The following is a 72,089-nucleotide window of genomic DNA, read 5'->3' as shown; positions in this document are numbered from 1 at the left end:
CCTAAACAGGTGTTCTACTCCTCTAGCAAGCACCTCTCCTAAACAGGTGTTCTACTCCTCTAGCCAGCACCTCTCCTAAACAGGTGTTCTACTCCACTAGCCAGCACCTCTCCTAAACAGGTGTTCTACTCCACTAGCCAGCACCTCTCCTAAACAGGTGTTCTACTCCTCTAGCAAGCACCTCTCCTAAACAGGTGTTCTACTCCTCTAGCCAGCACCTCTCCTAAACAGGTGTTCTACTCCACTAGCCAGCACCTCTCCTAAACAGGTGTTCTACTCCGCTAGCCAGCACCTCACCTAAACAGGTGTTCTACTCCCCTAGCCAGCACCTCTCCTAAACAGGTGTTCTACTCCTCTAGCAAGCACCTCTCCTAAACAGGTGTTCTACTCCGCTAGCCAGCACCTCTCCTAAACAGGTGTTCTACTCCTCTAGCCAGCACCTCTCCTAAACAGGTGTTCTACTCCACTAGCCAGCACCTCTCCTAAACAGGTGTTCTACTACTCCTCTAGCCAGCACCTCTCCTAAACAGGTGTTCTACTACTCCTCTAGCCAGCACCTCTCCTAAACAGGTGTTCTACTCCACTAGCCAGCACCTCTCCTAAACAGGTGTTCTACTCCTCTAGCAAGCACCTCTCCTAAACAGGTGTTCTACTCCTCTAGCCAGCACCTCTCCTAAACAGGTGTTCTACTCCACTAGCCAGCACCTCTCCTAAACAGGTGTTCTACTCCGCTAGCCAGCACTTCACCTAAACAGGTGTTCTACTCCCCTAGCCAGCACCTCTCCTAAACAGGTGTTCTACTCCTCTAGCAAGCACCTCTCCTAAACAGGTGTTCTACTCCGCTAGCCAGCACCTCTCCTAAACAGGTGTTCTACTCCTCTAGCCAGCACCTCTCCTAAACAGGTGTTCTACTCCACTAGCCAGCACCTCTCCTAAACAGGTGTTCTACTACTCCTCTAGCCAGCACCTCTCCTAAACAGGTGTTCTACTACTCCTCTAGCCAGCACCTCTCCTAAACAGGTGTTCTACTCCACTAGCCAGCACCTCTCCTAAACAGGTGTTCTACTCCTCTAGCCAGCACCTCTCCTAAACAGGTGTTCTACTCCGCTAGCCAGCACCTCTCCTAAACAGGTGTTCTACTACTCCTCTAGCCAGCACCTCTCCTAAACAGGTGTTCTACTCCGCTAGCCAGCACCTCTCCTAAACAGGTGTTCTACTCCGCTAGCCAGCACCTCTCCTAAACAGGTGTTCTACTCCTCTAGCCAGCACCTCTCCTAAACAGGTGTTCTACTCCTCTATCCAGCACCTCTCCTAAACAGGTGTTCTACTCCACTAGCCAGCACCTCTCCTAAACAGGTGTTCTACTCCTCTAGCCAGCACCTCTCCTAAACAGGTGTTCTACTCCGCTAGCCAGTACCTCTCCTAAACAGGTGTTCTACTCCGCTAGCCAGCACCTCTCCTAAACAGGTGTTCTACTACTCCTCTAGCCAGTACCTCTCCTAAACAGGTGTTCTACTCCACTAGCCAGCACCTCTCCTAAACAGGTGTTCTACTCCGCTAGCCAGCACCTCTCCTAAACAGGTGTTCTACTCCACTAGCCAGCACCTCTCCTAAACAGGTGTTCTACTCCTCTAGGCAGCACCTCTCCTAAACAGGTGTTCTACTCCACTAGCCAGCACCTCTCCTAAACAGGTATTCTACTCCGCTAGCCAGCACCTCTCCTAAACAGGTGTTCTACTCCACTAGCAAGCACCTCTCCTAAACAGGTGTTCTACTCCTCTAGCCAGCACCTCTCCTAAACAGGTGTTCTACTACTCCTCTAGCCAGTACCTCTCCTAAACAGGTGTTCTACTCCTCTAGCCAGCACCTCTCCTAAACAGGTGTTCTACTCCACTAGCCAGCACCTCTCCTAAACAGGTGTTCTACTCCACTAGCCAGTACCTCTCCTAAACAGGTGTTCTACTCCGCTAGCCAGCACCTCTCCTAAACAGGTGTTCTACTCCTCTAGCCAGCACCTCTCCTAAACAGGTGTTCTACTCCTCTATATATCACCTCTCCTAAACAGGTGTTCTACTCCGCTAGCCAGCACCTCTCCTAAACAGGTGTTCTACTCCTCTAGCCAGTACCTCTCCTAAACAGGTGTTCTACTCCTCTAGCAAGCACCTCTCCTAAACAGGTGTTCTACTCCCCTAGCCAGCACCTCTCCTAAACAGGTGTTCTACTCTGCTAGCCAGCACCTCTCCTAAACAGGTGTTCTACTCCTCTAGCAAGCACCTCTCCTAAACAGGTGTTCTACTCCTCTAGCAAGCACCTCTCCTAAACAGGTGTTCTACTCCTCTAGCCAGCACCTCTCCTAAACAGGTGTTCTACTCCACTAGCCAGCACCTCTCCTAAACAGGTGTTCTACTCCGCTAGCCAGCACCTCTCCTAAACAGGTGTTCTACTCTGCTAGCCAGTACCTCACCTAAACAGGTGTTCTACTCTGCTAGCCAGTACCTCTCCTAAACAGGTGTTCTACTCCTCTAGCCAGCACCTCTCCTAAACAGGTGTTCTACTACTCCTCTAGCAAGCACCTCTCCTAAACAGGTGTTCTACTCCTCTAGCAAGCACCTCTCCTAAACAGGTGTTCTACTCCTCTAGCCAGCACCTCTCCTAAACAGGTGTTCTACTCCACTAGCCAGCACCTCTCCTAAACAGGTGTTCTACTCCACTAGCCAGCACCTCTCCTAAACAGGTGTTCTACTCCTCTAGCAAGCACCTCTCCTAAACAGGTGTTCTACTCCTCTAGCCAGCACCTCTCCTAAACAGGTGTTCTACTCCACTAGCCAGCACCTCTCCTAAACAGGTGTTCTACTCCGCTAGCCAGCACTTCACCTAAACAGGTGTTCTACTCCCCTAGCCAGCACCTCTCCTAAACAGGTGTTCTACTCCTCTAGCAAGCACCTCTCCTAAACAGGTGTTCTACTCCGCTAGCCAGCACCTCTCCTAAACAGGTGTTCTACTCCTCTAGCCAGCACCTCTCCTAAACAGGTGTTCTACTCCACTAGCCAGCACCTCTCCTAAACAGGTGTTCTACTACTCCTCTAGCCAGCACCTCTCCTAAACAGGTGTTCTACTACTCCTCTAGCCAGCACCTCTCCTAAACAGGTGTTCTACTCCACTAGCCAGCACCTCTCCTAAACAGGTGTTCTACTCCTCTAGCAAGCACCTCTCCTAAACAGGTGTTCTACTCCTCTAGCCAGCACCTCTCCTAAACAGGTGTTCTACTCCACTAGCCAGCACCTCTCCTAAACAGGTGTTCTACTCCGCTAGCCAGCACTTCACCTAAACAGGTGTTCTACTCCCCTAGCCAGCACCTCTCCTAAACAGGTGTTCTACTCCTCTAGCCAGCACCTCTCCTAAACAGGTGTTCTACTCCGCTAGCCAGCACCTCTCCTAAACAGGTGTTCTACTCCTCTAGCCAGCACCTCTCCTAAACAGGTGTTCTACTCCACTAGCCAGCACCTCTCCTAAACAGGTGTTCTACTACTCCTCTAGCCAGCACCTCTCCTAAACAGGTGTTCTACTACTCCTCTAGCCAGCACCTCTCCTAAACAGGTGTTCTACTCCACTAGCCAGCACCTCTCCTAAACAGGTGTTCTACTCCTCTAGCCAGCACCTCTCCTAAACAGGTGTTCTACTCCGCTAGCCAGCACCTCTCCTAAACAGGTGTTCTACTACTCCTCTAGCCAGCACCTCTCCTAAACAGGTGTTCTACTCCACTAGCCAGCACCTCTCCTAAACAGGTGTTCTACTCCGCTAGCCAGCACCTCTCCTAAACAGGTGTTCTACTCCGCTAGCCAGCACCTCTCCTAAACAGGTGTTCTACTCCTCTAGCCAGCACCTCTCCTAAACAGGTGTTCTACTCCTCTATCCAGCACCTCTCCTAAACAGGTGTTCTACTCCACTAGCCAGCACCTCTCCTAAACAGGTGTTCTACTCCTCTAGCCAGCACCTCTCCTAAACAGGTGTTCTACTCCGCTAGCCAGTACCTCTCCTAAACAGGTGTTCTACTCCGCTAGCCAGCACCTCTCCTAAACAGGTGTTCTACTCCGCTAGCCAGCACCTCTCCTAAACAGGTGTTCTACTCCGCTAGCCAGCACCTCTCCTAAACAGGTGTTTTACTCCTCTAGCCAGCATCTCACCTAAACAGGTGTTCTACTCTGCTAGCCAGCACCTCTCCTAAACAGGTGTTCTACTCCGCTAGCCAGCACCTCTCCTAAACAGGTGTTCTACTCCCCTAGCCAGCACCTCTCCTAAACAGGTGTTCTACTCCTCTAGCCAGCACCTCTCCTAAACAGGTGTTCTACTCCACTAGCCAGCACCTCTCCTAAACAGGTGTTCTACTCCTCTAGCAAGCACCTCTCCTAAACAGGTGTTCTACTCCTCTAGCAAGCACCTCTCCTAAACAGGTGTTCTACTCCTCTAGCCAGTACCTCTCCTAAACAGGTGTTCTACTCCGCTAGCCAGCACCTCTCCTAAACAGGTGTTCTACTCCGCTAGCCAGCACCTCTCCTAAACAGGTGTTCTACTCCACTAGCCAGTACCTCTCCTAAACAGGTGTTCTACTCTGCTAGCCAGCACCTCTCCTAAACAGGTGTTCTACTCCGCTAGCCAGCACCTCTCCTAAACAGGTGTTCTACTCCGCTAGCCAGCACCTCTCCTAAACAGGTGTTCTACTCTGCTAGCCAGCACCTCTCCTAAACAGGTGTTCTACTCCTCTAGCAAGCACCTCTCCTAAACAGGTGTTCTACTCCTCTAGCCAGCACCTCTCCTAAACAGGTGTTCTACTCCACTAGCCAGCACCTCTCCTAAACAGGTGTTCTACTCCGCTAGCCAGCACTTCACCTAAACAGGTGTTCTACTCCCCTAGCCAGCACCTCTCCTAAACAGGTGTTCTACTCCTCTAGCAAGCACCTCTCCTAAACAGGTGTTCTACTCCGCTAGCCAGTACCTCTCCTAAACAGGTGTTCTACTCTGCTAGCCAGCACCTCTCCTAAACAGGTGTTCTACTCCCCTAGCCAGCACCTCTCCTAAACAGGTGTTCTACTCCGCTAGCCAGCACTTCACCTAAACAGGTGTTCTACTCCCCTAGCCAGCACCTCTCCTAAACAGGTGTTCTACTCCTCTAGCAAGCACCTCTCCTAAACAGGTGTTCTACTCCGCTAGCCAGTACCTCTCCTAAACAGGTGTTCTACTCCTCTAGCCAGCACCTCTCCTAAACAGGTGTTCTACTCCTCCTCTAGCCAGCACCTCTCCTAAACAGGTGTTCTACTCCTCTAGCCAGCACCTCTCCTAAACAGGTGTTCTACTCCACTAGCCAGCACCTCTCCTAAACAGGTGTTCTACTCCGCTAGCCAGCACCTCTCCTAAACAGGTGTTCTACTCCGCTAGCCAGCACCTCTCCTAAACAGGTGTTCTATTCCGCTAGCCAGCACCTCTCCTAAACAGGTGTTCTACTACTCCTCTAGCCAGCACCTCTCCTAAACAGGTGTTCTACTCCTCTAGCCAGCACCTCTCCTAAACAGGTGTTCTACTCCTCTAGCCAGTACCTCTCCTAAACAGGTGTTCTACTCCTCTAGCCAGCACCTCTCCTAAACAGGTGTTCTACTCCTCTAGCCAGCACCTCTCCTAAACAGGTGTTCTACTCCACTAGCCAGCACCTCTCCTAAACAGGTGTTCTACTCCTCTAGCCAGCACCTCTCCTAAACAGGTGTTCTACTCCACTAGCCAGCACCTCTCCTAAACAGGTGTTCTACTCCGCTAGCCAGCACCTCTCCTAAACAGGTGTTCTACTCCTCTAGCCAGTACCTCTCCTAAACAGGTGTTCTACTCCTCTAGCCAGCACCTCTCCTAAACAGGTGTTCTACTACTCCTCTAGCCAGTACCTCTCCTAAACAGGTGTTCTACTCCACTAGCCAGCACCTCTCCTAAACAGGTGTTCTACTCCGCTAGCCAGCACCTCTCCTAAACAGGTGTTCTACTCCACTAGCCAGCACCTCTCCTAAACAGGTGTTCTACTCCTCTAGGCAGCACCTCTCCTAAACAGGTGTTCTACTCCACTAGCCAGCACCTCTCCTAAACAGGTGTTCTACTCCGCTAGCCAGCACCTCTCCTAAACAGGTGTTCTACTCCACTAGCAAGCACCTCTCCTAAACAGGTGTTCTACTCCTCTAGCCAGCACCTCTCCTAAACAGGTGTTCTACTACTCCTCTAGCCAGTACCTCTCCTAAACAGGTGTTCTACTCCTCTAGCCAGCACCTCTCCTAAACAGGTGTTCTACTCCACTAGCCAGCACCTCTCCTAAACAGGTGTTCTACTCCACTAGCCAGTACCTCTCCTAAACAGGTGTTCTACTCCGCTAGCCAGCACCTCTCCTAAACAGGTGTTCTACTCCTCTAGCCAGCACCTCTCCTAAACAGGTGTTCTACTCCGCTAGCCAGCACCTCTCCTAAACAGGTGTTCTACTCCGCTAGCCAGCACCTCTCCTAAACAGGTGTTCTACTCCTCTATCCAGCACCTCTCCTAAACAGGTGTTCTACTCCTCTATCCAGCACCTCTCCTAAACAGGTGTTCTACTCCACTAGCCAGCACCTCTCCTAAACAGGTGTTCTACTCCGCTAGCCAGCACCTCTCCTAAACAGGTGTTCTACTCCTCTAGCCAGCACCTCTCCTAAACAGGTGTTCTACTCCACTAGCCAGCACCTCTCCTAAACAGGTGTTCTACTCCGCTAGCCAGCACCTCTCCTAAACAGGTGTTCTACTCTGCTAGCCAGTACCTCTCCTAAACAGGTGTTCTACTCTGCTAGCCAGTACCTCTCCTAAACAGGTGTTCTACTCCTCTAGCCAGCACCTCTCCTAAACAGGTGTTCTACTACTCCTCTAGCAAGCACCTCTCCTAAACAGGTGTTCTACTCCTCTAGCAAGCACCTCTCCTAAACAGGTGTTCTACTCCTCTAGCCAGCACCTCTCCTAAACAGGTGTTCTACTCCACTAGCCAGCACCTCTCCTAAACAGGTGTTCTACTCCACTAGCCAGCACCTCTCCTAAACAGGTGTTCTACTCCTCTAGCAAGCACCTCTCCTAAACAGGTGTTCTACTCCTCTAGCCAGCACCTCTCCTAAACAGGTGTTCTACTCCACTAGCCAGCACCTCTCCTAAACAGGTGTTCTACTCCGCTAGCCAGCACTTCACCTAAACAGGTGTTCTACTCCCCTAGCCAGCACCTCTCCTAAACAGGTGTTCTACTCCTCTAGCAAGCACCTCTCCTAAACAGGTGTTCTACTCCGCTAGCCAGCACCTCTCCTAAACAGGTGTTCTACTCCTCTAGCCAGCACCTCTCCTAAACAGGTGTTCTACTCCACTAGCCAGCACCTCTCCTAAACAGGTGTTCTACTACTCCTCTAGCCAGCACCTCTCCTAAACAGGTGTTCTACTACTCCTCTAGCCAGCACCTCTCCTAAACAGGTGTTCTACTCCACTAGCCAGCACCTCTCCTAAACAGGTGTTCTACTCCTCTAGCCAGCACCTCTCCTAAACAGGTGTTCTACTCCGCTAGCCAGCACCTCTCCTAAACAGGTGTTCTACTACTCCTCTAGCCAGCACCTCTCCTAAACAGGTGTTCTACTCCACTAGCCAGCACCTCTCCTAAACAGGTGTTCTACTCCGCTAGCCAGCACCTCTCCTAAACAGGTGTTCTACTCCGCTAGCCAGCACCTCTCCTAAACAGGTGTTCTACTCCTCTAGCCAGCACCTCTCCTAAACAGGTGTTCTACTCCTCTATCCAGCACCTCTCCTAAACAGGTGTTCTACTCCACTAGCCAGCACCTCTCCTAAACAGGTGTTCTACTCCTCTAGCCAGCACCTCTCCTAAACAGGTGTTCTACTCCTCTAGCCAGCACCTCTCCTAAACAGGTGTTCTACTCCGCTAGCCAGCACCTCTCCTAAACAGGTGTTCTACTCCTCTAGCCAGCACCTCTCCTAAACAGGTGTTCTACTCCGCTAGCCAGCACCTCTCCTAAACAGGTGTTCTACTCCTCTAGCAAGCACCTCTCCTAAACAGGTGTTCTACTCCTCTAGCCAGCACCTCTCCTAAACAGGTGTTCTACTCCACTAGCCAGCACCTCTCCTAAACAGGTGTTCTACTCCGCTAGCCAGTACCTCTCCTAAACAGGTGTTCTACTCCACTAGCCAGCACCTCTCCTAAACAGGTGTTCTACTCCGCTAGCCAGCACCTCTCCTAAACAGGTGTTCTACTCCTCTAGCCAGCACCTCTCCTAAACAGGTGTTCTACTCCGCTAGCCAGCACCTCTCCTAAACAGGTGTTCTACTCCTCTAGCCAGCACCTCTCCTAAACAGGTGTTCTACTCCGCTAGCCAGCACCTCTCCTAAACAGGTGTTCTACTCCTCTAGCAAGCACCTCTCCTAAACAGGTGTTCTACTCCTCTAGCCAGCACCTCTCCTAAACAGGTGTTCTACTCCACTAGCCAGCACCTCTCCTAAACAGGTGTTCTACTCCACTAGCCAGCACCTCTCCTAAACAGGTGTTCTACTACTCCTCTAGCCAGCACCTCTCCTAAACAGGTGTTCTACTCCACTAGCCAGCACCTCTCCTAAACAGGTGTTCTACTCCACTAGCCAGCACCTCTCCTAAACAGGTGTTCTACTCCTCTAGCCAGCATCTCTCCTAAACAGGTGTTCTACTCCTCTAGCCAGTACCTCTCCTAAACAGGTGTTCTACTCCGCTAGCCAGCACCTCTCCTAAACAGGTGTTCTACTCCTCTAGCCAGTACCTCTCCTAAACAGGTGTTCTACTCCGCTAGCCAGCACCTCTCCTAAACAGGTGTTCTACTCCTCTAGCCAGCACCTCTCCTAAACAGGTGTTCTACTCCTCTAGCCAGCATCTCTCCTAAACAGGTGTTCTACTCCGCTAGCCAGCACCTCTCCTAAACAGGTGTTCTACTCCTCGATTACAGTTATAACCGACACACACATCTGTCCCCATGCCACCTCATCATGCTTTTATGTATTCACACCCCAGTGCAATGTCCTCAGCTTCGCTACAGCCAACCCCTCCATACTGGCATCGACAGGCCGGAGCCGTTTCCAGCCTTTTCAACTGCTGTCACGGCTACTGGCACTCCATTGTCCTTACACCACAGGGATGGTGCCAAGTGTAAATGTACATCCACATCGTCTATGCATATTTACATTTATCACTTATAGTGCTGAATTAATGGTGTTAGCGTTAATATGTATTCTGTCATCTGTCATCTTGTTACGATTCTTCCTCTGAGTCACTTCCAGTGATAGACTTCCAGTTTAGTCATTGCAGGTTCAATCAGTTTAGGAAGCTGTCGGCAGCATTCTCTCTCTCTGTCTCTGTCTCTTTGTGCCTGTCTGTCTCTCCACTTTGCTGTCTCATCCACTTTCTCTTTCTTCCCTTCCTTCTTTCCATCTCTCCACCTCCTTATCAAACCAGTGCTTTGTGCCTGAAAAGATCTCTCTCCTGTATGGAGTCAGTGATATTTCAGAGGCCTGCCTAACTACACAGGAAGATGTTAGAGAGCAGGGGCGATTGAACGGTACGTGTGTGTGTGCGTCCGTGAGTGTGTGAGTGAGAGACTCGCCAGGATTGTGTCGAGATTCGCTCCCCCGAATTGCTGAGTTCCTGCTGACAACTCCCTGGATGTAGTTCTGTAAGGCAACACGATCACACTGCACCTTTTCCACTGACAAAGGTGCCATTAAACCAAATACTGCAGGTACAGGGGTTTCCTATTAAATAAAAAGTGACAGCATTGTTCTTTGCTGTGAATGCATAGGTTTTCCCTTCCCACCTCCCCCTGGGCTTGTTCATTCAGGGGTTGTGAAGCCTGTGACAGCAGACTTGTAATAGAAAGGGAACTGAGTGTATTATTGAGTGTATTTCAGGGGGCCTTTGTTATACGGAGCAGAGCTGCAGTTACACTATTCACCAGACGGTGGAGCTCATTCTCTATCCGACTGTCATCACTGTACCCCAATCCCAAACTGACCCCCAGCCCCTGGGAACTTCGTCTAGATGTGAAAGAATGGTAACAACTCCAGCTTGCCTCTGGAATGCTTACACCTTTCAAATCCTTTCAGATGTACGCAGCTGCTTATGGGCTGCAGGCTAGAGGTTGACTTGGAATTGGACTCAACACCACTTTGTCTGGTGGTGCTGGGAATAAAATACCACCACATCTTAGACATTGATTATAACAATGACTCCTGCACAATGGTCTACCCATTAGACAAAGAGTTTTCTGTATCAGTGGTGTAATGTAAACGCTAGAGTCATCTGTATCAGTGATGTATTTGAGGAACCTGCTGTGATATTAAAGCAATAAAGCACCATAGGCTGTGCTAGGGGAATAGATCGTTGTGAGGAGTTTAATAAATACACAGCTAGGGGCGAGGTGCCTGTGCTGGAAGTGACAGGTTGTGCTGACTCTATCACACTCTCACTTTTCTCACCTGCAATGCTGATCCTAGGAGTCTTCAGCAGACTCAAGACCACACAGTCAAACAAAAGGTTGACATTTCATTTATTACACCAGTGTTCCCCATCTCCAGTCCTCCAGTACCCCCAACAGTACACATTTTAGTTGTAGCCCTGGACAAACACCGGATTCAACTCATTGAGGGCTTGATGATTAGTTGATAAGTTGAATCAGGTGTTTGTCCAGGGTTACAACTAACATGTGTACTGTTGGGGGTACTGGAGGACCAGGGTTGGTGAACTATATTACGTGATAAGTAACTACTCTGAACCCTGCAGTCTCTATGTTTCCTCATAAAAGTCTCTAAAGATGACCTCTCGTAGCTGTGGGACGTAGAGGTGCTGAGGGTGCTGCAGCACCTGCTGATAAATCACTATAAAAATAAGAATAAAAAATATGGGAAAGGCCTGGACTGAAAGGGCTTTATTACTCCTGTATGAGTGGAGAGACATACTCCTCAGCAGAGCCATGTGACTTTAATAAATGGAAGACAAGTCACTTTAATAATGTTGACATATTTTGCATTACTCATCTCATATCTACATACTGTATTCTATTCTACTGTATCTTAGTCTATGCTGCTCTGACATTGCTCGTCCAAATATTTATATATTCTTAATTCCATCCCTTTACTTACGTTTGTGTGTATTGTGTGTATTTTTGTGAAATTGTTAGATATTACTTGTTAGATATCACTGCGCTGTTGAAGCTAGAAACACAAGCATTTTGCAACACCCACAATAACATCTGCTAAGGACGTGTATGTTACCAACAGGATTTGATTTGATTAGATGTTGCCCAGCCACAGGGGTCAGGCCTAATGACAAGCACACAACCACCCAAACAACAAACCCAGATGAAATTTTGATTTTTCTCATGCCTTTGTCTCTAGTCTACCCTAGACTGATTGGTGTGTGTGTGTGTGTGTGTGGGGGGAGGGGGGGGGGGGGGGTTCAGAGGTAGTAATCTCGTTCTGTGTGATTGGTTGGTAAACAGTAAGAATGGGGGAATGAAAGAGGGAGATTGGATGGCTGGTTACCCTGCTTACTGTTAGACACATTCTCCCTGGAGGAATGTGTGTGTGTGAAGGTTGTAAATGCAGAGACATCTAATCACTTCTCTATTCAGCTCCATAATGGGCTGTTTTGTTCCATCCCCTCTACAATGTCTCAATTTCCCCCTTGTGTTTGTGTGTGTGTGTGTGTTTGTGTGTGTGTGTGTGTGTGTTTGTGTTTGAGCGTCTGGAGGTAGGTGGCTGTCTGGTTTTGGCATCGCTGATTGCCGTTTTTTTTTGGGGGGGGGGGGGGCACATACACATATATAATTTTTCTGTGCTAATGAAAGACATCAGGTTTCCAAACTGGCTATTAAAGGTGGATGATGGATGGATTGATGGATGGATGGATGGATGGATGGAGAGGGGGAGGATAAAGGGAGGAGAGAGGTGTCAATAAGCACATAAGCCTGAACACTTTCAGACTGCAGGGTGAGCTTCTGGTAATTCAACCACACACACACACACACACACACACACACACACACACACACACACACACACACACACACACACACACACACACACACACACATGAATCTTCTGTTGGAGCATAAAGCAACCCTAAGGAGCCAGTACTTGGGGAGACAGATTGCAGGAGATGTCTCCACCTTGACCATTGCTTTGATGAAGTGTTTTTGTGTGTGAACTTGCACAGGGGCATTTTGTGTGGGAGAGTATGTGTGTGTTTGTGTGTGTGTGTCAGTGGAGGCTGCTGAGGGGAGAACGGCTCAGAATAATGGCCAGAATTTGATACCATTCCACTGATTGCACTACAGTCATTACCATGAGCCCGTCCTCCCCAATTAAGGTGCCACCAACCTCCTGTGTGTGTGTGTGTGTGTGTGTGTGTGTGTGTGTGTGTGTGTGTGTGTGTGTGTGTGTGTGTGTGTGTGTGTGTGTGTGTGTCTGTGTGTGTCTGTGTGTGTGTGTGTGTGTGAGAGAGAGAGACAGTATACAGTATCATGAAAAGGTATGTAAAAATATTTTAATTGGCATTTTGGTTAGCCAGGTCACCCATGATACGAGTCAGTATTCGACGTCCATCCATGTCTGTCCACTAAGGGCAACAGTGAGCGCTGTTACGTTCAAGTAGGTTTCAGCTTCATTAGAGCATTGTGGATGGTGGATGGGTGTAAGCATCTGCCTTCGGTATAAAAAGTTACATGTTTGAATCCAGTGATAGAAAGTGTTTTTTGCGACTTTTGTTTTAACCCTTACCTTAACCATTCAGAGTTAATGTCTAATCTTAAAAATGTGGAGTTAATGCCAAAGCTTAACCTTAAACTCTTTGAAATTTGACATTTGAGAAACATGGATGAACGTCTAATTCTGACGTGAGACTGTGAGAGCTAGTTGAATTTTGTAAATGCCAGAAAGAGTTGTACTGTATATAGTTTTACGTTTTACGTTCAAAGGTATGACAGGTATGTCAACCCTCTATACTTAGGGTTGAGGCTCGATAGTCTACACTACATCTCCCTCTCTTTCTCTCCCTCTCTTTCTCTCTCTCTCCCTCTCTCTTTCTCTTTCTCTCTCTTTCTATCTTTCTCCCTATCTCTTTCTCTCCCTCTCCTTACCTCTCTCTTCCCCTCTCTCTCCCTCTATCTCCTTCTATGTCAGTCAGTCTGAACCTCTTCTAGTTCCCAGGGCTCAAACTTTGCAGAGTCATTAGAAGATAATAATTTGTTTCCCATTTACATTTCTGTAATTAGTGAGGAAGGTAAACCATTAGAATATTATCCATAATTCATTGTTGACTCTCGTTCATTAGTTAGAGATGCTGCTTGATGAATGTTTCATAAGTTTCTACTGGGGCGTGTGTGTGTGTGTGTGTGTGTGTGTGTGTGTGTGTGTGTGTGTGTGTGTGTGTGTGTGTGTGTGTGTGTGTGTGTGTGTGTGTGTGTGTGTGTGTGTGTGTGTGTGTGTGTGTGTGTGTGTGTGTGTGTGTGTGTGTGTGTAATTGATTGGAGCCGGACAGAAGGCAGGCAGGCGTGTGGTCCGGCCCAGGGGAGATGGGGTAGTGTTGAGAGAGCAATACTTCAGTGTGTGTGTGTGTTTTATCTGGGACTTGGAGGGGAGTCAGGCTCCGATGGTTCGTTTGGGAATAATGAAACTCCCCAGCAGGATGTTTGTGGGGAAATTAGTAATGCAACTAGTCAACCTGAAAAGTATCTCTGTGTGTGTGTGTGTCTGTGTGTGTGTGTCAAATTGGTTTACCACAACATGATTGGTTTATATTATTTAATCAGTGTGTACGTGTTTGCTTCTGCATGAATGCCCCCTTATGTATGTGTGAATGTGTGTGCCAGTCCTTGTGTGTGTGTGTCCGAGTGTGTATATGGGACTGTGTGTGTGAGTGTGTATGTGTGAATGTGTGTGTCTGAGTGTGTATATGGGACTGTGTGAGTGTGTGTGTATATATATATATATATATAATTTTTTTATTTCACCTTTATTTAACCAGGTAGGCCAGTTGAGAACAAGTTCTCATTACAAGTGCGACCTGGCCAAGATAAAGCAAAGCAGTGGGACAAAAACAACAACACAGAGTTACACATGGGATAAACAAACGTACAGTCAATAACACAATAGACAAATCTGTATACAGTGTGTGCAAATGAAGTAAGGATGTAAGGCAATAAATAGGCCAATAGTGGAGAAGTAATTAGAATTTAGCAATTTACACTGGAGTGATATATGTGCAGATGAGGATGTGCAAGTAAAAATACTGGTGTGCAAAAGAGAAGAAAAACAAAAACAAATATGGGGATGAGGTAGGTAGTTGGTTGGATGGGCTATTTACAGATGGGCGTGTACAGCTGCAGCGATCGGTAAGCTGCTCTGATAGCTGACGCTTAAAGTTAGTGAGGGAGATATAACTCTCCAACTTCAATGATTTTTGCAATTCGTTCCAGTCATTGGAAGCAGAGAACTGGAAGGAAAGGCGACTAAAGGAGGTGTTGGCTTTGGGGATGACTAGTGAAATATACCTGCTGGAGCGCATGCTACGGGTGGGTTTTGCTAAGGTGACCAGTGAGCTGAGATAAGGCGGAGCTGTACCTAGCGAAGACTTATAGATGACCTGGAGCCAGTGGGTTTGGCGACTAATATGTAGTAAGGACCAGCCAACGAGAGCGTACAGGTTGCAGTGGTGGGTAGTATATGGGGCTTTGGTGACAAAACGGATGGCACTGTGATAGACTGCATCCAATTGACTGAGTAGAGTGTTGGAGGCTAATTTGTAAATGACATCGCCGAAGTCAAGGATCGGTAGGATAGTCAGTTTTACGAGGGTAAGTTTGGCAGCATGAGTGAAGGAGGCTTTGTTGCGAAATAGGAAGCCGATTCCAGATTTAATTTTGGATTGGAGATGCTTAATGTGAGTCTGGAAGGAGAGCTAAAAGTCTAGCCAGACACCTAGGTATTTATAGTTGTCCACATATTCTAAGTCAGCAACATCCAGAGTAGTGATGCTAGTCGGTGGGTAGGTGCGGGCAGCGATCGTTTGAAGGGCGTACATTTAGTTTTATTAGCATTTAAGAGCAGTTGGAGGCCACGGAAGGAGTGTTGTATGGCGTTGAAGCTCATTTGGAGGTTTGTTAACTTCTTTGGGATGGGGGCAGTATTTTCACGGCCGGATAAAAAACGTACCCGATTTAATCTGGTTACTACTCCTGCCCAGAAACTAGAATATGCATATGATTAGTAGATTTGGATAGAAAACACTCTAAAGTTTCTAAAACTGAATAGTGTCTGTGAGTATAACAGAACTCATATGGCAGGCCAAAACCTGAGAGGATTCCATACAGGAAGTGCCCTGTCTGACAATTTGTTGTCCTTCTGTTGCATCTCTATCGACATTCCAGCATCTGTGCTGTAACGTGACACTTTCTAAGGCTTCCATTGGCTCTCTAAAGCCGCCAAAAAGTGGAATGGGGTGTCTGCTGTCTCTGGGCAAAGTATAGGAGCAGAGTTTGTAAGTGGTCAGCCTGGGGACAGTGAGACTGGAGATGCGCGGTCACAAGAACTCGCCATGTTTTTCTTTCAGTCTTTGAATGAATACAACGTTGCCCGGTTGGAACATTATCGCTATTTTACGAGAAAAATCGCATTAAAATTGATTTTAAACAGCGTTTGATATGCTTCGAAGTACGGTAATGGAATATTTAGAATTTTTTTGTCACGAAATGTGCTCGCGCGTTACCCTTTGGATAGTGACCTGAACGCACGAACAAAACGGAGGTATTTGGATATAACTATGGATTATTTGGAACCAAAACCACATTTGTTGTTGAAGTAGAAGTCCTGGGAGTGCATTCTGACGAAGAACAGCAAAGGTAATCCAATTTTCTAATAGTAATTCTGAGTTTAGGTGACCCCGAAGTTGGCGGATGTCAAAATAGCTAGCCGTGAGGGCCGAGCAATGTACTCAGAATATTGCAAAATGTGCTTTCGCCGAAAAGCTATTTTAAAATCGGACATAGCGATTGCATAAAGGAGTTCTGTATCTATAATTCTTAAAGTAATTGTTATGTATTTTGTCAACGTTTATCATGAGTAATTTAGTAAATTCATCTGAAGTTTTCGGTGGGTATGCTAGTTCTGAACATCACATGCTAATGTAAAAAGCTGGTTTTTGATATAAATATGAACTTTATATCAAAAAGTTATACTAAATTACTCAGGATAAACGTTCACAAAAAGCATATCAATTACTTTAAGAATTATAGATACAGAATTCCTCTATGCACTCGATATGTCCGATTTTAAAATAGCTTTTCGGTGAAAGCACATTTTGCAATATTCTAAGTAGATAGCCCGGCATCACAGGGCTAGCTATTTAGACACCCAGCAAGTTTAGCCTTCACCAAACTCCGATTTACTATTAGAAAAGTTTGATTACCTTTGGTGTTCTTCGTCAGAATGCACTCCCAGGACTTCTACTTCAATAACAAATGTTGGTTTGGTCCCAAATAATCCATAGTTATGTTCCAACAGCGGCGTTTTGTTCGTGCGTTCATGACACTATCCGAATGGTAAATAAGGGTCACGCGCACGGCGCATTTCGTGACAAAAGATTTCTAAAGATTTCATTATCGTACTTCGAAGCATGTCAACCGCTGTTTAAAATCAATTTTTATGCCATTTTTCTCGGAAAAAAGCAATAATATTCCGACCGGGAATCTGCAATTAGGTAAACAGACGAAAGAAAATAAAGCATGTTGTCAACTCGGGCACGCGCCTAAGCCCTTTGTCCTCTGATCGGCCACTTGGCAAAGGCGATAATGTGTTTCAGCCAGAGGCTGCCTCGATATCGTTCAGCTTTTCCCCGGGCTCTGAGAGCCTATGGGAGCCGTAGGAAGTGTCACATTACAGCAAAGATCCTTAGTCTTCAATAAACAGAGGCAAGAACAACAACACCTTGTCAGACAGGCCACTTCCTGCATGAAATCTTCTCAGGTTTTTGCCTGCCATATGAGTTCTGTTTTACTCACAGACACCATTCAAACAGTTTTAGACACTTTAGGGTGTTTTCTATCCAAAGCCAATAATTATATGTTGGCTAGGGGTTCCGCAGGCGGAACGGTGTTTCGCTAGCGGAACGTCTGTCCTCAACAGGTTAACACAGTGTCCAAAGAAGGGCCAGAGGTATACAGAATGGTGTCATCTGTGTAGAGGTGGATCAAAGAATCACAGGCAGCAAGAGCGACATCATTGATATATACAGAGAAAAGAGTCGGCCTGAGAATTGAACCCTGTGGCACCCCCATCGAGACTGCCAGAGGTCCGATCAACAGGCCCTCCGGTTTGACACACTGAACTCTATCTGAGAAGTAGTTAGTGAACCAGGCAAATCAGTCTGAGTCTGCCGATAAGAATACGATGATTGACAGAGTCGAAAGCCTTGGCCAGGTCGATGAAGACGGCTGCACAGTACTAGTACTGTCTTTTATCGATGGCGGTTATGATATCGTTTAGGACCTTGAGCGTGGGTGAGGTGCACCCATGACCAGCTCGGAAACCAGATTGCATAGTGGAGAAGGTACGGTGGGATTCGAAATGGTTGGTGATCTGTTTGTTCACTTGGCTTTCGAAGACTTTAGAAAGGCAGGGCAGGATAGATATAGGTCTGTAACAGTTTGGGTCTAGAGGGTCTCCCCCTTTGAAGAGGGGGATGACCACGGCTGCTTTCCAATCTTTAAGAATCTCAAATGATACTAAAGAGAGGTTGAACAGACTAGTAATATGGGTTGCAACAATGGCGGTGGATAATTTAGGAAGAGAGGGTTCAGATTGTCTAGCCCAGCTGATTTGTGGGGATCCAGATTTTGCAGCTCTTTCAGAACATCAGCTATCTGGATTTGGGTGAAGGAGAAGCTGGGGGTCTTGGGCCAGTTGCTGCGGAGGGTGCAGAGCTGTTGGCCGGGGTTGGGGTAGCCAGGTGGAAAGCATAGCCAGCCATAGAGAAATGCTTATTGAAATTCTCGATTATCGTGGATTTATCAGTGGTGACTGTGTTTCCTAGTCTCAGAGCAGTGGGCAGCTGGGAGGAGGTACTCTTATTCTACATGGACTTTACAGTGTCCCAAAACCTTTTGGAATTAGTGCTGCAGGATGCAAATTTCTGTTTGAAAAAGCTAGCCTTTGCTTTCCTAACTGACTGTGTGTATTGGTTCCTGACTTCCCTCAAAAGTTGCATATCGCGGGGACTATTCGATGTTAGTGCAGTACACCACAGGGTGTTTTTGTGCTGGTCAAGGGCAGTCAGGTCTAGAGTGAACCAAGGGCTATATCTGTTCTTAGTTCTTAATTTTTTGAAAGGGGAATCCTTATTTAAGATGGTGTGGAAAGCACTTTTAAAGAACAACCAGGCATCCTCTACTGACGGGATGAGGTCATTGTCCTTCCAGGGTACACGGAACAGGTCGATTAGAAAGGCCTGCCCGCAGAAGTGTTTTAGGGAGCATTTGACAGTGATGAGGGGTGGTCGTTTGACCGCGGACCCATAACGGACACAGGCAGTGAGGCAGTGATCGCTGAGATGCTGGTTGAAAACAGCAGAGGTGTATTTAGAGGGCAAGTTGGTCAGGATGATATCTATGAGGGTGTCCATGTTTACGGATTTGGGGTTGTTCCTGGTAGGTGGGATTCGCCTGCTCGGGCGGTTCTTGGCGGTCGTCGCCACCGGCCTACTAGCCGCCGCTGATCCCTTTTTCCTTTTCGGTTGGTATGTCTTATTGTTTGCACCTGTTCCTTATTTGTGTCTCTTGAGTTATGGTTATTTAAGCCTGTTTAGCCCGCCCAGGTTTGTGCGGGATTATTTTCGTCAGAGTGCTTTTTTTGGGATGTGCTGGCGATCTGCCTGTGTTATTTTCTGTGCGAACTGTGGACCCGTTGTATAGGGGTTGGGCACTTCGTTATTCACGGCAGTTGTGTTGGCGTCGACCGTTGTCGTACAATAAGGAATAAACACATTTTTCTTACCTCTGCTCTCTGCGCCTGACTCCTACCACCACTCCTAGCAACCGCTGACAGGGGGGGGGGTCTATAACAAGCGGCAACAGTGAGGGACTTATTTCTGGAGAGATGGATCTCTAATTAAAAGTAGAAGCTCGAACTGTTTGGGCATAGACCTGGATAGTGTAACAAAACTCTGCAGGCTATCTCTACAGTAGATTGCAATTCCGCCCCGTTTAGCAGTTCTGTCTTGACGGAAAATGTTGTAATTGGGGATGGAAATTTCAGAATTTTTGGTGGCCTTCCTAAACCAGGATTAAGACACGGCAAGGACATCAGGGTTGGCGGACATCAGGGTTGGCGGAGTGTGCTAAAGCAGTGAATAAAGCAAACTTAGGGAGGAGGCTTCTGATGTTAACATGCATGAACCCAAGGCTTTTATGGTTGCAGAAGTCAACAAATGAGAGTGCCTGGGGACACACAGGGCCTGGGTTAACCTCCACATCACCAGAGGACCAGAGGGGGAGTAGGATGAGGGTACGGCTAAAGGCTAAAAGATCTGGTCGTCTAGTGCTTTGGGAACAGAGAATAAAAGGAACAGATATCTGGGCTTGTAGGATAGATTCAGGGCATAGTGTACAGACAAGGGTATGGTAGGGTGCGAGTACAGTAGGGGTAAACCTGGGCATTGAGTGACGATGAGAGAGGTTGCATCTCTGGAGGCGCCAGTTAAGCTAGGTGCGGTCTCCGCATGTGTGGGGGGTGGGACAAGGGGGCTATCTGAGGCATGTTGAGCAGGACTAGGGGCTCCTCAGTAAAATAAAACAATGAGAGCTATCCTAAACAACCGTATACAAGGCATATTGACATTAAAGAGAGGCATAAAGCAATCACAGGTGTTGATTGGGAGAGCTAAGACAACGGGTGAGACAACAACGGGTAAATGACGATAAATGGGCAGAGAGGGTCAGTTAGCTACACACCGGGCCTGAGTTCGAGGCTGGGGCCAACAGATAAACAAAATTAAGTACCGTGTTAATGAACAGTCCAGCAGGCATCAGCTGTGTAGCCGAGTGATCATAGGGTCCAATGAGCAGCAATAGATGAAACAGGGAGCTGTTCGGTAGTCGATTACTACGCTAGGTGAGCGGGAGACATAGTGTTCAGGAAGCTAGCAGGCCGGGGTTAGCAGATGGATCTTAACCACATCCACGACGCAGAGGCTGGTTGAGAGCACATCGGCCGAATTACGTCAGCAGATCAGCAGACCAGTCGTGATGGATCGGCGGGGCTCCGTGTCAACAAAGAGTCCAGACCAAATTGGCAAGAGAGGTATTGTAGTTGGTATACTTCGTTTGCTAGCAGAGAGATGGGCCTAGCTCGAGGCTAGCTCGAGGCTAACTGGTGCATGCTTCTGGGAGCATGTATGTGTGTGTATATGTGTTTGAGTGTGTATATGGGACTGTGTGTGTGAGTGTGTATATGGGAGTGTGTGTGTGTCACTACAAGTAAAGTGTGTGTTTATGCTCTTCCCTCCTCCAGTGAGTGAATAAGACAGCTGTTATCAGTTCCTCACAGAGTCCTCCCATCAATACACCCCTCCTACTGCCAATCACTCTGCATTGTGTCCTAGACCTCATTTAAATGTCAAATTATCCAGTGTGTGTGTGTGTGTGTGTGTGTGTGTGTGTGTGTGTGTGTGTGTGTGTGTGTGTGTGTGTGTGTGTGTGTGTGTGTGTGTGTGTGTGTGTGTGTGTGTGTGTGTGTATGTGTGTGTGTGTGTGTGCGTGTGCGTGTTTGAGAGGGAAGTACACCTGGATGCATCCTACCCCGGAGTATTGCTGAGACTTGGGGCTGGGTGAAGAGTCAATCAATCAATACAATTTATTTATAAAGCCCTTTTTACATCAGCAGATGTCACAAAGTGCTTATACAGAAACCCAGCTTAAAACCCCAAAGAGCAAGCAATGCAGATGTAGAAGCACAGTGGCTACTGTACGATGACGTCCTCCTCTCCTCTCCTCGCCTGCAATTTCATAGAAAACCCAATTCCCCCACCTTTTTCAATAAAGACAGCACTGCTTGCTACCAGGGTTGGGGAGTAATCTGTTTAAAAAAATATATAATTACCTAAATTACCAGCTAAAATATTGGAATCAGATTAGAGATGCTTTTGAAAAAGTAGATGATTACTGCTAGGATAACTTATAAATTCAGATAAGATGTTTGCGAATAAAGGACATTACTTAGAAAAAACGCCCAAGTTTCAGTTGTTCCACATCCGTCTGACCACAAGTCAGAGACCACTAGGACGACACAGCAAATGTGTTTGATGGATCCTTTTTGTCTTCTTCTAATGCTTCATAAGGGGGACGTAGCTGAAAGTAATCAGATTACGTTACTGTGTTTGGGTAATCCAAAAGCTACGTTAGTGATTACAATTTTGGACAGGTAACTAGAAACTGTAACGGACTACATTTACAAAGTAACCTACCCAACCCTGCTTGCTTCTACTAAGAAACAAATAACAATAAAAGGACTTCTGAAACACCTTAAGGAGGTCCCTCCCCGAAAATGTTTATATGATTCAGCAGGAAGCTTGTCAATTCCTGGCACACGGGCTGGAGAGTGAATAAGCCCCAGAGTATTGTCCAGCCCTGTAAGTTACACTACCAGGCTGTGTGTGAAGAAACAATAGCCATGAATAACATCCTAATGAGGAGCCAGTGTTTCCTCCATTAGTGCTTTATTAGACACTGTGGAGTAGAGGGGCTGTAGCTCAGTGTGTGGGGTCACTGATACACCCAGTAAAACACAATGAGACTAATTTGGCGTACACAGCAAGTAAGTGGAGGATAGAGAGAGAGAGAGATTGAGAGAAACAGAGAAACAGAGAGAGAGAAAGAGAGAGCGAAAGAGAAAGAAAGAGGGAGATAGTCTGGACTCGCTTGCTGCGATGATGTTATCCCTACCAAGGATGTCTTAACCAGATACATTCCTTTTAACAATAGCCATTTCAACATACTACCTGATACCCATTTAATCACTCTCACAGGCAGGCTTTTATATGCAAACCACACGCTGGCCAGCATATACATAACTGCAGTAAGTGAGTGGCCACCTCTGCCTCTCTTCTCTTCTCTTTAGAGAGGAATAATAAAGGTGTGGAGCAAGTGAAAGTGACTCAGCATGCCTGAAGGGGGAGAGGAGAGGAGAGGAGAGGAGAGGAGAGGAGGAGGAGAGGAGGAGGAGAGGAGGAGGAGAGGAGGAGGAGAGGTGGATGGATGGAAGACATGATACATGGGGAGTGTTGCAGGCTTATAGGTAAGAGGGGGGGGATTTGTGATAGCCTTCAGAACGACCGATCCTTTTTGTCTTCTGCTCACAAACACACATACACATACACACACACTGGCGTAAGGATAGTTGTTCAGACATAGGCTGTGTTTGTAAATTCACTTTGGAATGCCAGAGTGCGCTCTGGGCGTTCATAAATTCAGAGCATTGTCAGATTGTCCGTTCGTAAATTCAGAGTGTTTCGCTTTCGGAGCGTTTGGAGCGCACACTGGACTCTCTGGCCGAGAGTAGAGTTGATCCGAGCGTTCTGACCACACAACGGCAGTCAATCACCCAAGCTAACTGGCTAAATTTAGCTAGCTTGCAAGCTACTTCCAGACACAAATGAACACCTCACTCTGACCGTTTTACTGCACTAGCAGAGCTGGTTAGGCTGTTTTCATGTTATCCAGAGCGTTGGTGACTGTAACTGCTACTGGCAACAATTTAATTACGTTTTTTGCCAATGCTTACTGACACCGGCCATACTCAGCGGGTGTTGAGCATTTGTAAATTCATCAGTTATTCTGTGCTCTGGCACACTCAGACTAGAGTGCTCTGAAATCAGAGTAGATAGCCAAAGCGAATTTATGAACACATTCATAATTTACGCTGTTGTTGCTCTTTCTCTCCAGAAATGTGTTTGTGTTGTGAATTTAACAACTTTTGTGGATTATTTCCACAAAGCCATCCCTTCTCTCTATCCTGTGTGGCTCAGTTGGTAGAGAGCATGGTGTTTGCAACGCCAGGGTTGTGGGTTCGATTCCCACGGCGGACCAGTACGGGGAAAAAAAATAAAAATTGTGAAATGTATGCATTCACTACTGTAAATCGCTCTGGATAAGAGCGTCTGCTAAATGACTAAAATGTAAATGTATCTCTCTCCCTATCACATTTCAAGGTAAGTGTCATTCCCTGAGAGAGTTGTTTTTCTCGGTTAGGTCAGGGTGTGACATGGGGTGGGCATTCTATTTCGCACAGTCGGTTGTGAGATCTTGTCTTTGTGTTGCACGTGTTTGCACGCATAGCTTTTCGTTCGTTGTATTGTTTATTGTTTTTTGCTGGTTCACATTTAAAATAAAGTATGATGAACCCAACTCACGCTGTGCCTTGGTCTACCTCTAACGACGGACGTTACAGAAGATCCCACCACCAAAGGACCAAGCAGCGTGGGCTGATAGACTGGACATGGGAGGACATCATGGATGGCAAAGGATCCCGGACGTGGGAGGAGATCCAGGCCGGAAGGGATCGCCTCCCATGGGAACCGGTGGAAGCAGCGTGGGAGGTACAGCGACAGGCAAGGCAACAACAGAGGCCCGAGAGGCAGCGCCAAAAGCATTTTGGGGGGGGGCACACGGGTAGATTTGCTAAGGCGGTTTTAAGACCTGAGCCAACTCCCCGTGCTTACCGTTGGGAGCGAGTGACTGAACAAGCACCGTGGTATGCGGTGATGCGCACTGTGTCGCCCATGCGCACTCACAGCCCGGTGCGCTCGGTACAAGTTCCTCACCGTTGCCGTGCTAGAGTTGGCCGTCAGCCAGGAAGAAGTGCGCCGGCTCAGCGTATCTGGTCTCCAGTGTGTCTCTACAGCCCAGGTTATCCTGCGCCTGCTCTACGCACGGTACCCCCCGTTCACCAGCGCAGCACAGTTCGTCCTGTACCAGCGGCCCGCCCTTGCTGGGCTACAGTGACCATTTGCACGGCCGGATAAAAAACGTACCCGATTTAATCTGGTTATTACTACTGCCCAGAAACTAGAATATGCATATAATTATTGGCATTGGATAGAAAATACCCTAAAGTTTCCAAAACTGTTTGAATGGTGTCTGTGAGTATAACAGAACTCATATGGCAGGCCAAAACCTGAGAAGATTCCTTACAGGAAGTGCCCTCTCTGACCATTTCTTGGGCTTCTACACTCTCTTTATTGAAAACTGAGGATCTCTGCTGTAACGTGACACTTCCTACGGCTCCCATAGGCTCTCAGAAGGCGGCAAAACGCTGAATGATGCCTTTGGAGCCCCTGGCTGAAAAACAGTAGTGCATTTGGATAGTGGTCGATCAGAGAACAATGAGACTGGGGCGCTTGCACGAGGCGACCCCATGTTTTTATTTTTTCATCTTTGAATGAAAACAGGGTTTCCGGTCGGAATATTATCGCTTTTTTACGAGAAAAATTGCAGAAAAATGTATTTTAAACAGCGGTTGACATGCTTCGAAGTACGGTAATGGAATATTTAGAATTTTTTTGTCACGAAACGCGTCGGGCGCGTCACCCTTCGTCACCCTTTGGATAGTGTCTTGAACGCACGAACAAAACAGAGGAAATTTGAACATAACTATGGATTATTTTGAACCAAACCAACATTTGTTATTGAAGTAGAAGTCCTGGGAGTGCATTCTGACGAAGAACACCAAAGGTAATCAAATTTTTCTAATAGTAAATCGGAGTTTGGTGTGGGCCAAACTTGGTGGGTGTCAAATTAGCTAGCCCGTGATGGCTGGGCTATCTACTCAGAATATTGCAAAATGTGCTTTTGCCGAAAAGCTATTTTAAAATCGGACATAGCGATTGCATAAAGGAGTTCTGTATCTATAATTCTTAAAATAATTGTTATGTTTTTTGTGAACGTTTATCGTGAGTAATTTAGTAAATTCACCGGAAGTTTGTGGTGGGTATGCTAGTTCTGAACGTCACATGCTAATGTAAAAAGCTGGTTTTTGATATAAATATGAACTTGATTGAACAAAACATGCATGTATTGTATAACATAATGTCCTAGGAGTGTCATCTGATGAAGATCATCAAAGGTTAGTGCTGCATTTAGCTGTGGTTTGGGTTTATGTGACATTATATGGTAGCTTGAAAAATGGGTGTCTGATTATTTCTGGCTGGGTACTCTGCTGACATAATCTAATGTTTTGCTTTCGTTGTAAAGCCTTTTTGAAATCGGACAGTGTGGTTAGATTAACGAGAGTCTTGTCTTTAAAATGGTGTAAAATAGTCATATGTTTGAGAAATTGAAGTAATAGTATTTCTAAGGTATTTGAATAATGCGCCACGGGATTCCACTGGCTGTTGAGTAGGTGGGACGATTTCGTCCCACCTACCCTAGAGAGGTTAACGGTAATGTCATCGAGTCTCCGGTAGTCAATGCACGGGCGCAGGGTCTTGTCTTTCTTCTCCACGAAGAAGAATCCTGCGCCGGCGGGAGAGGAAGAGGGATGGATAAATCCTGTAGCTAGGGAGTCCCCAATGTAGGTGGCCATAGCCTTGGTCTCTGGTCTCGACAGAGAGAACAGACGTCCCTGAGGGCGGCGTGGTGATAGGGAGAACGTCAATCCCGCAGTCATTGAGTCGGTGCGGCGGAAACGAAGTGCCCCGGGCGTTGCTGAACACCTCCCGGAGGTCCTGGTACTCCGCAGGGATGGTGGAGAGGTCCGGGGCACCTTCCGAGCCCCCAGGAAGACTTCCCGGGCAGGTTGCTCTGACTTCAGACAATATTCCTGGCAGAACGGACTCCAGCCCATGATGGCACCCATAGACCAGTTGATGATGGCATTGTGTTGCCAGAGCCAGGAGAATCCCAAAACAAAGGGAATCTGAGGAGACTTGATGAGCAAAAATGGAAAGTCTCGCAGTGGTATTATGAGTGATCCGGCCTATAAAGCGACTGTCCAGCACTCTAACATGAGTGAGGATGTTCAGCTTAGAAGCCAGGGTAGCGTCCAAAAATCTCTCATCGGCCCCAGAGTCAATGAGGACCCGGAGAGGTTTAGACTGGTTTCCCCACAGCAGAATGGCATGAAAAGGGGTGCGAGCAAGGGAAGCAGAAAAGTTATCCATATGGCCACCAGAGTACTCGCTCCTACCAGAGAACCTGTTTTTTTTAAAGGACAAGAGGACACCAAATGACCAAGAGTCCCGCAATACAGACAATTCTTTGTGTTGATCCTGTATTGCCGTTCCTCTGGCGACAGCCCAGCTCTGCCTAGTTGCATAGACTCGGGAAGCGGTGACTCGGCCGTCTTCGGCGACTCTCGGGGGAGGTCAGGAAGCCTCGGGTTCTGTCAGCAACGGGACCGTCGAGGACTTCCTGGATGACTCGGAGGCCAGGTGGAATCCCTGGACGTGCGAGCGAAATAGAATTTCCTCTTCCTCCGTCGTTCCCGTAATCGCCCATCAATGCGGATGGTCAAAGAGATCAGGGAATCGACATCTGTAGGTAACTCCCGAGCAGCAAGCTTGTCCTTAACCTCCTCCAAGACGCCGTGCACGAACGTATCGAACAGCGCTTCCTGGTTCCAAGCACTCTCCGCTGCCAATGTGCGGAAATCCACCGCATAGTCTGCCACACCGCGGGAGTCCTGCCGAAGCTGGATTAGCTTCTCAGAGAACGGGGCATCTAAAACCTTCTTCACCTTTCCCACGAACCCCTCAAACTAACGCATATGGCTGACTGTTGTGCCCATACAGCAGTAGCCCAGGTGAGAGCCCTCCCGGACATCAGCGTGATGAGGTAGGCAATCTTGGAGCAATCTGAGGGGAAGGAGGGTGGCTGAAGCTCAAAGATGAGGGCACACTGAGCTAGAAACATCCGACAGGTTCTCAGCTCTCCATTGAAGCGTTCCGGGGGAGGTCAGCAAGGCTCCCGAGAAGGTGGAGTGACCGATGAGACGGCGCTGCTAGCAGCTGAGTTACTGGGGGGCTATGGGGTTACCACCGTGGTAGGCTGCCTCCCAAACAACCCGTGGAATTGCTCCAGCCAAATGTCCAACACCCGGTCATGGCTTTCAGCCATCGTTTGGACCCCCTCCATAATTCCACGTGCCTAATGATGGTGGCTCCTTGAGAGAAGATGGCATTGGGCATCTGGCCCGGGTCTGCTTGGTCAGTCATGGCCAGTTAGTACTATCACTTTTCAAGGTAAGACCAAGATGCAGACAATGCTGAATTAACAACAGTTTAATAATCCAACAGGGGCAGGCAAAATACAGGTCAAGGACAGGCCGGGGTCAATAATCCAGATAGGTGGGGCAAAGGTACCGGACGGCAGGCAAGCTCAGGGTCAGGGTAGGCAGAAAAGGTAAAACTGGGAAAACTATACAACAGGAACAATCCAGAGACAGGAAAAGAGGTAAAAACACTGGTAGGATTGACGAAACAAAACAAACTGGCAACAGACAACACAGATACATATAAATACACAAGGGATAATGGGGAAGATGGGTGACACCTGGAGGGGGGTGGAGATAATCACGAAAACAGGTGAAACAGATCAGGCTGTGACACTCCCTTATACACATAAACACACACATGCTCAAGCACAATGTTGAGAGCGTAGAGATCCTATTAAATGACTAAACGGGCCATGTCATAAACCCTAAAAGTTCCAACTGAAATAGGAGCCGTATAGGTAAAATAATCCAAATTAGTCTAATTGGAATTAATGGCAGTAGAGCCATAATCTTGATTTTACTTATGCTGGAAAATAAAAGTAAGGCATATGATATCAGAAAATGTGTAACTGGATTATTGATAACGCAAAATATTGTCATGTAAGATGGTGCCGGAGAAGAAGGCAGACATTTTACATAATGTTGCTGCTACCGTCTCTTATGACCAAAAATAACTTCTGGACATCAGGACTGCGATTACTCACCACAGACTGGCAGAATATTTTTTTTCCTTTAACGAGTTTGACGGGCAGACGCGAACGATATACTGCTTTCTCGGGAACAGGCCCAGATCCCTGTGATTTGCGTGAAGAGGAGGCGGAGAAAAATGGTCCGGATTGGGCGGGCTGCCTTCTGAGAATTCGTACGTGATCGAATAAACCCCCACTTTCTTCCATTCTGCTAGCAAACGTGCAATCTTTGGACAAAAATGTTTATTACCTACGCGGAAGAGTAAACAATCAATGGGACATTCAAAACTGTAATATCTTATGCTTCCCGAAGACGTGGCTGAACGACGACACTATCAACATACAGCTGGCTGGTTATACGCTTCACCGGCAGGATATAACAACAGCATCTGGTAAGACAAGGGGCGGTGGACTATGTATTACTGTAAATAATAGCTGGTGCACGATATCTAAGGAAGTCTCAAGGTTTTGCTCGTAGCTTTTTACATACCACCACAGTCAAGAGGCTGGCAATAAGACAGCATTGAATGAGCTGTATTCCACCATAACCAAACAAGAAAATGCTCACCCAGAGGTGGCGCTCCTAGTAGCCGGGAACTTTAATGCAGGGAAACATAAATTCATTTTACCAAATTTCTATCTGCATGTTATATGTGCAACCAGAGGATTTAAAAACTCTAGACCACCTTTACTCCATACACAGAGAGCATACAAAGCTCTCCCTTGCTCTCCATTTGGCAAATCTGACCATAATTCTATCCTCCTGATTCCTGCTTACAAGCAAAAATTAAAGCAGGAAGCACCAATATAAAGTGGTCAGATGAAGCAGACGCTAAGCTACAGGACTGTTTTGCTAGCACAGACTGGAATATGTTCCGGGATTCCTCCAATGGCATTGAAGAGTACACCACATCAGTGATTGGCTTCATCAATGAGTGCATCGATGATGTCATCCCCACAGTGACAGTACGTACCCAAACCAGAAGCCATGGATTACAGGCAACATAAAGGCTAGAGCTGCCGCTTTCAAGCAGCGGGACTCTAACCCGGAAGCTTATAAGAAATCCCGCTATGCCCTCCGACGAACCATTTAGCAGGCAAAGCTTCAATACAGGACTAAGATTGAAATGTACTACATGGGCTCTGACGCATGTCAGATGTGGCAGGGCTTGCAAACCATTACAGACTACAAAGGGAAGCACAGCTGAGAGCTGTCCAGTGACACGAGCCTACCAGACTAGCTAAACTACTTCTATGTTCGCTTCGAGGCAAATAACACTTTTTGAAGACTGTGTGATCACGCTCTCCGCAGCCAATGTGAGTAAAACCTTTAAACAGGTCAACATTCACAAGGATTACCTGGACGTGCACTGCGGGCATGCGCTGACTAACTGGCAAGTGTCTTCACTGACATTTTCAACCTCTCCCTGTCTGAGTCTGTAATACCAACATGTTTTAAGCAGACCACCATAGTGCCTGTGCCCAAGAACACTAAAGGAACCTGCCTAAAGAACAACCGAACCGTAGCACTCACATCTGTAGCCATGAAGTGCTTCGAAAGGCTGGTCATGGCTCACATCAACACCATTATCCCAGAAACCTTAGACCCACTCCAATTTCGGCCTCATTATCATCTATGCATAGTCACTTTAATACTCTACCTTCATGTACATATTACCTCAACTAACCGGTGCCCCCGCACATTGACTTTGTACCGGTACCCTCCTGTATATAGTCTCGCTGTTGTGATTTTACTGCTGCTCTTTAATTACTTGTTACTATTATTTCTTATTGTTATTGTATGTTTGGGGCTCGTAAGTTAGCATTTCACTGTAAAGCCTACAACTGTTGTATTCGGCGCATGTGACAAATAACATTTGATTTGATTTGATTTCTAATCATCAATATACACTGAACAAAAATGTAAACTCAACATGCAACAATTTCTAAGATTTTATCGAGTTACAGTTCATATAAAGATATCAGCCAATTTAAATGAATTAATTAGGCCTTGATCTATGGATTTCAAATGACTGGGAATACAGATATGCATCTATTGGTCACAGATATCTTTTAAAAAAGGTAGGGGCGTGGATCAGAAGACCAGTCACTATCTAGTGTGTCCATCACTTGCCTCATTCAGCGCCAAACTTCTCCTTTGCATAGAGTTGATTAGGCTGTTGATTGTGGCCTGTGGAATGTTGTTCCACATGTCTGGCCATGGAAGAACAGGGAAATGTTCAGCTTCCAGGAATTGTGTACAGATCCTTGCGACATGGGTCCGCAAACATGAGGTGATGGTGGAGGATGAATGGCACGACAATGGGCCTCAGGATCTTGTCACGATATCTCTGTGCATTCAAATTGCCGTCGATAAAATGCAATTGTGTTTGTTGTCCTTAGCTTATGCCTGCCCATACCATAACCCCACCGCCACCATGGGGCACTCTGTTCACAACATTGACATCAGCAAATCGTTCGTCTCCACGATGCCACACACTCTGTCTGCCATATGCCCAGTACAGTTGAAACCAGGATTCATCCGTGTAGAGCACACCTCTCCAGCGTGCCAGTGGCTATCAAAGATGAACATTTGCCAACTGAAGTCGGTTATGATGCCGAACTGCAGTCAGGTCAAGACCCTGGTGAGGATGACCAGCACGCAGATGAGCTTTCCTGAGACGGTTTCTTACAGTTCATGAAGAAATTCTTTGGTTGTGCAAACCCACAGTTTCATCAGTTGTCTGGGTGGCTGATCTCAGAAGATCCTGCAGGTGAAGAAGCCAGATGTGGAGGTCCTGGGCTGGCGTGGTTACATGTGGTTGTGAGGCTGGTTGGACACACTGCCAAATTCACTAAAAGGACGTTGGAGGCGGCTCTGGAGGACATTCCTGCAGTCAGCATGCCAATTGAACACTCCCTCAGAACTTGAGATATCTGTGGCACTGCACATCTTAGAGTGCCTTTTTATTGTCCCCAGCACAAGGTGCACCTGTGTAATGATCATGCTGTTTAATCAGCTTCTTTATATGCTACACCTATCAGGTGGATGGAATATCTTGGCAAAGGATAAATACTCACTGACAGGGATGTAACCAAATTTGTGCACAACATTTGAGAGAAATAAGCTTTTTGTGCATATGGAACATTTATGGGATCTTTTATTTCAGCTCATGAAAAATGGGACCAACACTTTACATGTTGCGTTTATATATATATTTTATTTTCTAAATAAATAGCCTCTAATATATAGGTAAACAGTAAGGTAAACAATTTTTGCTATTACATGATACAATATCAGTACTTGTTGCATTTAACTTGTCTAAGTCGTATCATCAACTGATTTCAGCCAGTGTGGATTGACTGCATTGTTTGAATGGAAAGGTGGCATGTACTCCTGAGTCGGTATTCATGTCATAAGAAGGAATGTCCCTCATACACAATGATTCTTTTCATTTACCCCCATTGTAAAAGAGCCAACTTCATTATCTATATTTTTGTTATTAAACAGAAATAACCAAACATGCTGAAAGGCTGCTGTTGTTCAATGTATATGTTATCAGGTCAAAAATCCCAAACTACAGTTCGCAATACTCCCAAATAGGAAAATAGAGCCCTCGAGAAAAGTCCTGCTGCTTCAGACAATTTGGTTTGACCCAGTAGTCTACAGATAGCTACACTGAGTGTACAAAACATTAGGAACACCTTTCTAATATTGAGTTGTACCCCCTTTTGCCCTCAGAACAACCTCAATTCGTCAGGGCATGGACTCTACAAGGTGTCGAAAGCGTTCCTCAGGGATGCTGGCCCATGTTGACTCCAATGCTTCCCACAGTTGGGTCAAGTTGGCTGGATGTCCTTTGGGTGGTGGACCATTTTTGATACACAAGGGAAACTGTTGAGTGTGAAAAACCCAGCAACGTTTATAGTTGTGTGTTGACACATTCAAACCAGTGCACCTGGCACCTATTACCATACCCCGTTCATAGGCACTTAAATCTTTTGTCTTGCCCGTTCACCCAATCCATGTCTCAATTGTCTCAAGGGTTAAAAATCCTTCTTTAATCTGTGTCCTCCCCTTCCTCTACACTGATTGAAATATATTTAACAAGTGACATCAATAAGGCATCATAGCTTCACCTGGATTCACCTGGTCAGTCTATGTCATGGAAAGAGCAGGTGTTCTTAATGTTTTGTACACTCAGTGAAAGTGCGTTCGGAAAGTATTCAGACCCCTTGACCTTTTCCACGTTTTATTATTTTTCAGGCTTATTCTAAAATGTATTAGATAGTTTTTTTCCCTCATCAATCTACATGCAATACCACATAATGACAAAGAATAGACAGGGTTTTTTTCCATATTTGTAAATGTATTAAAAATAAAAATGGAAATATTATATTGACATAAGTATTCAGACCCTTTACTTAGTACTTTGTTGCAGGGCCTTTGTTAGCGATTATAGCCTTGAGTCTTCTTGGGTATGACGATACAGGCTTAGCACACCTGTTTTTGGGGAGTTTCTCCCATTCCTCTCTGCATATCCTCTCAAGCTCTGTCAGGTTGAATGGGGAGCGTCACTGCACAGCTATTTTCAGGTCTCTCCAGAGACCAGAGATGTTAGATCAGGTTGAAGTCCAGGCTCTGGCTGAGTCACTCAAAGACATTTGTCCGAAAGCCACTCCTGCATTGTCTTGGCTGTGTGCTTAGGGTTGTTGTCCTGTTGGAAGGTGAACCTTCGCACCAGTCTGAGGTCCTGAGTGCTCTAGTCTCCCATTCCATGTTGCTGAAAAACATCCTCACAGCATGATGCTGCCACCACCATGCTTCACCGTAGGGATGGTGCCACGTTCCCTCCAGACGTGACGCTTGAACTCCAAAGAGTTCAATCTTGGTTTCATCAGACCAGAGAATCTTGTTTCTCATGGTCTGAGAGTCCTTTAGGTACCTTTTGGCAAACTCCAAGCTGGCTGTCATACCTATGTAAATAAGGTATTTGTGTTTTTTTTGTGTTAATACATTTGCAAAAATGTCTAAAAACCTGTTTTTGCTTTGTCATTATGGGTATTCGGTGTAGATTGATGATGAAACATTTTTCTTGAATCAATTTTAGAATAAGGCTGTAACGTAACAAAACTTGGAAAAGGAAGGGGTCTGAATACTTTCCGAATGCACTGTATATGTATCTATATTTATATTCCTGACTCTGACATTGCTCGTTCTGGTATTTCTTAATTTCTTTGTTTTTCTTTTTTGGATTTGTGTGTATTGTTTTGTATTCTTAGGTAAACATTACTGTTGGAGAAGCATAAGCATTACCTGCAATAACATCTGCAAAATAAGTATATGCAACCAATACAATTGAATTTGATTTGACCAACTCCCTGACCAAAATGGCTGACCTTTATCACATCATAAGGTTCATATCCATTGTAGTATTCTACTTCCTAACTCTATGGTTGAGAGTCTTTAGGATTAAATGGAGGCTAAATATAAATCCAACATGAACGATGCTGAATGGGCTCCCGAGTGGCGCAGCGGTCTAAGGCACTGCATCTCACTATAGTACCTGGTTTGAATCCAGGCTATATCACATCCAGCTGTGATTGGGAGTCCCATAGAGTGGTGCACAATTGGCCCAGCGTCGTCTGGGTTTGGCCGGAGTTGGCTGTCATTGCAAAGAATAATTTGTTCTTAACTGACTTGCCTAGTTAAATTAAGGTTAAATAACATAAATGGATCAGCTTACATTGTGTTGGCGCCGTTGGTACATACTGTATGCTGTTTCTATGTGATGCTTAGAGAAACAGTCCAGACACACCACAGCTAGTTTATGGAAAATATCTGGTTGCTTCTGGAACTCTATAGCGTTACACATACTGGTAAAGTAATAATGGGAGGTTTACAGAGATCTCAACATGCTTCCGTCCTTGTCTCCAAGTGACACAATGCCTATCTATTCACAATGCCTATCTCAACCTCTGTCACACACACACAGTTTATGATACCTCTGTAAGTGACAGACTCATTTTCACGGTCGCTCTGATGACCTTTCCTGTCAATGGTCAAACTATCAGTTGGATTTAGAGGAGAACTGCTGAATAAAAGGAGAGAGAGAGAAGAGAGACGGAGAGAGAGAGAGGGGGACAGAGAGAGAGAAAGAGAGAGAGGGGGACAGAGATGGAGAGGGTCACAGGAGGTTGGTGGCACCTTAATTGGGGAGGACGGGCTCGTGGGAATGGCTGGAGTGGAATGAGTGGAATGGTATCAAATACATCAAACACATGGTGCCATTCCATTTGCTTCGTTCCAGCCATCAGCAGCCTCCACTGGAGAAGGGAGAGGGAGAGAGATGGAGAGGGAGAGACGGGGAGAGAGGGGGAGAGACGGAGAGGGAGAGACGGGGAGAGAGGGGGAGAGACGGAGAGGGAGAGACGGAGAGAGAGAGAGAGTCATTCCACTACTTTCCAGTGTACCATTCCCTTGATATTAAATTGCTCTGTCTATCCAATATGACACTGTGACCTAGTGAGTGTGTGTGTGTGTGTGTGTGTGTGTGTGTGTGTGTGTGTGTGTGTGTGTGTGTGTGTGTGTGTGTGTGTGTGTGTGTGTGTGTGTGTGTGTGTGTGTGTGTGTGTTGGTTATGTGTGTGTGTGTTGGTTATGTGTGTGTGTGTGCTCGTATGTGTGTGTGTGTGTGCCACTGTGAATGTGTGTGTGTGGTTGTGTGTGTGTCTGGTTGTTTGTGTGTGTGACATTATCTAAGCAGATGAAAGTGTGTTTGAAAGGGTTAATTTGCAGTACAATGCTGTCTACACATGGTGCATTACTATTATTACCCATTTCTTTGGTTGGAATGGGAAGCAGACATCCTTATTTTAGCTGTCTAGACAAGAGAAAGCAGAAAAGCTCTGAAAAAAAGATATTATAGATATTTGTCTGCACCGAGCCAGACCCAGGGAGACACATTGGCATTATTAAAGATGGGTTGCGATAGAGCCATCTATACCACAGATCTATTAAATCCAGTTAAACTAGTGGGTGTGTGTGTGTCTCAGATACCTAGCCCTGCTCCTCGCTGCAGAAGAAACACCACAATATGACTCCTCTGTCCTTGGGGAGCTTATGTGGTCTTCAGGCAGAGAATGGTTTTAGTGTACATGTCCAGGGACATGACTGACTAACCCATTAAAGAGAGAATGAAGGAGACAGAGCAGCTACTTGCATAAGATATAAACTGCTTATGCTAAACCATGCTATTGACACATGCAGGCTTTTATGGTTGTTCAGGGTGAAAAGTGTAATGCCGTTTCTGGTGATCTCATATTGATCAAGAGCTCTCTGCACTTTGGTGGGAAGGAGGGAAGACGGAGGAGAGGAGGGGTGAGGATTGGTGGTTACATCCATCCTTTCACGGAAAAGAGTGGTTAAACGGCAGTGAAAGTGATGAGTGTTGATGCCTTGAGTTGAGTTTATCACTGACAGATGGGCTTTCAGCAACTTCCCATCTTTCTCCTCCCTCCATCTCATTGCACTCTCTTGCCTCTTCTCTGTCATCATCTTGTTTGGTTGGAAGTCCAGAGACAGCCTCTACCCCTAGATACTCCCACTAGGCCCTACCCCTAAGGACTTCCCCTATCCTCTTCCCTTACTCCTAGCCCTGCTTCAAAACTGGCCTGCCTACCTGCACTCCATTGAATTAGCACTAACATGCTTTCTTTGAAGAGAAAAGGAGCCATTGATCGGAACACTAGGGAGAGAGATAGAAAAAGAGAGAGAAAGACAAATGATAGAGAGAGACAGAGCAAGAGAAAGTACTCCTGAATGAAAGCATTGACTTTCTGACACCCATCAAAGCTCCGCTCAAGAAACTAACTGAAAGTTCCGTCCCACCCTCCCTCCCTCCCGCAGGTTAGCGTTTTTCATAAGGAATCTTGTCCTGAAGGTAGCTCTACAGAGTGGTCACTACAGTGGTTCCTCCTTTAAAAGTTGCATCATACTGCAGCACACCTAGCGGGCTGCTGCATCATTCTATGGCACGTTATTTAATCGTCAGCCATTTTTCTGTTAATGCAAGTTAGTGCTAGTTTGACCACCAGAGGGCAACTTTGAGAAGCGTTTGATAGTCTCCCATATTTGGTATTTGCTATTTTATTAGGATCCCCATTAGCTGTTGCAAATCAGCAGCTACTCTTCATGGGGTCCACACAAAACATGAAACATAATACAGAATGACATAAGACAGAACATCATTAGACAAGAACAGCTCAAGGACAGAACTACATACATTTTTTAAAAGGCACACGTAGCCTACATATCAATGCATACACACAAACTATCTAGGTCAAATAGGGGAGAGGTGTTGTGCCGCGAGGAGTTGCTTTATCTGTTTTTTGAAACCAGGTTTTCTGTTTATTTGAGCAATATGAGATGGAAGGAAGTTCCATGCAATAATGGCTCTATATAATACTGTACGTTTTCTTGAATTTGTTCTGGATTTGGGGACTATGAAAAGACCCCTGGTGGCATGTCTGGTGGGATAAGTGTGTGTGTCAGAGCTGTGTGTAAGTTGACTACGCAAACAATTTGGGATTTTCAACACATTAATGTTTCTTATAAAAAGAAGAAGTGATGCAGTCAGTCTCTCCTCAACCCCTTAGCCAAGCGAGACTGGCATGCATAGCATTTACAGTTGAAGTCAGAAGTTTACATATACCTTAGCCAATACATTTAAACTCAGTTTATCACAATTCCTGACGTTTAATCTGAGTAAAAATTCCCTGTTTTAGGTCAGTTAGCATCACCACTTTATTTTAAGAATGTGAAATGTCAGAATAATAGTAGAGAGAATGATTTATTTCAGATTTTATTTCTTTCATCACATTCCCAGTGGGTCAGAAGTTTACATACACTCAATTAGTATTTGGTAGCATTGCCTTTAAATTGTTTAACTTGGGTCAAGCGTTTCGGGTAGCCTTCCACAAGCTTCCCACAATTAGTTGGGTGAATTTTGGCCCATTCCTCCTGACAGAGCTGGTGTAACTGAATCAGGTTTGTAGGCCTCCTTGCTTTTTTGTGGAGTGGTTGAAAAATGTGTTTTAATGACTCCAACCTAAGTGTATGTAAACTTCTGACTTCAACTATATATCAGCCCTCTGATTACAATTAAGAGAAAAATGTGCCGCTCTGTTCTGGGCCAGCCGCAGCTTAACTAGCTCTTTCCTTGCAGCACTGGACCACACGACTGGCCAATAACCAAGATTAGACAATACTAGAGCCTTCGGAACTTGCTTTTTGGAGTGTGGTGTCAAAAAAGCAGATATCTCTTTATTACGGCTAGACCTCTCCCCATCTTTGCAACCATTGAATCTATCTTTTGACCATGACCGTTTATAATCTAAGGTAACACCAAGTAATTTAGTCTCCTCAACTTGTTCAACTGCCACACCATTCATTACCAGATTCAGCTGAGGTCTAGAACTTTAGGGAATGATTTGTACAAAATATAATGCTCTTAGTTTAAGAGATGTTTAGGCCCAGTTTATTAATGGCCACCCATTCCAAAACAGACTGCAACTCTTTGTTAATTCAGTGACTTCATTAGCTGTGGTTGCTGATGTGTATATGGTTGAATCATCAGCATACATGGACACACATGCCTTTTTTAATGCCAGTGACAGGTGTTACGTTCCCCAGTTTCTGTGTTGTAGTTTGTATATTTGTGAGTGTGTTTCAGGTAATGGCTTCCTGAAGTTCTCCAAGCAGCTGATTGGTCGGCCCCATTGCTGATTGGAGAGCTGACCCCGCCCCCTCGTCAGGACGCAGCTGTCTCAATTAACAACCCCAATATAAGCCAGTGTGCTGTTGCTCAGGGAAAAAGGGAGAGACACAGAGATTTTTGCTGAGAGAGGAGGTTGATGGCAGAGGGTTATATATGTTGGTTGTTTCTCAGAAAGAGAATTGGGTATGTACTTAGTTAGTTGTGGCTGAGTAAGCTTATTGTTCTGTGTTTAGTGCTCAGAGTTTTCTTTAATGTCCTGGGTCAGTGTTTTCTCATGTTTTGTTGTAAAGTAGTTTGTACATTTGTGTTACTCTGTTTCATTTGTTCCCAGGGGGGAAGGGGAAGGCACCTAGGGAGTGCTTAGGCAAGAGGCCCGCGGGCATACATATACCCGTAGTAATTTATTGTCTATGCACACTAGGAAAGACCTGGGCGGACCATCCCCTGTATTTTGGTTAGTGCACCAGGTGGTGCTAGTTAGGTAAGAAGTGGGTAGGCAGGTAAGGTAGGAGGGGGCTTTGATATTTAGTTTCTTTGCTTTGGTTCCGTCCAGACCCTTTTCCCCAAACTTACCGTGTGAAGGAATAAATTCCCTGTTAACGGTATTCTCTGCCTATTTGTCATCCTTGCTCACACCTACACTTCCATACCTCTTTCACACCACGGAGAGTTAAGTTGTAGCAGGGTGTTGCGTTCTCTCTTTCTAGAGGCGTGCGTAACAACGGGTCATTGGTAAAAAGAGTAGAGGGCCTAGAGAGCTGCCCTGCGGTACACAACACTTTACATGTTTGACATTAGAGACGAATCCATTAAAGAAAACCCTTTGATTTCTATTAGATAGCTCTGAATCCCCGATATGGCAGAGGTTGAAAAGCCATAGCGCTTATGTTTTTTCAACAACAGGTTATGGTCAATAATGTCAAAGGTTGCACTGAAATCTAACAGTACAGCTCCCACAATCTTCTTATTATCAATTTCTTTCAACCAATCATCAGTCATTTGTGTCAGTGCAGTACATGTTGAGTGCCCTTCTCTATAAACATGCTGAAAGTCAGTTGTTAATTTGTTTACAGAGAAATAGCCTTGTCAACCACCCTTTTTTTCTTGTTTTTTTTATGCATGAATATAATTGCTCACTGTTTGTGGTGGGCATTCCCTGCCTAAGTTTGCCCACTTTGCCAATGAAATAATCATTAAAATAATTGCCAACATCAAATGGTTTTGTGATGAATGAGCCATCTGATTTGATGAAAGATGGAGCTGAATTTGCCTTTCTGCCCATAATTTCATTTAAAGTACTCAAGTATTTTTTATATCATTGATCTTAGCTTCATAATACAGTTTCTTCTTCTTTTTGTTGAGTTTAGTCACATCATTTCTCAATTTGCAGTAAGTAAGCCAGTCAGATGTGCAGCCAGACTTATTAGCCACTCCTTTTGACCCATCTCTTTCAACCATACAGTTTTTCAATTCCTGATCAATCCATGGAGCCTTAACAGTTCCAACAGTCAGTTTCTTAACAGGTGCATGTTTATCAATAATTGGAAGAACCTGTCACGATTCCTACCGACGGTGGCGCCCCCTCCTGCTCGGGTGGCGCTCGGCGGTCGTCGTCACCGGCCTATTAGCTACCACCGATTCCCTTTTTGTTTTTCCCTTTTTTTATGTTTTCTCACCTGCCCTGAGTTAGTCATTAGGAGGGCTATTTAGTTCAGCTGGCCCGCTTCCTATTGTGCGGGATTGTCTTTCTGTGTGTCGACTGCAGTTTGTTCGACTGTGCTTGTTAGTTGTATTTTTCCCTCTTCCCTGCATAGGGCGCTAGTCGATTCAGGCGCAGCTGGGAACTTTATGGAACGTGGACTTGCCATTAAGCTGGGCATTCCACGGGTGCCGATAGATTCCCCCTTCCCCGTGCACTCCTTAGATAGCCGACCATTAGGGTCAGGGCTAGTCAGGGAGTCTACGGTGCCGCTGGACATGGTAACGCTGGGGAGTCATAAGGAAAGCATTAACTTTTTCCTTATTGATTCACCTGCGTTTCCGGTGGTGCTGGGGGTCCCCTGGCTGGCTGGTCACAATCCCCTCATTTCATGGAAACAGGGGGTTCTCCAGGGGTGGTCGGAGGAGTGTTCAGGGAGGTGTCTAGGAGTTTTCATAGGTGCCACGTCGGTGGAGAGTCCAGACCAGGTGTCCACCGTGCGCATTCCCCCTGAATACGCCGATTTGGCGATCGCTTTTTGTAAAAAGAGAGCGACTAAATTACCACCTCATCGACAAGGGGATTGTGCGATAGATCTCCAGGTTAACGCTGCGCTTCCCAGGAGTCACGTGTACCCCTTGTCACAAGAGGAGACGGTGGCTATGGAGACATACGTCACGGAATCCTTGGGACAGGGGTACATTCGGCCCTCCATCTCACCCGCTTCCTCGAGTTTCTTTTTTGTGAAGAAAAAGGAGGGAGGTCTGCGTCCGTGCATTGATTATAGAGGTCTAAACGCGATCACGGTGGGGTTTAGTTACCCACTACCTCTTATCGCTACGGCGGTGGAATCATTTCACGGAGCACAGCTCTTCACAAAATTGGATCTCAGGAGCGCGTATAACCTGGTGCGTATCAAGAAGGGAGATGAGTGGAAAACCGCCTTTAGTACCACATCAGGCCATTATGAATACCTCATCATGCCGTATGGGTTGAAAAATGCTCCAGCCGTCTTTCAATCCTTTGTTGATGAGATTCTCAGGGACCTGCACGGGCAGGGCGTGATTGTTCATATCGATGACATTCTGATATATTCCGCCACCCGCTCCGCGCATGTGTCCCTGGTGCGCAAGGTGCTTGGTAGACTGCTGGAGCATGACCTATACGTTAAGGCTGAGAAGTGTGAGTTTTTCAAACGAGCCGTCTCCTTTCTGGGTTATCGCATTTCCACCACGGGGGTGGTGATGGAGTGTGACCGCGTTAAGGCCGTGCGTAATTGGCCGACTCCAACCACGGTGAAGGAAGTGCAGCGGTTCTTGGGCTTTGCCAACTACTACCGGAGGTTTATCCGGGGTTTGGCCAGGTAGCGGCTCCCATTACCTCACTGCTGAAGGGGGGGCCGGCGCGTTTGAGATGGTCGACGAAGGCGGACGGAGCCTTCAAGAAGTTGAAGACACTGTTCACCGACGCGCCCGTGTTGGCGCACCCGGACCCGTCTTTAGCGTTCGTAGTAGAGGTGGACGCATCCGAGGCTGGGGTGGGTGCCGTGCTATCACAGCGCTCGGATGCGCCACCAAAACTCCGCCCCTGTGCTTTCTTCTCAAGGAAGCTCAGTTCGGCGGAGCGAAATTACGATGTGGGGGACAGGGAGTTGCTAGCGGTAGTCAAAGCCTTGAGGGTGTGGCGACACTGGCTTGAGGGGGCTAAGCACCCCTTTCTCATCTGGACCGACCACCGAAACCTGGAGTACATCCGGGCAGCGAGGAGACTGAATCCACGTCAGGCAAGGTGGGCCATGTTCTTCGCCCGGTTTAGGTTTACCATCTCATATAGACCGGGTTCCCTTAATACTAAAGCCGACGCGCTGTCCCGTCTGTATGACACGGATGACCGACCCATCGATCCAACTCCCATCATTCCAGCGTCAAGGCTGGTGGCACCAGTGGTGTGGGAGGTGGACACGGACATCGAGCGGGCACTGGTGTTGGAACCTGCGCCGACGCAGGTGCCCGAGGGGCGCATGTATGTGCCGCTCGATGTTCGCGATCGGTTGATTCGGTGGGCGCACACGCTACCTGCGGCGGGTCATCCTGGTGTAGAGAGGACAGTGCGGAGTCTAAGGGGGAAGTATTGGTGGCCCACCTTGGCTAAGGACGTGAGGTCATATGTCTCTTCCTGTTCGGTGTGTGCCCAGAGTAAGGCTCCTAGGCATTTACCGAGAGGGAAGTTACAGCCCCTCACCGCTCCGCAACGACCATGGTCGCACCTGTCTATCGACTTCCTGACAGATCTTCCCCCCTCTCAGGGGAACACTGCGATCCTGGTGGTTGTGGATCGGTTTTCTAAGTCCTGCCGTCTCCTCCCCTTGCCCGGTCTCCCTACGGCCCTGCAGACTGCGGAGGCCCTATTTACCCACGTCTTCCGGCACTACGGGGTGCCGGAGGATATTGTCTCTGATCGGGGTTCCCAGTTCACATCCAGGGTCTGGAAGGCGTTTATGGAGCGGCTGGGGGTCTCGGTCAGTTTAACCTCCGGTTATCACCCCGAGAGCAATGGGCAGGCGGAGAGGGTGAACCAGGAGGTGGGCAGGTTCCTGAGGTCGTATTGCCGGGACCGGCCAGGGGAGTGGGCGAGGTATATTCCCTGGGCAGAGTTAGCCCAGAACTCACTTCGCCACTCCTCTACTAACATATCACCCTTCCAGTGTGTGTTAGGGTATCAGCCGGTCCTGGCCCCATGGCACCAGAGCCAGACCGAGGCTCCTGCGGTGGAGGACTGGGTTCAGCACTCCAAGGAGACCTGGAAAGCAGTACAGGACTCACTGAAGGAGGCCAGTGCCAGGCAGAAAAGGAGTGCTGACCGCCACCGCAGTGAGGCCGATGTTCGCACCGGGTGACAGGGTCTGGCTCTCGACCCGGAACCTGTCCCTCCGCGTGCCCTGCCGGAAGCTGGGGCCGCAGTGTGTGGGGCCCTTCAAAGTCCTGAGGAGGATAAACGAGGTGTGTTATCGGTTGCAACTCCCTTCCTATTACCGTATTAACCCCTCGTTTCATGTGTCTCTCCTCAGGCCGGTGGTGGCTGGTCCCCTACAAGAAGATGAGGTGCCGGAGGTCCCTCCACCCCCCCTGGACATCGGGGGGTCCCCGGCGTACAGCGTAAGGGCCATTCTGGACTCGAGACGCCGGGCGGGGGGCCTGCAGTACCTCGTGGACTGGGAGGGGTACGGTCCGGAGGAGAGGTGCTGGGTGCCGACGGAGGACGTCTTGGACCCATCCATGTTGAAGGAGTTCCACCGCCTCCGTCCGGATCGCCCTGCGCCTCGTCCTCCGGGTTGGCCTCGAGGCCGGTGTCGAGGCGGCTCTCGAGGCGGCTCCCGCAGTGCGTCAGGAGGGGGGTACTGTCACGATTCCTACCGACGGTGGCGCCCCCTCCTGCTCGGGTGGCGCTCGGCGGTCGTCGTCACCGGCCTATTAGCTACCACCGATTCCCTTTTTGTTTTTCCCTTTTTTTATGTTTTCTCACCTGCCCTGAGTTAGTCATTAGGAGGGCTATTTAGTTCAGCTGGCCCGCTTCCTATTGTGCGGGATTGTCTTTCTGTGTGTCGACTGCAGTTTGTTCGACTGTGCTTGTTAGTTGTATTTTTCCCTGTTGTTGGGAGCCCTTTATTTTGTACGTTGTGGTTTGATTAAAATTACCACACCGTGTTCGCTGCTTCCTGCGCTTCTTTCCGCCACACCACAGACAAGCCGTTACAGAACCAGTATTTTGACGGCCGGATAAAAAACGTACCCAATTTAATCTGGTTACTACTCCTGCCCAGAAACTAGAATATGCATATAATTAGTAGATTTAGATAGAAAACACTCTAAAGTTTCTAAAACTGTTTGAATGGTGTCTGTGAGTATAACAGAACTCATATGGCAGGCCAAAACCTGAGAAGATTGCCCTTCTGTAGCATCTCTATCGAAAATACAGCATCTGTGCTGTAACATGACATTTTCTAAGGCTTCCATTGGCTGTCAGAAGGCACCAGAAAGTGTAATGGGGTGTCTGCAGTCTCTGGGCTAAGTACAGCAGCTCTGTTTGTGTGGTCAGGCTGAGAACAGTGACACTGGAGATGCGCGTCCATGAGACTACTCTTTTTCTTTCAGTCTTTGAATGAATACAACGTTGCCCGGTTGGAATATTATCACTATTTTATGAGAAAAATAGCATAAAAATTGATTTTAATAAGCGTTTGACATGCTTCTAAGTACGGTAATGGAATAAAAAAAAAATAATTGTCACGAAATGCGCTTGCGCGTCACCCTTCGGATAGTGACCTCAACGCACGAACAAAACGGAGCTATTTCAATATAACTATGGATTATTTGGAATCAAAACAACATTTGTTGTTGAAGTAGAAGTCCTGGGAGTGCATTCTGACGAAGAACAGCAAAGGTAATCCAATTTTTCTTATAGTAAATCTGAGTTTGGTGAGGGCCAAACTTGGTGGGTGTCAAATTAGCTAGCCATGATGGGCAGCTCTGTTGTAGAGGGTGCAACAGGTCAGCACCTCAGGGGTGAATGTCAGTTCGTTTTTTATAACTGAACATTCAGAGGTTGAGACAGCAGGAGGGAGAGAGAGAGAGAGGGAGGGAGAGAGAGAGAGAGATAGAGAGAGAGAGAGGCAGAGAGAGAGAAACAACACAACAGGTCCGGGACAAGGTACCACGTCCAGTAGACAGGTCAGGGTTCCATAGCCTCGGCAGAACAGCACAAACTGGAGCAGCAGAACGACCAGGTGGACTGGGGGCGGGAGTTGTCAGGCCAGGTAGTCCTGAGGCACTGTCCTAGAGCTCAGGTCCTCTGGGAGAGGGGGAGAGAGGCAGAGGCAGATATTTCCTCTAAGCTGATCTGCTTGTAAAGAAGTAGAGCTCTGTATAAATGTGACCTTCAACCTGTCTCAATGAACACCTGGATTAAACCCCATCCAGCAAGCAGTGTGGGACACAAACACACACACAGACAAACACAACATGCACACGCTCTAAAAATCCTTCACAGGAAGTAGTTACAGTGGTAGTAACACTGACATAGTGGCAAGAAACTGGTGAGGGATCTTAACTTCTTGGGGCTATGTGGGACGTTAGCGTGCCACCCGTGGCGCACCCTATCAACAGCAGGTGCATTTCAAGAGCGGCAAATTTGAAACCAAATAAATGTAAAAATTCAAGTTTTTCAAACATACAACTATCTGGCACCCTTTGAAAGATAAACATCTCCTTAATCTAACCACGTTTTCCGATTTCAAAAAGGTTTTACGGCGAAAGCATAAAGTTAGGTTATGTTAGGAGAGTACATTGACAATAGCTGTGTGTAGTGTATTGTCAATTCAAAGACAGGCGTCCCCAAAACCATAAAATCAGCTAAAATTATGCACTAACCTTTTACAATCTCCATCAGATGACACTCCTAGGACATTATGTTAGACAATGCATGCATTTTTAGTTCTATCAAGTTCATATTTATATCTAAAAACAGCGTTTTACTATGGCGTTGATGTTCAGGAAATCGTTTCCCTCCAATACCGGCAGTCAAGTCATCACAACAAAACAATTAATTAATATTAGAAAACATTGGTAAAATATTATATTGTCATTCAAAGAATTATAGATTTACATCTCTTGAACGCAATGGACTTGCCAGATTTAAAATTAACCTTACTGGGAAATCACACTTTGCAATAATCTGAGCACTGCGCCCAGAAAAATACGCATTGCGATACAGACTAACCGCCATGTTGGAGAGATCTAAAATCGAAAATACTATGTAAATAATCCATTACCTTTGATTCTCTTCATCAGATGTCACTTCCAAAGAATCCCAGGTCCATAACGAATGTAGTTTTGTTCAAAAAAGCTCATCATTTATGTCCAAAAACCTCCGTGTTGTAGCACATGATCTAAGCCAGCCGGACTTCACTTCACTTCAAGAACGGAAAAAATATATTTTCGTTCATTCAAACATGTCAAACATTGTATCGCATAAATCATTAGGGCCTTTTTTAACCAGAACATGAATAAAATTCAAGGCGGACCATTGGGTTCTCTTTTAAAACCTTTCGGAATGAGAGTACCCACCATCAAATCGCACGCCAGGTGTCTAATGGGCCATCGCCGTTCCAACGCTCTTCTTCAGTCAGATCTCACTGTAGAAGACTCAAAACACTTTGTAAAGGCTGGGGACATCTTGTGGAAGCAATAGGAAGTGCCAAAACATTCCTCCTTCCCTTTGTTTTTCAATGGTATAGGCTTAAAGTCAATTCAACACATCAGGTATCCACTTCCTGTCAGAATCTGTCTCAGGGTTTTGCCTGCCAAATGAGTTCTGTTATACTCACAGACACCATTCAAACAGTTTTTGAAACTTTAGGGTGTTTTCTATCCATATATAATAAGTATATGCATATTGTAGTTACTGGGTAGGATTAGTAACCAGATTAAATCGGGTACATTTTTTTATCCAGCCGTGAAAATACTGCCCCCTATACCCTAACAGGTTAAACAAGTTGTTGTTGTTGTTCTGAGCAAGTGCAACAACCAAGAATGATAGACTCTGCAGTATCTCGCATCTGATGGAGTCACACACACACACACACACACACACTCCGCAGCACTTAGCGTCTGACAGAGTCATAAAGGAAACAGCACACTCATTACATTCAGCCATAAACAACAGTAGCAGACAATCTCTGTGTATGGATCTGCAAATGAATCAATATGCAAAGTGAATATAGTGTTTCCTGTCGAGCCTGGGGAAGGATTTTAATGTGACACACGCGTAACCTTATAAAGAGCAGGCATCAGTTACCCGAAAGTACAGCCGACTAAGAGGTTCGCTCATACACACAGTGATAAATCTAGACAGACACACACAAACACTCAGACACACTCAGACCGCTGATTGGAGGAAAGGAGGGAGGGAGGCAGGTTGACATTTATTGTCATGAGTATTGTCCTGGAGGCAGAACTGAGCAATATCCCCTTAGATAGGCCAGTTGCAAAGTCAAAATGTTCTATATTGTAAAAATGAATGAAAACCAAAATCTGCTTTTTGGTTTTCATTTAAAGGGATACTTTGGGATTTTGGCAATGAGGCCCTCTATGTACAGTACATTCGGAAAGTATTCAGACCCTTTGACTTTTTCTACATTTTGTTACGTTACAGCCTTATTCTAAAAAAGTTTTTTTCCTCATCAATCTACACAAAATACCCCATAATGACAAAGTGAAAAAAACTGAAACACCTTATGTACATAAGTATTCAGACCCTTTGCAATGAGATTCGAAATTGAGCTGAGGTGCATCCTGTTTCCATTGATCATCCTTGAGATGTTTCTACAACTTGATTGGAGTCCACCTGTGGTAAATTGATTAGACATGATTTGGAAAGGCACAAAACTGTCTATATAAGTCGCACAGTTGACAGTACATGTCAGAGCAAAAACCAAGCCATGAGGTTGAAGGAATTGTCTGTAGAGCCCTTAGCCAGGATTGTGTCGAGGCACAGATCTGGGGATGAGTACCAAAACATTTCTGCAGTGTTGAAGGTCCCCAAGAACACAGTGCCCTCCATCATTCTTAAATGGAAGAAGTTTGGAATCACCAAGACTCTTCCTAGAGCTGGCCGCCCAGCCAAACTGAGCAATCAGGGGAGAAGAGGCTTGGTCAGGGAGGTGACCAAGAACCCAATGGTCACACTGACAGAGCTCTAGAGTTCCTCTGTTGAGATTGGAGAACCTTCCAGAAGGACAACCATCTCTGCAACACTCCACCAATGGTACCCTGCGTCACCACTTCATTGCTCCAGACCAGCGCATGGGGGAGTTAGATCACTGAATATGCTTTTGGGTTGTGTCTCTAACTGACAATGAATGGGCGACATAAAATAGAAACTGATAATTGTTCACGACTTCAGTATTACTTACTAAAACTGTTGTTACACTAAGGTTTTTATTATTTTATTTTGTTAGGATTATTTTGCTCTTACTGTAGTACTGTAGCCCACTCCTGACCAGTCACAAAACCCACAGGATGGTAGATCTCCAGGAAGAGGGTTGGACTGAAAACCCACAGGATGGTAGATCTCCAGGAAGAGGGTTGGACTGAAAACCCACAAGATGGTAGATCTCCAGGAAGAGGGTTGGACAGAAAACCCACAGAACGGTAGATCTCCAGGAAGAGGGTTGAACTGAAAACCCACAGGGCGGTAGATCTCCAGGAAGAGGGTTGAACTGAAAACCCACAGGATGGTAGATCTCCAGGAAGAGGGTTGGACTGAAAACCCACAGGATGGTAGATCTCCAGGAAGAGGGTTGGGTAGCCCTGCTCTTCAACCACTGTAATTATTATTTAACCCTGCTGGTCATCTATGAACTTTTGTACATCTTGAAGAACTATCTGGCCTTAATGGCCATGTACTCTAATAATCTCCCCCTGGCACAGGGGGAGTGGCCACCCCTCAGAGCCTGGTTCCTCTCTAGGTTTCTTCCAAGGTTCCTTCCTTTCTAGGGAGTTTTTCATAAGCACTGTGCTTCTACATCTGCATTGCTTGCTGTTTGGAGTTTTAGGCTGGGTTTCTGTACAGCACTTTGAAATATCTGCTGATGTAAGAAGGGCTTAACAAATACATTTGATTTGATTTAGTGTGTCAGTGTAGTGTGTCAGTGTAGTGTCAGTGTAGTGTGTCTGTGTGTTCATTTAGATCATGTACATGTCTTACTCAGCCAACACCTCCCAAGGTGCCTGTGAAGCTACAAAGGTCAGTGTGTGTGTATGTGTTTGTTTGTGTGCTTGTGTTTGTGTGTGTTTTGTGTTTGCGTATGTGTGTGTGTGTGTGTGTGTGTCTGAGTGAGAGAGTGAGTGAGTGAGTGAGTGAGTGAGTGCATGCTTATGCGGGAGAGAATGAGTGTGTGTGTGTGTGTTTATGTGTGTGTGTGTGTCTGTGAGAATGAAAGACAGTATATGTGAGGGAGAGAAAGTGTGTGTGTCTTGGAAGTGAGGGGTTGAAGGTGAATATGGCTCCACCCCTCATCTCCCGTTAGTCACTACAATCACTGTACTATAGTGGGTCTTCAAAAGAATGAGTGCTTTGACCTTTTTCACATCTCAGAGATCAGGCATAGGAGGGAGAGAATACTTTGCTAACACACACATGCACTCACATACGCAGAGACAGAGCCACACACACGCACGCACGCACGCACGCACGCACGCACGCACACACACACACACACACACACACACACACACACACACACACACACACACACACACACACACACACACACTGTGACTAATGTTGAGAGATAATAGTCTGATGAAATAATACACATTTACACACTGCTTTAGACTCACCTTATTCAAGCATATGATGGCAAAGATATGAGACAGCGTCCCTCTCTCTATTTTATTTCCCTAGCTATTTCCCTTTGTTCTCTTGCCTCTTTTGCCTCCTTTTTCAATTTCTCCTTATATCCCTTTCTCCCTCTTTCTATCTCCCTCTTCTCCCCCTTTACTCATCCCGTTCTATCTACCTCTCTACCATCTCTCTCTCTCTCTTCCCCCCTTTACTCCTTCTCTTCTTTCTACCTCTCTACCCATCTCTCTCTTCTCCCAGACCTTCCATCTCCTCTGTCTGATCATAGAGAGGCAGGCTTTCATTCTGTAAGGATCCCAGAAACCACGGATAATTTATCATCTCCTCAGACAGAGTCAACTCCTTAATCACTTGTAATTGGATGTACGTATGCCCTGGGATTATCATCTCATTATCATCTCATTATCGGTAATGGAATATGTGTGTGTGTGTTTGTGCATGTGCCTGTGTGTGCGTGTGTGTGTGTGCGTGTGTGTCTCTCTCCAGTGAAGTATTGCCCCCTCAGCACTGTCCCGTCCCCCCCTGGGCCGGACCACACGCCTGCCTTCCTGCCTCCTGTCCAGCCTCATCAATTATACACACCACACACACACACACGAACACACACACTTTAATTATTCAATCTCTTCAACAGCCACGCTTCAGTGTGTGTGGGGGCCCTTTCTTGGCCTGTCTCTGGTCAGGTTGAAGTGTTTAGGAAGGTGAAGCAGTCATGTTGAAGTGTTTAGGAAGGTGAAGCAGTCATGTTGAAGTGTTTAGGAAGGTGAAGCAGTCAGGCTGAAGTGTTTAGGAAGGTGAAGCAGTCAGGCTGAAGTGTTTAGGAAGGTGAAGCAGATCTGAGATTGGCCCATCAATACCCATAACCATCAACCAGCAGCCTTGGTGTCTGCACTTTACAGTGTATTTGTGAGCGAGTGGAAGGGAGTGTGTGTTTTTTTGGGGCATGTGTGCTGTGTGTGTGGTGTGTGTGCTGTGTGTGTGCTGTGTGTGTGCTGTGTGTGCTGTGTGTGCTGTGTGTGTGAGTGTTGGTTAGGATATGTGTCTGTGTGTGTGTGTTGGAGGAGGAGTTACAGCTGCAGCATCTGGTTAATAACATCCTGGTTACCACACTGATTTCCTGCCTTGTCACGCAGTGATCTGTGCCCTTCCCTGTCCATCACACACTGCCAGCATGTGTGTGTTTGTGTGCCCGCGTGCATGCAGATGTGTGTGTGTTTGTGTGTGTGTGCCCATGTGCATGCATATGTGTGTGTGTGTGTGTGTGTGTGTGTGTGTGTGTGTGTGTGTGTGTGTGTGTGTGTGTGTGTGTGTGTGTGTGTGTGTGTGTGTGTGTGTGTGTGTGTGTGTGTGTGTGTGTGTGTGTGCGGAGTCCATCATCTCAATCAGCCCAATCATGCTCTGTTTCAGAAAAATTGGCTAACCTACCAGCAGCTCATTGTCTCTGAGTGAAGTAGAGACTGATGAGAGAGATGGAAACCTCTCCGTCTCCTTCCATATTTTTCTTCAGGGGCGAGAGGGAGACTGAGAATGAAAGGGATCCCACTGGGGGAAATTGGTGAGGGTGAATCGTAATAACGAGAGGAGGGTATTGGGTTACAGTATTGATGACTGTGTATGATGCCAAACACAGGAAATAGGCTGTTTAGCGGATGCGTGTATCTCTGTAAATGTGTGTATGTTTGTAGTAGGCAGGCACCTGGTGCTGAAAACCCCCCGAGCATTCTCCTACTCTTTGCCTCTCAATCTGGGATGCAGAACCCTGTTGGAGATGTGTAATCAGGGAGGAAGTGGGTTCTATAGGACTTATATTGGACTTATTTTTAGTCACTCTGGTGTTGATTTGAGTATGCTTGCTTCTGTGTGATAGAGAGAGAGATGTGCTGCATCATTCTGATTGCAATTGGGCCATGCCAGTCTGGCTATGCATAAAACCCATTTGACATCACAACTCTCTGTGTCATTAGCTTGTGCCAGAGTGAGGTCATTAAAAAGTGAGAGTCAAACACGGGAAGCTCTCTGATTGTTTATTTAACCTTTATTGGGTAATTGGCACATTAAAAAATGAATACAACACTGAGGAAAGCGATACCAATTTTACTGGCTACAATACACCCAAACCCCAAAAATATGTTTCTCCATAAAACGAGAGATCAAGTTATTGGGAACGGCTCTAAAAATGAAAATTTAAAAGAACTGGGAAATATTTCCTATATTCTTCTCTCTGCTGCACCCCTAGAAATAGTTCAATCATATAAAGATATCCATCTATATTGTAATACCAATATACAGCATAAGATTAGCTGTTACTGCTCTTACTCTGCTCTGACTCAATGTCTATTCCATGTTGAAATGGCTCACTCTGAATTTTCATAGACAGATTCCTGTCCCTGCATGCTAAAAGGGAATGGTAGATTTATCCTGAAAGTTTATGATGATTTTACTGTCTGAAACACAAAAGTCCTTCCTTACAACTACCATGAAAGTGTGACATTGAACAGCGACATTTTGAAATAAAAATTCCTCCCCGAACCCTAACTATTGTCACATCAAAGAAAGCCTGGGTTAAACTTCGGCTCCCTAGCCTCTGAAATGACTGGAGGACAGGAGAGATGGAGAGAGGAAGGGCAGGATATGTGGAGAGAGGGAGGGCAGGATAGGTGGAGAGAGATAGGGAAGGAGAGGTGGAGAGAGAGAGGGAAGGAGAGGTGGAGAGAGGGAGGGCAGGATAGGTGGAGAGAGGGAGGACAGGAGAGGTGGAGGGAAGGAGAGGTGGAGAGAGGGAGGGAATGAGAGGTGGAGAGAGGGAGGAAAAGAGAGGTGGAGAGAGGGAGGAAGGAGAGGTGGAGAGATAGGGAAGGAGCGGTGGAGAAAGGGAGGGAAGGAGAGGTGGAGAGAGGGAGGGAATGAGAGGTGGAGAAAGGGAAGACAGGAGAGGTGGAGAGAGGGAGGGCAGGAGAGTTGGTGAGAGGGAGGGAAGGAGAGGTGGAGGGGGGAGGGAAGGAGAGGTGGAGAGAGGGAGGGCAGGATAGGTGGAGAGAGGGAGGGCAGGATAGGTGGAGAGAGGAAGGGCAGGATAGGTGGAGAAAGGGAGGGAAGGAGAGGTGGAGAGAGGGAGGGAAGGAGAGGTGGAAAGAGGGAGGGCAGGAGAGGTGGAGAGAGGGAGGGAAGGAGAGGTGGAGAGAGATAGGGAAGGAGAGGTGGAGAGAGATAGGGAAGGAGAGGTGGAGAGAGGGAGGGCAGGAGAGATGGATGGAAGGAGAGGTGGAGAGAGGGAAGGAATGAGAGGTAAGGAAAGGGAGGGAATGATAGGTGGAGAGAGGAAGGACAGGTGAGATGGAGAGAGGGAGGGAAGGAGAGGTGGAGAGAGATAGGGAAGGAGAGGTGGAGAGAGATAGGGAAGGAGAGGTGGAGAGAGGGAGGGCAGGATAGGTGGAGAGAGGGAGGGCAGGATAGGTGGAGAGATGAAGGACAGGAAAGGGGGAGGGAAGGAGAGGTGGAGAGAGGGAGGAAAGGAGAGGTGGAGAGAAAGGGAAGGAGAGGTGGAGAGAGATAGGGAGAGGGAGGGAAGGAGAGGTGGAGAGAGGGAGGGCAGGAGAGGTGGAGAGAGGGAGGGCAGGAGAGGTGGAGAGAGGGAGGGCAGGATAGGTGGATAGAGGGAGGGAATGAGAGGAGGAGAGAGGGAGGGAAGGAGAGGTGGAGAGAGGGAGGGCAGGATAGGTGGATAGAGGGAGGGAATGAGAGGAGGAGAGAGATAGGGAAGGAGAGGTGGAGAGAGGAAGGACAGGAGAGGTGGAGAGAAAGGGAAGGAGAGGTGGAGAGAGATAGGGAAGGAGAGGTGGAGAGAGGGAGGGCAGGAGAGGTGGAGAGAGATAGGGGGAGAGAGGGAGGGAAGGAGAGGTGGAGAGAGATAGGGAAGGAGAGGTGGAGAGAGGGAGGGCAGGAGAGGTGGAGAGAGGGAGGGCAGGAGAGGTGGATAGAGGGAGGACATGAGAGATGGATAGAGGGAGGACATGAGAGATGGAAAAGGGAGGACAGGAGAGGTGGAAAGGGAGGGCAGGAGAGGTGGAGAGAGATAGGGAAGGAGAGGTGGAGAGAGAGAGGGCAGGAGAGATGGAGAGAGGGAGGGAAGGAGAGGTGGAGAGAGAGAGGGCAGGAGAGATGGAGAGAGGGAGGGAAGGAGAGGTGGAGAGAGGGAAGGAGAGATGGAGAGGGATGAGAGGTGGAGAAAAGGAGGACAGGAGAGGTGGAGAGAGGGAGGGCAGAAGAGATGGACGGAAGGAGAGATGGAGAGAGGGAAGGAATGAGAGGTGGAGAAAGGGAGGGAATGAGTGGTGGAGAGAGGAAGGACGGGCGAGATGGAGAGAGGGAGGGAAGGAGAGGTGGAGAGAGGGAGGAAAGGAGAGGTGGAGAGAGGCGGGACAGGTGATGTGAAGAGAGGCAGGACAGGAGAGGTGGAGAGAGGGAGGACAGGAAAGTTGGAGAGAGGGAGGGAAAGAGTGGTGGAGAGAGGGAGGACAGGAGAGGTGTGATTCTCCTGTCTTATCTGGTGTCCTATGTGAATGTAAGTATGCTCCCTCTAATTCTCTCTCTCTCTCTCCCTTGGACTGTGCCTCAGGACTACCTGGCCTGATGACTCCTGGCTGTCCCCAAACCACCTGGACGTGTTGCTGCTCCAATTTCAACTGTTTGTACTGCACTATGGAACCCTGACCTGTTCACCTTGTCCCGGACCTGCTGTTTTCAACTCTCTCTCTCTCTCTCTCGCTCTCTCTCTCTCTCTCTCTCTCGTTCTCTCTCTCTACAGCACCTGCTGTCTCTGCCTCTGAATTATTGGCTTTGAAAAGCCATCTGACATTTACTTGTGAGGTCCTGACCTGTTGCACCCTCTACAACCACTGTGACTATTGTTTAACCCTGCTGGTCATCTATGAACGTTTGAACATCTTGAAGAATAATCTGGCCTTAATGGCCATGTACTCTAATAATCTCCACCCGGCACAGCCAGAAGAGAACAGTCCACCTGTTTAGAGCCTGGTTCCTCTCTCGGTTTCTTCTTATGTTCCTACCTTTCTAAGGAGTTTTTCCTAGCCACCGTGCTTCTAAATCTGCATTGCTTGCTTTTTTGGGCTTTAGGCTGAGTTTCTGTATAGCACTTTGTGACATCTGCTGATGTAAGGATTTTGGTAAGTAAATTTGATAGATAGAGGGATTACCAGAGATTTTGTCATCTGAGTTTGAGATGGTTAACTAGAGGAGAGGTGTAGAGGGGGAGATGGGGTGTGAGTCTAGTGTTTTGAAGTGTGATGGGTGAGGGTGAAACGAGAGTGAAGAGACAGAGGGGGATTGACAGGAGGGATAAGAACTGTTTCCAATAGAGGGGCAGTTTTGGTCTCTATATCTCCACAGTACACCATCTATATGAAGCCACCGCCCCATGTTCACTAATTATACCACAAGAGTGGCTCTTTAAATGTCCTCATAGCACACATCATCATCATTGGCCACCATGGTAATTTACCATCATTACTGAACATGGCTGCCTGTGGACATTAGACACACAACATTACACTAACTGCTGCTGGCACCAAATGGGCTAGAAAACTAGATACCATTCCTGCTCCATCACTCACACCAGGCTGGAGGAACCCCAGAAAGAAAATGGAAAAATGGGAGAATCTAGACAAATTGAAAATGAAGAAATTCATGGATTTTCTCATTTGCTTTGGGTACTGGAGGATGGTTTTAGGATGACCTTGGGGGATGAGAGAGGTCTAGAAATAAGTATTAACAAAGAGTTGACACTAGGGCTGTTGCCGTGACCGTATTACCTCCACACCGGCAGTCATGAGTCATGACCGCTGTCAGATTCTATGTGAATCACTAGGCTTCTCCAAGATCTGTGGCTGCTGATGGTCATTAGTAGCCTACCAAACTTGCTGCCTGGTGCTCATCACTCCATTGTCCCTCTAATCATTCTGACATCAGTGCAAATATAATCAAACACTTCATTAGACCGAACAATATTCAGGTTCTGGAGAAGGTATAAAAGATCGGTGAAGAATCCAGCTATGAACTGGTCCGTTTGGTACAATTTTGTGAAACTCATGAGAGACAATACGGCCACATTACCATAATCATGTTTATACAATAGCCTCAGCAATGAGACTTACATCTAAATGGTTGTATAAAATGAATGAATAAGGACGAACCACACTGTCCGATTTCGAAAAGGCTTTACAACGAAAGCAAAACATTAGATTATGTCAGCTGAGTACCCAGCCAGAAATAATCAGACACCCATTTTTCAAGCTAGCATATAATGTCACATAAATCCAAACCACAGCTAAATGCAGCACTAACCTTTGATGATCTTCATCAGATGACACCCCTAGGACATTATGTTATACAATACATGCATGTTTTGTTCAATCAAGTTCATATTTATATCAAAAACCAGCTTTTTACATTAGCATGTGACGTTCAGAAAAAGCATACCCCCCGCAAACTTCCGGGGAATTTACTAACAATTTACTAAATTACTCACGATAAACGTTCACAAAAAGCATAACAATTATTTTAAGAATTATAGATACATTAATCACGGTCGCGCGCATGGCGTAGAATGTGACAAAACATTTCTAAATATTCCATTACCGTACTTCGAAGCATGTCAACCGCTGTTTAAAATCAATTTTTATGCCATTATTCTCGTAAAAAAGCGATAATATTCCGACCGGGAATCTGCAATTAGCTAAACAGCCGAAGGAAAATACTGCACGGGGTCGAATCGCGCACACGCCTAATTCTATTGTCCTCTGATGGGACACTTGGAAAAGGGGATTCTGTGTTTCAGCCTGAAGCTGCCTCGTCATCGTTCAGGTTTTTCCCGGGTTCTGAGAGCCTATTGGAGCCCTAGGAATTGTCACGTTACAGCTAAGATCCTGACTCTTCAATAAACAGAAGCAAGAACAACAACACCTTGTCAGACAGGGTACTTCCTGCATGAAACCTTCTCAGGTTTTTGCCTGCCATAGGAGTTCTGTTATACTCACAGACACCATTCAAACAGTTTTAGAAACTTTAGGGTGTTTTCTATCCAAATATGCATATTCTAGCTTCTGAGTTGGTGTAGGAGGCAGTTAAAAATGGGCACATATTTTTTCCAAAATTCTCAATACTGCCCCCTAGCCCGTAGAGGTTAAAGAACATCCTCTGTGTTCTGTTAGACAAGTAACTCTTTATCCACATTATAGCAGGGGGTGCAAAGCCATAACACATATGTTTTTCCAGCAGCAGACTATGATCGATAATGTCAAAAGCTGCACTGAAGTCTACTAACAAGACAGCCCCCACGATCATTTTATCATCAATTTCTCTCAGCAAATCATCAGTTATTTGTGTAAGTGCTGTGTTTGTTGAGTGTCCTTCCTTATAAGCATGCTGAAATGTTGTCATTTTTTTTACTGTAAAATAGCACTGTATCTGGTCAAACACATTTTTTTCCTGAAGTTTACAAAGGGTTGGTAACAGGCTGATTGGTCGGCTCTTTGAGCCAGTAAAGGGGGCTTTACTATTCTTTGGTAGCGAAATGACTTTAGCTTCCCTCCAGGCCTGAGGGCACACGCTCTCTAGTAGGCTTAAATTGAAGATGTGGCAAATAGGAGTGGCAATATCGTCCTCTATTATCCTCAGTAATTTTCCATCTAGATTGTCAGACTCTGGTAGCTTGTCATTCTTGATAGACAACAATAATTTTTTCACCTCTTCCACACTGACTTTACGGAATTCAAAAGTACAATTCTTGTCTTCCATAATTTGGTCCGATATACTTGGTTGTGTAGTGTCTGCATTTGTTGCTGGCATGTCATCCCTAAGTTTGCTTATCTTGCCAATGAAACCGGTGTAGAGTCTAACTGGCAAACTTAGGCGGTGCGTGAGTTTCAAGTTTGGGGAAGATAATTTTCACCATAAAAATGCAACTTAATAATAAAGCATTACATGCATAATCACATTTCTGGTCACTTTTGAGAATGGTGTTTTCCCTCTAATTGATTTCATTTTGGAACATTCGCGTTTATAGCCTACTTATCAGGACTCTATCAGGACTCAGGCTAAGATGCAGACGCAGACAAAGGAGGCGGATAGTACGAGTCCAGAGTTTATTATAGTACAAGGGGCAGGCAAAAGAGTAGTCAAGGCAGGCAAAAGGCTGTGAGACAGGGGTTTAATTCTAGGTACATGAAAGATGGGATGTATATGGAGGGTGCTGGCAACAGAAGACGAACAGCAGAGGGGCTAAGGATTTTAGAGATGGGGAAATGGCCGATGAAAAGGCGGGAAAGTTTACGAGACACCACCCAGAGGGGCAGGTCCTGAGTGGACAGCCATACCCTCCCCCATACCGGGGAGCACACATCCGGTGACGGTCCACCTGTCGCCGATAACTGGAGGTGGTCTTGAGAAGAGTGGACCAGGTTCTCTTCTAGGTACGGCGACAGCGGTGGATGAACATCTGGGCTGAGGGTATGCTGACCTCTTCCTCTTGCTCAGGGAAGAGCAGGGGCTGATATCCCATGGAACACTTGAAAGGCGAGAGACCAGTGGTCGAGCAGGGAAGGGTGTTGCGGGCGAATTCAACCCACACAAGTTTCTGGGTCCAGGTGTTGGGGTTGTCGGAGATGAGGCAACGAAGAGCCGTCTCCAGGGCCTGATTGGCTTGCTCCAACAGGCCGCTGGACTGGGGGTCAAAACAGGCTGCCCGACGACCCAATGAGTGTGCAGAACGCCTTCCAGAACCAGGGCAAGAACTGAGGACCGCGATCAGAGACCATGTCCACTGGAAGTCCATGGATCTGGAAGACGTGCTGCACCATGAGCTGGGCCGTCTCTTTGGGAAGGAGAATGAAATGGGCGGCTTTGGAAAACCTATCCACCCCCCCCCCCCCTCCGCTGCACCTTACAGACCTGGTTCTCTGTACCCCAGATGAGTGCAGCCGCTAGACAAGAGGTAGGGAGGATGGTCAAGGGGTCTGGCGGTGTAGCAGCGGGGCTAGAGGGGCGTGAGAGCGCATCCGGCTTCACATTCTAGGACCCTGGGTGGTAGGAGATGGTTGAACCAAGTGAAAAGCAGGGCCCATCACACTAGCCTAATGTTGAGGCACTTGGCGGTGGGGAGATATTCCAGGTTCTTGTGATCAGTCCATACTATAAATGGATGTTCCGCCCCCTCTAACCAGTGCCTCCACTCCTCCAACGCCATCTTGATCACGAGTAGTTCTCGATTTCCCACGTCGTAGTTCCTCTCAGTGGGGTTAAGACGATGGGATAAAAAATATATATCTAAACATATAGTCCAACGTCTGTATCACAACTAAAGTTGCATAAAAAACTCTAAATTAAGCGTATAGGCAGATCTGCTTCTTTGTCAACCGTTCAACACAGAATAGCCAAATGCGTGCACTCGCTCAGAAATTATTTGGAGAAAACATCCTTGGTATTTTATTGAGCTATGTTCAACTCTATTCTTCATACTATAAAACAATATAAAATAATGCCACTGAATTCTAAGCAAATCTTGTCTGCTAAATGAACTAGTGTAGCACCAGCCATACGACATAGCCAAATCAGGACCTAACATAAGGACAACTCAGAGTATGCTATTCTGTTCTTCTGAAATAGACTACATTTTCTTTACATCATGTTTCTTTAGACCTGATAATGGATTTATTGTGATGGTGTAGGCTATATTACATGGATTTATTAGACTTTTTAAAATGTAGATGTTACAAAGGTCTGCATCAGTGGCTTGTATCTGTCGAAGCCAGGAGATGATAAATGTGTTTATGTTAATTAACGTTCAATTACCATGAGACTGGCAGTTATTTGCTTGACGATCACCGGCTGACAAAATGTTATGACCGGCACAGCCCTACTTGACACCAATATTGTGTAGTTCGATTAGCTCAGTTGATTGGAGCATGGTGCTTGAAAATCCAGAGTTAAGGGATTGATTCCCATAATGGAGCATTCTCCATGAACAAGAAAGGGAGATCTTTGGTATCACCTTCTTTGTACTACCTGTATATAATGCATTACACACAGGTAGCTCAAAGCAAGCTCATCTGTTAAAGAGACCTTGGTCTCAGCATGACTCCCTGTCAAAATAAAGGTTAAATAAAATAAAAAATTAAATGATACCGAAACATAACCCCAAACAACTTCCAAGCACTTGGCTGTTTATCTACCTCTGCCTTTGCTGTGCTACACCGTTGCTCAAATGCAGCATCTGTGAAACAGAGGAAATGGTGGAAAATCCCATTTGTGGCGCGACACACAGCGAGAGATCCAACATGAAGGCTATAATCTTCTCCCCTCCTGCGGTAAAACCACGCTACATCTGACAACCTACTCTGGCTAAATTAATGTATTTCTTTTTAAGTGTGGGTCTGCCTTATATCTTTCCTCTCCACCCTGACGAACGCATTTCTATCCCATCCCGGTCCCATTCCGCCCCTTCCCTCTACTCTCCCTCTATGACTGACGGTGCGAGGAAAAAGCTTTTTTATCCTCCTTTTTTAAAAATCTGCAAATCATTTCTCCTGAACCTTTTCCTGGACTACTGCATTGGGTGATCGTGTGCTAGCCAACAGGTGGAGAACAGTCGTAATCCACACAGATTAGAGAGAAAAGGGCCCGAGAAAGAGAGGTGTGTGTGTGAGTGTGAGTGTGTGTGTGTGCTTTACTAATGATACTAATGATGATCACAACAGTGGTGGCTGTTGACTTGAACAATTTAGGAGGATGGTAGACCCACGGTATAGGCGCGGAACGCACAGAGATGGCAAAATGTCTTTAAAAAATCAGCAGACAAATAATTTTTTACTAAACAGACCTTTATAGTCAAATACTAGGGGGAATGGGAATGAGAGGGTTGCTCTACACAGACTCAGAGACAACAGCTATGATTGGACCACAGAACTCACAGAAGAAAACAGCTAGCTACTTGCTACTGAAGTTAGCAACACAAATTGAAATACATTGCACTCAACACAGAGATAAACTTCTAAAACCAAAAAAACAATATATAATCTACCTTCTCCGTCTCCTGTAGTTTCAAGAAACTACATTAATTTGAAGTGAGTAATATCCTAATAATGCTCAACTATCACTTTTCACTATCTCAATCTCAATCTATCCATTTATGTCACCAACTCACCAAGCTACTAAATTACACATGCGTAGTACTAGGTTCATTCTCTGATCCTTTGATTAGATGGACAACATTTCAGTTCAAAATTCACAAGCTTTGATTGGTTGGAGGACGTCCTTCAGATGTTGTCATAATTAACATGTAGGTCTATGGAAGGGGGTCAGCAGCACAATCTTCCTACAGTAGGTTTATTATTGAAGTCAATGTAGCCAGAGGAGGACGGAAAATAGCTGTCTCCGGCTACACCATGGTGCTACCCTACAGAATGCTGTTGAGGCCATTGTAGACCTTCACTGCAAAACAATGTGTTTTAATCAGGTATTTGGTGACGTGAATATACTTAGTATAGTTTTATCTAAAAATATTTTTTATGTTTGATTATTATGATTTTTTTCAGAAATTCACTGAGTAGGATGGTCCTCCCCTTCTTTCTCTGAGGAGCCTCCACTATAAAACTATTTAGTAGTGCTTCACAAGCAGTTCATAAGGTAGACCATCAAATAGAGTGATAACAAACACTGAAAGCCACAGCCCACAGCTAGCTATTGCCTTCTCACCTGCAACATTTAACACCAGCTGAGTTAGTTCATTAAACACTTTGGATATATTCTCCCTTTGGTTTTGTTGTGTTTATTGGTCACTTCAAAATTCATCTAGTTTTGGTTTGCTGCTATTGTCTGGCCCCAAACAGGAGTCTCTTCAGGAGCATAAATTAGGAGAATAATGAGCTTGCTGAGTGAGATCGTTAGCTTGATTAAGTGTGGCCATATGCTGCAGTTGAAAAGCACCACACCATGACAACGGCCCTGAATTAGAATTAAGAAACACTCATTTGGTATTTCGTCACAGTGGAATCGATCGGCTGCGCTCCCCTCTCTCCATATTTTTCTCTGTCCATGCTTTTTTCTCTCCCTCTCTTGTTCGTTCTGTCTCTTCCCTTAAATTCTTTGACTTTATTTCTCTCCTTACTTTGCTCTGCATTCTCTCTACCTGTCTCGCTCTCCTCTGTCCCTTCTTCAACTCTCTTTTCTCTCTCTCTCCCTCTCTCCACTCTCTCTCTCTTCCTCCTTCTGTCTCCCTCTGTCTCCCTGCCCGTTTCCTCTTCCTCTTTCCGTGTCTTTCTCTCTCTCTTTCTCTCTGTCTCTTTCTCTCCTTCAATTTCATTTCAATTCAATTCAAGAGCCTTTATTGGCATGGGAAACATATGTGACCGACCGGCTCGATTCGGTCTTATGTAGCAAAATTTGAAATGATAAAAGTAGAGGCTCAGAGCTAGAAAATTGTATATCATACACTACAGTTGAGGAACAATGGGAAAGTAATTCTGCTTTGAAAGTTGAAAAACTTTTGAGAAAATGGCCTTTGAAAGTTTTGGTGTACCTACTGGAGAGCCCTTTTTTGTCTACACCCATTCAGCATTGTTCACACCCCCTTAAGCTTTAGCCACACCCATCTCTTTAAGAGTTGATCCGAGCATTCTGTCCTAACAACAGCAGTCAAGCACCCAAGCTAACTTGCTAATGTTAGCTACTTCCAGACACAAATGAGAGAACACCTCACTCTGACCATTTTACTCACCCTAGCAGAGCTGGTTAGGCTGTTTTAATGTTATCCAGAGCGTTGGTAACTGCAACTGTGCTACTGGCAACAATTTACTATTTTTATGCCAACGTTTACTGACACTGGCCATATTCAACAGGTGTTGAGCGTTCTTAAATTTCCAGGTTATTCTGCGCTCTGGCACACTCACACAAGAGTGTTCTGAAATCGGAGTAGATAGCCAGAGCGAATTTACCAGCTACGTCTATCGACAGTTGTCGCAGTGACATCATTAACATTCTATTGAAATGGTAACTTGCATAGTGGAGTCTTTTGTTAAGACATGTAGCTAGCTAGCTAAACAATGAACCATATCCCCAATTTATGACGTTACTACTCTGCATGAATCTGCAGGTAGCTAACCAACCAGGTTCAATGTTAGCTAGCTAACATTAGGCAATAACTAGCAAAGCAAACGGCTCTTAGATACAAATAATATTTTGACACCCTCAGATGAGAGTGCTTTGAAATCGGAGTAGATAGGCAGAGCGAATTTACCAGCTACGTCTATCAAAAGCTGTCGTGTCACAGTGACATCATGAACATTCTATTGAAGTGGATTCTTGCATAGTGGAGCCTTTTGTTAAGGCAATGAACCATAATCCCAACCCATGTTACTACTCTGCATGAATCTGCAGGTTGCTAACCAACCAGGTTCATTGTTAGCTAGCTAACATTAGGCTATAACTAGCAAAGCAAATGGCTCTGAGATACGAATAATATTACTACACAGATCATACACGTAACGTTACATAGCGAGCCAGTCAGCTAGCTAACAGTACACTTTAACTTGAAATGAAAACAACTTTCTGACAAAATTAGAAACGTGTAATATCTGAAAATGTAGCTAGCTAGACTATTTTATCCGTATACATGGATGGACGCTTCTCCGTCTCTGTTGCGTATGCCATGGTTGCCCTTAGTTTGAAGATGTCATCCGGAGACAGGTGTTTTCTCCATCTCCTTAGTTATCATACTCTAATTCCACTGATTTCAAAACTCGGTACACCAGAAAGTAGAGAACAACACTTATGCACTCCTGTGCAATATATATTTTTTAAAGCAACGTTAGACAGGATTACCTACACATACTGACCAGCTCAAATAGACAGAATCGTGCTATGTGGCAGACCAATCCGAACTCATCTCTCGGCATGTCCAGCCCACTCATTATCTCAGTCAATCATGGCTAGCGTGAAGGTTGCTAAACCAACTAGGCTCGTAATTTAACAATTTTATCCGTATTTACAGATGGCATAAATGTGTGTAATTAAGTCACATGAAAGTTCACATGTTCTAGAAGGAATTTCTGCCAAAAAACAATTTGTGACAAAAAAAAACAAAAGTTTACGTTCAAAGCCAAAGCGATGTATAAACAAAAGTGAAATAAACAATAAAAAGTGAGCAATAAATGTTACACTCACAGAAGTAAAAAAATAATAGAGACATTTCAAATGTCATATTATGTCTAAATACAGTGTTGTAACGATGTACAAATAGTTAACCTGTTTGGGGTAGGGGGCAGTATTGAGAATTTTGGAAAAAATATGTTCCCATTTTTAACTGCCTCCTACACCAACTCAGAAGCTAGAATATGCATATTATTGTTCAGGTTCGGATAGAAAACACTCTGAATTTTCTAAAACTGTTTGAATGGTGTCTGTGAGTATAACAGAACTCCTATGGCAGGCAAAAACCTGACAAGGTTTCAAGCAGGAAGTACCCTGTCTGACAAGGAGTCGTGCGTCTTGCATCTTTTTATTGAAAAGTAAGGATCTTAGCTGTAACGTGACAATTCCCAGGGCTCCAATAGGCTCTCAGAGCCCGCGAAATAACTGAAGGTTTACGAGGGAGCCTCAGGTTGAAACAGATTATCGCCTTTTGTAAGTGGATGCTCAGAGGACCTTTGAATGATGCGCGTGCATGAGTCGCTCCCGAGGAGAAATTTTATTTGGCTGTTTAGGCTCAATGCATACTCCCGGTCGGAATATTATCACTTCTCTACGACATAAATGGCATAAAAATTGGTTTTAAACAGCGGTTGACATGCTTCGAAGTACGGTAATGGAATATTTAGACATTTTTGACACGCCAATGCGCCATGCGCGAGACCGTGAAGAAGCATTCTAGAACTCACGAACAAAACGTCGCTGTTTGGATATAACGATGGATTATTTGGGACCAAACCAACATTTGTTATTGAAGTAGAAGTCCTGGCAGTGTATTCTGATGAAGAACAAGCAAGGTAAGAACATTTTTCTTATAGGAAATGTGATTTTGGTGGATGCTGACCTGGGTGGGTATCTAAATAGCTAGCCCTGTAATGCCGGGCTATGTACTTAGATTATTGCAAAATGTGCTTCATCCGAAAAGCTATTTTAAAATCGGACATATCGAGTGCATAGAAGAGTAATGTATCTATAATTCTTAAAATAATTGTTATGCTTTTTGTGAACGTTTATCGTGAGTAATTTAGCAAACTGTTAGTAAATTCAACGGAAGTTTGCCGGGGGTTATGCGTTTTCTGAACGTCACATGCTAATGCAAAAAGCTGTTTTTTGATATAAATATGAACTTGATTGAACAGACATGCATGTATTGTATAACACAATGTCCTAGGTGTGTCATCTGATGAAGATCATCAAAGGTTAGTGCTGCATTTAGCTGTGGTTTGGGTTTGTGTGACATTATATGCTAGCTTGAAAAATGGCTGTCTGATTTTTTCTGGCTGGGCACTCTGCTGACATAATCTAATGTTTTGCTTTCGTTGTAAAGCCTTTTTGAAATCGGACAGTGGGGTTAGATTAACGAGATTCTTGTCTTTAAATAGCTGTAAAATAGTCATATGTTTGAGAAATTGAAGTAATAGTATTTCTAACGATTCAAAAATCGCGCCACTGGAATTTCAGTAGCTGTTACGTAGGTGGGACGAAATCGTCCCACATACCCCAGAGAGGTTAAAGTACAAAATGGAAAATACATAAATATATATATGGGTTGTATTTACAATGGTGTTTGTTCTTCATTGGTTGCCCTTTTCTTGTTGCAATAGGTCACACATCTTGCTGCTGTGATTGCACACTGTGGTATTTCATCTATTTATTTATTTTCCCTTTTTGTGGGCTATACTCGGCCTTGTCTCAGGATGGTAAGTTGATGGTTGAAGTTTTCCCTCTAGTGGTGTGGGGGCTGTGCTTTGGCAAAGTGGGTGGGGTTATATCCTGCCAGTTTTGCCCTGTCCGGGGGTATCATCGGATGGGGCCACAGTGTCTCCCGACCCCTCCTGTCTCAGCCTCCAGTATTTATGCTGCAGTAGTTTATGTGTCGGGGGGCTAGGGTCAGTCTGTTGTATCTGGAGTATTTCTCCTGTCTTATCCGGTGTCCTGTGTGAATTTAAGTATGCTCTGTCTAATTCGCTCTTTCTTTCTTTCTTTCTCTCTCTCGGAGGACCTGAGCCCTAGGACCATGCCTCAGGACTACCTGGCCTGATGACTCCTTGCTGTCCCCAGTCCACCTGGCTGTGCTGCTGCTCCAGTTTCAACTGTTCTGCCTGCGGCTATGGAACCCCGACCTGTTCACTGGACGTGCTACCTGTCCCAGACCTCCTGCTGTTTTCAACTCTCTAGAGACAGCAGGAGCGGTAGAGATACTCTGAATGATTGGCTATGAAAAGCCAACTGACATTTACTCCTGAGGTGCTGACCTGTTGCACCCTCAACAACCACTGTGATTATTATTATTTGACCCTGCTGGTCATCTATGAACATTTGAACATCTTGGCCATGTTCTGTTCTAATCTCCACCCGGCACAGCCAGAAGAAGACTGGCCACCCCTCATAGCCTGGTTCCTCTCTAGGTTTCTTCCTAGGTTCTGGCCTGTCTAGGGAGTTTTTCCTAGCCACCGTGCTTCTACACCTGCATTGCTTGCTGTTTGGGATTTTAGGCTAGGTTTCTGTACAGCACTTTGAGATATCAGCTGATGTAAGAAGGGCTTTATAAATACATTTGATTCGAATAGATATGGGAGTTTATCAAAATTGGATTTGTTTTCAAATACTTTGTGGGTCTGTGTAATCTGAGGCAAATATGTGTCTCTAATATGGTCATGTATTTGGCAGGAGTTAAAGTGCAGCTCAGTTTCTACCTCATTTTGTGGGCACTGTGCACGTCGCCTGTCTTCTCTTGAGAGCCAGGTCTGCCTATGACGACCTTTGTCAATAGCAAGGCTATGCTCACTGAGTCTGAGCATAGTCAAAGCTTTCCTTAATTTTGGGTCAGTCACAGTGGTCAGGTAATCTGCCACTGTGTACTCTGTGTTTAGGGCCAAATAGCATTCTAGTTTGCTCCGTTTTTTTGTTAATTCTTTCCAATGTGTTAAGTAATTATCTTTTTGTTTTCTCATGATTTGGTTTGGTCTAATTGTGTTGCTGTCCTGGGGCTCTTGTGTTTATGAACAGAGCCCCAGGACCAGTTGCTTAGGGGACTCTTCTCCAGGTTCATCTCTCTGTAGATGATGGCTTTGTTATGGAAGGTTTGGGAATCACTTCCTTTTATGTGATTGAAGTATTTAATGGCGCTTTTTTGGACTTTGATAATTAGCGGGTTTTGGCCTGATTCTGCTCTGCATGCATTGTTTGTTGTTTTACGTTGTACACACAGCATATTTTTGCAGAATTCTACATGCAGAGTCTTAATTTGGTGTTTGTCCCATTTTGTGAATTCTTGGTTGCTGAGCAGACCCCAGACCTCACAACCATAAAGGGGAATTTGGTTCTATAGCTGATTCAAGTTTTATTTGCCAGATCCTAATTGGTATGTCAAATTTTATGTTCCTTTTGATGGTACAAAAGGCCCTACATGCCTTGTCTCTCAAATCGTTCACAGCATTGTGGAAGTTACTTGTGGTGCTGATGTTTAGGCCGAGGTATGTATCGTTTCTTGTGTGCTCTAGGGCAACGGTGTCTAGATGGAATTTGTACTTGTGGTCCTGGCAACTGGAAAACAATTTGGAACACCATTATTTTTGTCTTACTGAGATTTACTGTCAGGGTTCAGGTCTGACAGAATCTGTGCAGAAGATCTAGGTTCTGCTGTAGGCTCTCCTTGGTTGGTGACAGAAGCACCAGATCATCAGCAAACAGTAGACATTTGACTTCAGATTCTAGTAGGGCGAGGCCCGGTGCTGCAGACTGTTCTAGTGCCTTTGCAAATCGTTGATATGATGTTCTGTATTATGGTTCATATTTTGTGTGGTTCCCAGGAAGAGAAGCTGCTAATAAACGTGTGTAGTTCTGTCCTTGAGCTGTTCTTGTCTAATGATGTTCTGTATTATGTCATTCTGTATTATGTTTCATGTTTTGTGTGGACCCCAGGAAGAGTAGCTGCTGCTTTTGCAACAGCTAATGGGGATCTTAATAAAATACCAAATACATATGTTGAAGTGGCCCTGTGGAAAGAAATTTGTATTTTTTTATCTGCACACTTTTTGTTTGTGTTTATGTTTTTTTATAATATTGTATGTTTTTCCCCCAACACCACTTTCTATCAATTTGTATAGCCGGCCTTCATGCCAAATTGAGTCACAACATTTTTTGAAGTCAACAAGTCATGAGAAGACTTTGCCTTTGTATTGGTTTGTTTGTTTGTCAATTACGGTGTGCAGGGTGAATACATGGTCTACCGTACAGTAATTTGGTAAAAAGCCAATTTGACATTTGCTCAGTACATTTTTTTCATTTCACTGCTGTTAATGATAAGGCAGAGGATTACCCCAAGGTTGCAGTTGATGCATATCCCACGGTAGTTATTGGGGTCAAATCTGTCTCCACTTTTGTGGATTGGGGTTATCAGTCCTTGGTTCCAAGTATTGACGAAGATGCCAGAGCTGAGGATGATGTTAAAGAGTTTAAGTATAGCCAATTTGAGTTTGTGGTCTGTATATTTGATAAATTCATGCAGGATACCATCAACACCACAGGCCTTTTTGGGTTGAAGGGTTTGTAATTTTGTCCTGTAGTTCATTCAATTTAATTGTAGAATCCAGTGGGTTATAGTAGTCTTTAATAACTGATTCTAAGATGTGTAATTGATCATGTATATGTTTCGCTGTTTGTTCTTTGTTATACAGTAGAGCCCAAAATATTGGAGAGGTGGTTTATCCATACATCTCTGTTTTGGATAGATAATTCCTTTTGTTGTTGTTTGTTTAGTGTGTTCCAATTTTCCCAGAAGTGGTTAGATTCTATGGATTCTTCAATTACATTGAGCTGATTTCTGATTTTCTGTTCCTTTTTTTCCCATGGTGTATTTCGGTTTTGTTTTAGTGATTCACCATAGTGAAGGCGTAGACTCAGGTTTTCTGGGTCTCTATGCTTTTGGTTGAATAGGGTTCTCAATTCCTTTTAGGTTTTTTCATTCTTCATCAAACAATTTGTCATTGTTGTTAATTTTCTTAGGTTGTCAGCTTGAAATTGTTTTATTTGATAGGGAAGCTGAAAGGTCAAAAATACTGTTTCCGCTTTCTACTGCCAAGTTTACACCTTCACTATTACAGTGAAATGTTTTGTCACAAAGTTGTCTAAAAGGGATTTAATTTGTTGTTGCCTAATTATTTTTTGGTAGGTTTCTGCACGACTTTCCTTACATCTATAGCATTTCTTAAAATTGTGCAGTTCCTTTGGCGTTGATGGCTCAAGATTGAGTATTGCTCTGTTCAGGTACAGTAGACTGTGATTTTGCTGTGATCTGATAGGGGTGTTAGTAGACTGACTGTGCAGATGACCTCTCTCGCTCTCTCTCTCCCCATCTGTCCGTCTGCCTCGCTGACACTCCTCTCTCTCTCTCTCTCTCTCTCTCTCTCTTTCCCTTCCTTGATCTCCATCTCCAATTGTTTCTCTCTCTCTCTACATTGTGAAAGCAAGTGAAATAAATAATTAACAAAATGTAAACACTCACAAAGGTTTAAAAAGATAGACATTGAAGTGTTATGTTGTTAGATAGTGTTTTAGTATTGTCCAAATGGTTGTAGTATGAATAGTAGGGGAAGATAAATAAACAGATAAATATTGGTGGTATTTACAATGTTGTTTGTGCTGCATTTGTTCCGCTTTTCTCATGGCAACGGGTCACAAATCATGCTGCTGTGATTGCAGACTGCAGCATTTTGCATAACAGATGTGGGAGTTTATCAGTGATTTGTTTTCAAATTCTTTGTGGGTTTGTGTGATCTGTCGGGAATATGTGTCTCTAACGTGGTCAATCATTTGGCAGGAGGTTAGGAAGTGCAGCTCAGATTCCACCTAATTTTGTGTGCAGTGTGTCTTCTCTCAAGAGCCAAGTCTGCCAATGGCGGCATCTCTCAATAGGAAGGCTATGCTCACTGAATCTGTTCATAGTCAATGATTTTGAAAGTGTTGGGTCAGTAACAGTGGTCAGGTACTCTCTGTTTAGGGCCAGATAGCATTCCAATTTGCTCTTGTTCTTTCCAGTAAGTCAAATAGATCTTTCTTTGTTTTCTCATTATTTGGTTGGGTCCAATTCTGTTGCACTGTCATTATCTTTCTCTCTCTCTCTCTCTCTCTCTCTCTCTCTCTCTCTCTCTCTCTCTCTCTCTCTCTCTCTTGCTCTCTGTCTCTCTCTTTCTGCATCTCTCTCCCTCTGCACCTCTCTGCCTCTCTCTCTCCCTTTCTCTCTCCCTTTCTCTCTCCCACTCTTTCTCTCTCTCTCTCTCTCTCTCTCTCTCTTTCTCTCTCTATAGATATATATCTCTCCCTCTCTCTCTCCCTTTCTCTCTTTCCCTCTCTCCCTCTCTCTCCCCCACTCTCTCTTGCTCTCTCCCTCTCTCTCACCCTCTCTCCCACTCTCTCTCCATCTCTCTCTCCCTCTGTCTCTCTCTCTCTTACATGCCCTGAGCTGGAGAAATTAACCTTTCAGAGGAATAATACCATTACAAGTCTGGATAAACACCCCTCTGTGTTTGTGTGTCTGCGCGTCCTCTGAAATGAATACCGCTCTGCCATTCCATGGGGAAAACATGAATGCCGCCTTTTTGTTTTTCACCTTGTCTAAGCTTACCTTTTGTTTTATTAATGTTATGGTAATCACTGTTCCCCTCCTCTGTTGTTACCCTGCCCTAGAATGAATAAAGGCTCAGAAGACACCCACTGATCTGTGTGGCTCCAGGGACCCGTCCAGGGACCTGTGCGGCTCTGCCACTTTCCACTGTGTCATTTATAAATATAGTTGGAGGAAACTAGCCGCTATGGAGTCGCCGGAGACAATGTCTCAAACAAAAGGCATGGAAACGGAGGAGAATCACTCTGGTAATGGCAGTGTGATTTGGGGTAATGGGCTGCGTTCAATATTTTCAGAAAGTCAGACTGATGCACAGAACACCTTAGGCCTAACACAATGCAGAATTACAGTCTTACCAGCAATAGAAATTATAATTTAGATGTGTGTGTGTGAGAGAGTGAGTGTGTGTATGTTGCATAGTTATGTATAAAGGTTGTGTAGAGGAGATTATTTCCTCACTTGCAGTACAGCTGTGTGGTAGGAGATTTCTTTCTTGTGTAGAGTATTCCCCCACCTGCACAGGCTGTGTGTGTGTAAAGTAGTCCCTCTCTTGCAGTAAACCGCCAATAAAATATTAAGACGCAGCAGCAAGGATATGTGCACTGCCTACTGAACAGCAGACCTGTGTGTGTGTGTGTGTGTGTGTGTGTGTGTGTGTGTGTGTGTGTGTGTGTGTGACAGGTCTATTAATGACAATCACTGTTTGCCACAAGTGAAGACCTTTCACTTTTTTGACCCCTGCTGTCTTCTCTATCCTTCCTTCATCAGCTGTCCTCCCCTCTCCCTCCTCCACACCTCCTCTCCCCCTCTCCCCTCCTCTCCTCCTCTCCTCCTTTCCCCTCTCCTCCTCTCCTCCTCTTTTCTTCTCCTCTCCCCTCTCCACCTCTCTTCTTCTCTTTGTGACACCTCTAATTCCTCGCCTCCCTCCTCCTCTCTCCTCTCTCCTATCCTCCTCTCCACCTCTGCTCCTCTCCTCCCTCCTCCTCTCCTACTTAAATCCTCTCCTCCTCTCCTCCTCTCTTCCTCTCCCTCGCCTCCTCTACTCCTACCCCCGCTCCTACTCTCCTCTCTGCTCCTCCCCTCCTCCTCTCCCCATCTCCCCCTCTCATCCTTTCAACACTCCACCTCTCCTCCTCTCTTGGTGGCACCTCCCTCCCTCCCTCCCTCCCTCCCTCCCTCCCTCTGTAGTAATCAGTGGTTATTGTGAAGCAGTGAAAGCAGAGATGACCTGTATGTTAATGTAAATGCAGAGGTACCAGGGGACACTGTTTAATGTGATGGTGCCAGATGCTGCACACACTGGAGACACATACACATGTACGCACCACACACACATCACACACACACACACACCCTTAGGGACAGGAGCAAACAGTATCTAATTAAGTCTTTCATGAGTTTGGTTGGACAGCTGAGAATTACGTATAACATGTAACATTGTTCTCTCCTCCATGCCATAACCCTCCCAGTCAACCAGGTACTGGAATCTCCTGCACCGCAGTCAAACCTGAGGCGCCTCACCGTGTATGCCGGTTGGCCATCGATGAGACGGGGAAGAGGGGTGGCCCACACGAGTTGCTGGCTCCAGGTGGTGGGGTTGGCGGAGACAAGGCAGCAAAGAGTTGTCTCCAGGTCTTGATTGGCTCGCTCTGACTGGCCGTTAGACTGAGAGTGGAACCCAGAGGACAGGCTGGCCAACGACCCAATGAGTGTGCAGAATACCTTCCATAACTGGGACAAGAACTGAGGACCCCGGTCGGAGACCATATCCACCGGGAGTCCATGGATCCGGAAGACTTACTGCACCATGAGCTGGGCCTTCTCTTTGGCAGACGGTAGCTTGGGGAGAGGAATGAAAAGCTTTGTAAAACTACAAGGAACAAACATCAAGGTTATCTGGGTCCCCCTGGTGTTCGCCTGGGAACACTGCCCCTTCGCGGACCTGATTCCCTATTCCCCAGCTGAGTGCCGTTGCCAGGCACGAGGTGGGAAGGATGGTCTTGGGGTCCGAGGGTGTAGCCGCAGCATTATAGTGGCATGACAGCGACAGTGAAAAGCAGGGCACACCTAGCTTGCCTGGAATTGAGACACTTGGCGGTGCGGAGAAAATCCATGTTCTTGTGATCCGTCCACACATAATGTAAGGATTTTCCTCCCCCTCCAACCAGTTCCTCCACTCCTCCAACGCCATCTTCACCGCAAGAAGCTCACGATTCCCCACATCATAATTCCTCCCCATGGCGT

This window comes from Salmo trutta, chromosome 21 (assembly GCF_901001165.1).
Source record: "Salmo trutta chromosome 21, fSalTru1.1, whole genome shotgun sequence".
Lineage (NCBI taxonomy): Eukaryota > Metazoa > Chordata > Actinopteri > Salmoniformes > Salmonidae > Salmo > Salmo trutta.
The sequence above is the reverse complement of the archived record's forward strand: the minus strand, read 5'-3'. Positions refer to the sequence as shown.